This window comes from Oncorhynchus gorbuscha, unplaced genomic scaffold, assembly GCF_021184085.1.
Source record: "Oncorhynchus gorbuscha isolate QuinsamMale2020 ecotype Even-year unplaced genomic scaffold, OgorEven_v1.0 Un_scaffold_1095, whole genome shotgun sequence".
Classification (NCBI taxonomy): Eukaryota; Metazoa; Chordata; class Actinopteri; order Salmoniformes; family Salmonidae; genus Oncorhynchus; species Oncorhynchus gorbuscha.
Genome location: NW_025745981.1, coordinates 118926 through 191014, shown reverse-complemented (window position 1 = coordinate 191014; position 72089 = coordinate 118926). Strand labels below are relative to the sequence as shown.

At 45.2% G+C, this 72089-nt stretch overlaps 1 pseudogene; it reads left to right on the top strand.

The window, feature by feature from the left end:
• The first annotated feature begins 22340 nt into the window (after positions 1 to 22340).
• On the top strand, positions 22341 to 62268 carry LOC124021235 (annotated as a pseudogene).
• The last annotated feature ends 9821 nt before the right edge of the window (positions 62269 to 72089 follow it).

Sequence of the window (72089 nt, the reverse complement as noted above, 5' to 3'; positions counted from 1 at the left end):
AGCTGAAGGCATCTCCATTACATGTTAGCTAAAGGCATCTCCTTTACATGTTAGCTAAAGGCATCTCCATTACATGTTAGCTAAAGGAATCTCCATTACATGTTAGCTAAAGGCCTCTCCTTTACATGTTAGCTAAAGACATCTCCATTAGCCTAAAGGCCTCTCATTTACATGTTAGCTAAAGGCATCTCCTTTACATGTTAGCTAAAGGCATGTAATTTACATGTTAGCTAAAGGCATCTCCTTTACATGTTAGCTAAAGGCATCTCCATTAGCTAAAGGCCTCTCATTTACATGTTAGCTAAAGGCATGTCATTTACATGTTAGCTAAAGGCATCTCCTTTACATGTTAGCTAAAGGCCTCTCCTTTACATGTTAGCTAAAGGCATCTCCATTAGCTAAAGGCCTCTCCTTTACATGTTAGCTAAAGGCATCTCCATTAGCTAAAGGCCTCTCCTTTACATGTTAGCTAAAGGCATCTCCATTAGCTAAAGGCCTCTCCTTTACATGTTAGCTGAAGGCATCTCCATTACATGTTAGCTAAAGGCATCTCCTTTACATGTTAGCTAAAGGCATCTCCATTACATGTTAGCTAAAGGAATCTCCATTACATGTTAGCTAAAGGCCTCTCCTTTACATGTTAGCTAAAGGCATCTCCATTAGCTAAAGGCCTCTCCATTAGCTAAAGGCATCTCCATTAGCTAAAGGCATCTCCTTTACATGTTAGCTAAAGGCATCTCCATTAGCTAAAGGCCTCTCCTTTACATGTTAGCTAAAGGCATCTCCATTAGCTAAAGGCCTCTCCATTAGCTAAAGGCATCTCCATTAGCTAAAGGCATCTCCTTTACATGTTAGCTAAAGGCATCTCCATTAGCTAAAGGCCTCTCCATTAGCTAAAGGCATCTCCATTAGCTAAAGGCATCTCCTTTACATGTTAGCTAAAGGCATCTCCATTAGCTAAAGGCCTCTCCATTAGCTAAAGGCATCTCCATTAGCTAAAGGCATCTCCTTTACATGTTAGCTAAAGGCATCTCCATTAGCTAAAGGCCTCTCCTTTACATGTTAGCTAAAGGCATCTCCATTAGCTAAAGGCATCTCCATTAGCTAAAGGCATCTCCATTAGCTAAAGGCATCTCCATTAGCTAAAGGCCTCTCCATTAGCTAAAGGCCTCTCCATTAGCTAAAGGCATCTCCATTAGCTAAAGCATCTCCATTAGCTAAAGGCCTCTCCATTAGCTAAAGGCATCTCCATTAGCTAAAGGCCTCTCCATTAGCTAAAGGCATCTCCATTAGCTAAAGGCCTCTCCATTAGCTAAAGGCATCTCCATTAGCTAAAGGCATCTCCATTAGCTAAAGGCCTCTCCTTTACATGTTAGCTAAAGGCATCTCCATTAGCTAAAGGCATCTCCATTAGCTAAAGGCCTCTCCTTTACATGTTAGCTAAAGGCATCTCCATTAGCTAAAGGCCTCTCCATTAGCTAAAGGCATCTCCATTAGCTAAAGGCATCTCCTTTACATGTTAGCTAAAGGCATCTCCATTAGCTAAAGGCCTCTCCTTTACATGTTAGCTAAAGGCATCTCCATTAGCTAAAGGCCTCTCCATTAGCTAAAGGCATCTCCATTAGCTAAAGGCATCTCCTTTACATGTTAGCTAAAGGCATCTCCATTAGCTAAAGGCCTCTCCATTAGCTAAAGGCATCTCCATTAGCTAAAGGCATCTCCTTTACATGTTAGCTAAAGGCATCTCCATTAGCTAAAGGCCTCTCCATTAGCTAAAGGCATCTCCATTAGCTAAAGGCATCTCCTTTACATGTTAGCTAAAGGCATCTCCATTAGCTAAAGGCCTCTCCTTTACATGTTAGCTAAAGGCATCTCCATTAGCTAAAGGCCTCTCCATTAGCTAAAGGCCTCTCCATTAGCTAAAGGCCTCTCCATTAGCTAAAGGCATCTCCATTAGCTAAAGGCCTCTCCATTAGCTAAAGGCATCTCCATTAGCTAAAGGCATCTCCATTAGCTAAAGGCATCTCCTTTACATGTTAGCTAAAGGCATCTCCATTAGCTAAAGGCCTCTCATTTACATGTTAGCTAAAGGCATGTCATTTACATGTTAGCTAAAGGCATCTCCACATGTTAGCTAAAGGCCTCTCCTTTACATGTTAGCTAAAGGCATCTCCATTAGCTAAAGGCCTCTCCTTTACATGTTAGCTAAAGGCATCTCCATTAGCTAAAGGCCTCTCCTTTACATGTTAGCTAAAGGCATCTCCATTAGCTAAAGGCCTCTCCTTTACATGTTAGCTGAAAGGCATCTCCATTACATGTTAGCTAAAGGCATCTCCTTTACATGTTAGCTAAAGGCATCTCCATTACATGTTAGCTAAAGGAATCTCCATTACATGTTAGCTAAAGGCCTCTCCTTTACATGTTAGCTAAAGACATCTCCATTAGCCTAAAGGCCTCTCATTTACATGTTAGCTAAAGGCATCTCCTTTACATGTTAGCTAAAGGCATGTAATTTACATGTTAGCTAAAGGCATCTCCTTTACATGTTAGCTAAAGGCATCTCCATTAGCTAAAGGCCTCTCATTTACATGTTAGCTAAAGGCATGTCATTTACATGTTAGCTAAAGGCATCTCCTTTACATGTTAGCTAAAGGCCTCTCCTTTACATGTTAGCTAAAGGCATCTCCATTAGCTAAAGGCCTCTCCTTTACATGTTAGCTAAAGGCATCTCCATTAGCTAAAGGCCTCTCCTTTACATGTTAGCTAAAGGCATCTCCATTAGCTAAAGGCCTCTCCTTTACATGTTAGCTAAAGGCATCTCCATTAGCTAAAGGCCTCTCCTTTACATGTTAGCTAAAGGCATCTCCATTAGCTAAAGGCCTCTCCTTTACATGTTAGCTAAAGGCATCTCCATTAGCTAAAGGCATCTCCATTAGCTAAAGGCCTCTCCTTTACATGTTAGCTAAAGGCATCTCCATTAGCTAAAGGCCTCTCCATTAGCTAAAGGCATCTCCATTAGCTAAAGGCATCTCCTTTACATGTTAGCTAAAGGCATCTCCATTAGCTAAAGGCCTCTCCTTTACATGTTAGCTAAAGGCATCTCCATTAGCTAAAGGCCTCTCCATTAGCTAAAGGCATCTCCATTAGCTAAAGGCATCTCCTTTACATGTTAGCTAAAGGCATCTCCATTAGCTAAAGGCCTCTCCATTAGCTAAAGGCATCTCCATTAGCTAAAGGCATCTCCTTTACATGTTAGCTAAAGGCATCTCCATTAGCTAAAGGCCTCTCCATTAGCTAAAGGCATCTCCATTAGCTAAAGGCATCTCCTTTACATGTTAGCTAAAGGCATCTCCATTAGCTAAAGGCCTCTCCTTTACATGTTAGCTAAAGGCATCTCCATTAGCTAAAGGCATCTCCATTAGCTAAAGGCATCTCCATTAGCTAAAGGCCTCTCCATTAGCTAAAGGCATCTCCATTAGCTAAAGGCATCTCCATTAGCTAAAGGCCTCTCCATTAGCTAAAGGCATCTCCATTAGCTAAAGGCCTCTCCATTAGCTAAAGGCATCTCCATTAGCTAAAGGCCTCTCCATTAGCTAAAGGCATCTCCATTAGCTAAAGGCATCTCCATTAGCTAAAGGCCTCTCCTTTACATGTTAGCTAAAGGCATCTCCATTAGCTAAAGGCATCTCCATTAGCTAAAGGCCTCTCCTTTACATGTTAGCTAAAGGCATCTCCATTAGCTAAAGGCCTCTCCATTAGCTAAAGGCATCTCCATTAGCTAAAGGCATCTCCTTTACATGTTAGCTAAAGGCATCTCCATTAGCTAAAGGCCTCTCCTTTACATGTTAGCTAAAGGCATCTCCATTAGCTAAAGGCCTCTCCATTAGCTAAAGGCATCTCCATTAGCTAAAGGCATCTCCTTTACATGTTAGCTAAAGGCATCTCCATTAGCTAAAGGCCTCTCCTTTACATGTTAGCTAAAGGCATCTCCATTAGCTAAAGGCCTCTCCATTAGCTAAAGGCCTCTCCATTAGCTAAAGGCCTCTCCATTAGCTAAAGGCATCTCCATTAGCTAAAGGCCTCTCCATTAGCTAAAGGCATCTCCATTAGCTAAAGGCATCTCCATTAGCTAAAAAGCATCTCCTTTACATGTTAGCTAAAGGCATCTCCATTAGCTAAAGGCATCTCCATTAGCTAAAGGCATCTCCTTTACATGTTAGCTAAAGGCATCTCCATTAGCTAAAGGCATCTCCATTAGCTAAAGGCATCTCCTTTACATGTTAGCTAAAGGCATCTCCATTAGCTAAAGGCCTCTCCTTTACATGTTAGCTAAAGGCATCTCCATTAGCTAAAGGCATCTCCTTTACATGTTAGCTAAAGGCATCTCCATTAGCTAAAGGCCTCTCCATTAGCTAAAGGCATCTCCATTAGCTAAAGGCATCTCCTTTACATGTTAGCTAAAGGCATCTCCATTAGCTAAAGGCCTCTCCATTAGCTAAAGGCATCTCCATTAGCTAAAGGCATCTCCTTTACATGTTAGCTAAAGGCATCTCCATTAGCTAAAGGCCTCTCCTTTACATGTTAGCTAAAGGCATCTCCATTAGCTAAAGGCATCTCCATTAGCTAAAGGCATCTCCATTAGCTAAAGGCATCTCCATTAGCTAAAGGCCTCTCCATTAGCTAAAGGCCTCTCCATTAGCTAAAGGCATCTCCATTAGCTAAAGGCATCTCCATTAGCTAAAGGCCTCTCCATTAGCTAAAGGCATCTCCATTAGCTAAAGGCCTCTCCATTAGCTAAAGGCATCTCCATTAGCTAAAGGCCTCTCCATTAGCTAAAGGCATCTCCATTAGCTAAAGGCATCTCCATTAGCTAAAGGCCTCTCCTTTACATGTTAGCTAAAGGCATCTCCATTAGCTAAAGGCATCTCCATTAGCTAAAGGCCTCTCCTTTACATGTTAGCTAAAGGAATCTCCATTACATGTTAGCTAAAGGCCTCTCCTTTACATGTTAGCTAAAGACATCTCCATTAGCCTAAAGGCCTCTCATTTACATGTTAGCTAAAGGCATCTCCTTTACATGTTAGCTAAAGGCATGTAATTTACATGTTAGCTAAAGGCATCTCCTTTACATGTTAGCTAAAGGCATCTCCATTAGCTAAAGGCCTCTCATTTACATGTTAGCTAAAGGCATGTCATTTACATGTTAGCTAAAGGCATCTCCTTTACATGTTAGCTAAAGGCCTCTCCTTTACATGTTAGCTAAAGGCATCTCCATTAGCTAAAGGCCTCTCCTTTACATGTTAGCTAAAGGCATCTCCATTAGCTAAAGGCCTCTCCTTTACATGTTAGCTAAAGGCATCTCCATTAGCTAAAGGCCTCTCCTTTACATGTTAGCTAAAGGCATCTCCATTAGCTAAAGGCCTCTCCTTTACATGTTAGCTAAAGGCATCTCCATTAGCTAAAGGCCTCTCCTTTACATGTTAGCTAAAGGCATCTCCATTAGCTAAAGGCATCTCCATTAGCTAAAGGCCTCTCCTTTACATGTTAGCTAAAGGCATCTCCATTAGCTAAAGGCCTCTCCATTAGCTAAAGGCATCTCCATTAGCTAAAGGCATCTCCTTTACATGTTAGCTAAAGGCATCTCCATTAGCTAAAGGCCTCTCCTTTACATGTTAGCTAAAGGCATCTCCATTAGCTAAAGGCCTCTCCATTAGCTAAAGGCATCTCCATTAGCTAAAGGCATCTCCTTTACATGTTAGCTAAAGGCATCTCCATTAGCTAAAGGCCTCTCCATTAGCTAAAGGCATCTCCATTAGCTAAAGGCATCTCCTTTACATGTTAGCTAAAGGCATCTCCATTAGCTAAAGGCCTCTCCATTAGCTAAAGGCATCTCCATTAGCTAAAGGCATCTCCTTTACATGTTAGCTAAAGGCATCTCCATTAGCTAAAGGCCTCTCCTTTACATGTTAGCTAAAGGCATCTCCATTAGCTAAAGGCATCTCCATTAGCTAAAGGCATCTCCATTAGCTAAAGGCCTCTCCATTAGCTAAAGGCCTCTCCATTAGCTAAAGGCATCTCCATTAGCTAAAGGCATCTCCATTAGCTAAAGGCCTCTCCATTAGCTAAAGGCATCTCCATTAGCTAAAGGCCTCTCCATTAGCTAAAGGCATCTCCATTAGCTAAAGGCCTCTCCATTAGCTAAAGGCATCTCCATTAGCTAAAGGCATCTCCATTAGCTAAAGGCCTCTCCTTTACATGTTAGCTAAAGGCATCTCCATTAGCTAAAGGCATCTCCATTAGCTAAAGGCATCTCCATTAGCTAAAGGCATCTCCTTTACATGTTAGCTAAAGGCATCTCCATTAGCTAAAGGCCTCTCCTTTACATGTTAGCTAAAGGCATCTCCATTAGCTAAAGGCCTCTCCATTAGCTAAAGGCATCTCCATTAGCTAAAGGCATCTCCTTTACATGTTAGCTAAAGGCATCTCCATTAGCTAAAGGCCTCTCCATTAGCTAAAGGCATCTCCATTAGCTAAAGGCATCTCCTTTACATGTTAGCTAAAGGCATCTCCATTAGCTAAAGGCCTCTCCATTAGCTAAAGGCATCTCCATTAGCTAAAGGCATCTCCTTTACATGTTAGCTAAAGGCATCTCCATTAGCTAAAGGCCTCTCCTTTACATGTTAGCTAAAGGCATCTCCATTAGCTAAAGGCCTCTCCATTAGCTAAAGGCCTCTCCATTAGCTAAAGGCCTCTCCATTAGCTAAAGGCATCTCCATTAGCTAAAGGCCTCTCCATTAGCTAAAGGCATCTCCATTAGCTAAAGGCATCTCCTTTACATGTTAGCTAAAGGCATCTCCATTAGCTAAAGGCCTCTCATTTACATGTTAGCTAAAGGCATGTCATTTACATGTTAGCTAAAGGCATCTCCATGTTACAAGCTAAAGGCCTCTCCTTTACATGTTAGCTAAAGGCATCTCCATTAGCTAAAGGCCTCTCCTTTACATGTTAGCTAAAGGCATCTCCATTAGCTAAAGGCCTCTCCTTTACATGTTAGCTAAAGGCATCTCCATTAGCTAAAGGCCTCTCCTTTACATGTTAGCTGAAAGGCATCTCCATTACATGTTAGCTAAAGGCATCTCCTTTACATGTTAGCTAAAGGCATCTCCATTAGTTAGCTAAAGGAATCTCCATTACATGTTAGCTAAAGGCCTCTCCTTTACATGTTAGCTAAAGACATCTCCATTAGCTAAAGGCCTCTCATTTACATGTTAGCTAAAGGCATCTCCATTAGCTAAAGGCATGTTTAGCTAAAGGCATGTAATCCATTAGTTAGCTAAAGGCATCTCCTTTACATGTTAGCTAAAGGCATCTCCATTAGCTAAAGGCCTCTCATTTACATGTTAGCTAAAGGCATGTCATTTACATGTTAGCTAAAGGCATCTCCTTTACATGTTAGCTAAAGGCCTCTCCATGTTAGCTAAAGGCATCTCCATTAGCTAAAGGCCTCTCCTTTACATGTTAGCTAAAGGCATCTCCATTAGCTAAAGGCCTCTCCTTTACATGTTAGCTAAAGGCATCTCCATTAGCTAAAGGCCTCTCCATGTTAGCTAAAGGCATCTCCATTAGCTAAAGGCCTCTCCTTTACATGTTAGCTAAAGGCATCTCCATTAGCTAAAGGCCTCTCCTTTACATGTTAGCTAAAGGCATCTCCATTAGCTAAAGGCATCTCCATTAGCTAAAGGCCTCTCCTTTACATGTTAGCTAAAGGCATCTCCATTAGCTAAAGGCCTCTCCATTAGCTAAAGGCATCTCCATTAGCTAAAGGCATCTCCTTTACATGTTAGCTAAAGGCATCTCCATTAGCTAAAGGCCTCTCCTTTACATGTTAGCTAAAGGCATCTCCATTAGCTAAAGGCCTCTCCATTAGCTAAAGGCATCTCCATTAGCTAAAGGCATCTCCTTTACATGTTAGCTAAAGGCATCTCCATTAGCTAAAGGCCTCTCCATTAGCTAAAGGCATCTCCATTAGCTAAAGGCATCTCCTTTACATGTTAGCTAAAGGCATCTCCATTAGCTAAAGGCCTCTCCATTAGCTAAAGGCATCTCCATTAGCTAAAGGCATCTCCTTTACATGTTAGCTAAAGGCATCTCCATTAGCTAAAGGCCTCTCCTTTACATGTTAGCTAAAGGCATCTCCATTAGCTAAAGGCATCTCCATTAGCTAAAGGCATCTCCATTAGCTAAAGGCCTCTCCATTAGCTAAAGGCATCTCCATTAGCTAAAGGCATCTCCATTAGCTAAAGGCCTCTCCATTAGCTAAAGGCATCTCCATTAGCTAAAGGCCTCTCCATTAGCTAAAGGCATCTCCATTAGCTAAAGGCCTCTCCATTAGCTAAAGGCATCTCCATTAGCTAAAGGCATCTCCATTAGCTAAAGGCCTCTCCTTTACATGTTAGCTAAAGGCATCTCCATTAGCTAAAGGCATCTCCATTAGCTAAAGGCCTCTCCTTTACATGTTAGCTAAAGGCATCTCCATTAGCTAAAGGCCTCTCCATTAGCTAAAGGCATCTCCATTAGCTAAAGGCATCTCCTTTACATGTTAGCTAAAGGCATCTCCATTAGCTAAAGGCCTCTCCTTTACATGTTAGCTAAAGGCATCTCCATTAGCTAAAGGCCTCTCCATTAGCTAAAGGCATCTCCATTAGCTAAAGGCATCTCCTTTACATGTTAGCTAAAGGCATCTCCATTAGCTAAAGGCCTCTCCATTAGCTAAAGGCATCTCCATTAGCTAAAGGCATCTCCTTTACATGTTAGCTAAAGGCATCTCCATTAGCTAAAGGCCTCTCCTTTACATGTTAGCTAAAGGCATCTCCATTAGCTAAAGGCATCTCCATTAGCTAAAGGCCTCTCCATTAGCTAAAGGCCTCTCCATTAGCTAAAGGCATCTCCATTAGCTAAAGGCCTCTCCATTAGCTAAAGGCATCTCCATTAGCTAAAGGCATCTCCATTAGCTAAAAAGCATCTCCTTTACATGTTAGCTAAAGGCATCTCCATTAGCTAAAGGCATCTCCATTAGCTAAAGGCATCTCCATTTAGCTAAAGGCATCTCCATTAGCTAAAGGCATCTCCATTAGCTAAAGGCATCTCCTTTACATGTTAGCTAAAGGCATCTCCATTAGCTAAAGGCCTCTCCACATTTAGCTAAAGGCATCTCCATTAGCTAAAGGCCTCTCCATTAGCTAAAGGCCTCTCCATTAGCTAAAGGCCTCTCCATTAGCTAAAGGCATCTCCATTAGCTAAAGGCCTCTCCATTAGCTAAAGGCATCTCCATTAGCTAAAGGCATCTCCATTAGCTAAAGGCATCTCCTTTACATGTTAGCTAAAGGCCTCTCCATTAGCTAAAGGCCTCTCCATTAGCTAAAGGCCTCTCCATTAGCTAAAGGCCTCTCCATTAGCTAAAGGCCTCTCCATTAGCTAAAGGCCTCTCCATTAGCTAAAGGCCTCTCCATTAGCTAAAGGCCTCTCCATTAGCTAAAGGCATCTCCATTAGCTAAAGGCCTCTCCATTAGCTAAAGGCATCTCCATTAGCTAAAGGCCTCTCCATTAGCTAAAGGCCTCTCCATTAGCTAAAGGCCTCTCCATTAGCTAAAGGCATCTCCATTAGCTAAAGGCCTCTCCTTTAGCTAAAGGCCTCTCCATTAGCTAAAGGCCTCTCCATTAGCTAAAGGCCTCTCCATTAGCTAAAGGCCTCTCCATTAGCTAAAGGCATCTCCATTAGCTAAAGGCATCTCCATTAGCTAAAGGCATCTCCTTTACATGTTAGCTAAAGGCATCTCCATTAGCTAAAGGCCTCTCCTTTACATGTTAGCTAAAGGCATCTCCATTAGCTAAAGGCCTCTCCATTAGCTAAAGGCCTCTCCATTAGCTAAAGGCCTCTCCATTAGCTAAAGGCATCTCCATTAGCTAAAGGCCTCTCCATTAGCTAAAGGCATCTCCATTAGCTAAAGGCATCTCCATTAGCTAAAGGCCTCTCCATTAGCTAAAGGCCTCTCCATTAGCTAAAGGCCTCTCCATTAGCTAAAGGCATCTCCATTAGCTAAAGGCATCTCCTTTACATGTTAGCTAAAGGCATCTCCATTAGCTAAAGGCATCTCCTTCCATTACATGTTAGCTAAAGGCATCTCCATTAGCTAAAGGCTAAAGGCATCTCCATTAGCTAAAGGCATCTCCTTTACATGTTAGCTAAAGGCATCTCCATTAGCTAAAGGCCTCTCCTTTACATGTTAGCTAAAGGCATCTCCATTAGCTAAAGGCATCTCCATTAGCTAAAGGCATCTCCATTAGCTAAAGGCCTCTCCATTAGCTAAAGGCCTCTCCATTAGCTAAAGGCATCTCCATTAGCTAAAGGCATCTCCATTAGCTAAAGGCCTCTCCATTAGCTAAAGGCATCTCCATTAGCTAAAGGCCTCTCCATTAGCTAAAGGCATCTCCATTAGCTAAAGGCCTCTCCATTAGCTAAAGGCATCTCCATTAGCTAAAGGCCTCTCCTTTACATGTTAGCTAAAGGCATCTCCATTAGCTAAAGGCATCTCCATTAGCTAAAGGCCTCTCCTTTACATGTTAGCTAAAGGCATCTCCATTAGCTAAAGGCCTCTCCATTAGCTAAAGGCATCTCCATTAGCTAAAGGCATCTCCATTAGCTAAAGGCCTCTCCATTAGCTAAAGGCCTCTCCTTTACATGTTAGCTAAAGGCATCTCCATTAGCTAAAGGCCTCTCCATTAGCTAAAGGCATCTCCATTAGCTAAAGGCATCTCCTTTACATGTTAGCTAAAGGCATCTCCATTAGCTAAAGGCCTCTCCATTAGCTAAAGGCATCTCCATTAGCTAAAGGCATCTCCATTGTTAGCTAAAGGCATCTCCATTAGCTAAAGGCCTCTCCTTTACATGTTAGCTAAAGGCATCTCCATTAGCTAAAGGCCTCTCCTTTAGCTAAAGGCCTCTCCATTAGCTAAAGGCCTCTCCATTAGCTAAAGGCCTCTCCATTAGCTAAAGGCCTCTCCATTAGCTAAAGGCCTCTCCATTAGCTAAAGGCATCTCCATTAGCTAAAGGCCTCTCCATTAGCTAAACGCCTCTCCATTAGCTAAAGGCCTCTCCATTAGCTAAAGGCCTCTCCATTAGCTAAAGGCCTCTCCATTAGCTAAAGGCCTCTCCATTAGCTAAAGGCCTCTCCATTAGCTAAAGGCCTCTCCATTAGCTAAAGGCCTCTCCATTAGCTAAAGGCCTCTCCATTAGCTAAAGGATATGTAGAAGGGCGAGTCGGTCAAGGATAGATTCGGACAAGGTGGTCAATTATGTGACAAGCGACAGTTTATTCAGAGTAAAGATATCTGGTACAACGTATACGGGCTCATTCATTTGGCTCACAAGGAACCAGCAGAAAGAAGCCCCGATAACAGATTGCAAGCATGTTATGTACAGTACAGAAAGTAGGTTGAGTCTGGAAGTCCCGGTCTTTTGGTTGGCCACAGTTGAGGTGTTGTCTTCTTGGATTGGTCCTGTTGAGCCGTCCGTCGTTCCTCCGGGTCTCGTCGGGCTGTTCTCAGTCACACAATGTTCGGCTAGGAAGGAGATTGTGTGTGTGTGCTTGTGTCTGCAAGTCAAGGCTGTGTCTCTTCCTCCCAATGTGTGGGTGTATGTCTTATCTGTGTGTCCTCGGCAGTTAGTGTGTGTATGTGTGTGTGTGTGTGTGTGGGAGCTATCCTGTAGGGGACCCAACATGCTTTACTGTGAAAATACGTTGCTATGTGTTGTCTCAGTTATAACAATGCAATAGCAGTAATGTCACCTACATAAGAATTAGCAGTCCTCTACAAATCCCTCTCTTCACGTCTCCCCAGAGACGTGACACAACCTAACTAGATTCTGATACAAAATAACTTTTCCCAAAGGGGCTATGAAATAAGGCACAACATTAAAAATAAATGGATGTATATGTATTCCCACCATGTTCCCAACTCAATCCCACTATGTACTAAGTTGGCTACCAGCCACCTAGGAACTTACAACCCTCATGTAACAGAGCAGAGAACAACAGCTCAAAATGAAAGGAAAAATGATATTCTACATAAGCCAACTTTTTCCTCCTAAGAGATGTGATATAGTCCAGATACATTACTCCAAGCAAAAACGAAAACATAATCCAAAAAGGAAAAATAGCCTAAACTAGGTAAGTCTATACGGAAATGGCCCACAAAGAAAAATAATTTCCCCCTCTTCCCATCCCAGATGGGACACGACATACAATGGAGAAGCTTAATCAATAAAAGCAACTGGATCCCCCTCTTCCTACTCGGGCCTTAGATATAACTCTAGTAGTGAGTGAGCGAAATACATGGAATGCAGCAGCAGCCGCACAACACTAAAATGGCTGCAAAAACTGAAAGATGGGTCTCATGCTCCATACCGTTATCTCACACCTGGCTCCTGTTATCTAACAAAAGACCGCTTGTTCTCGCAACACCCCGCTCTGAATGTGCCCTCCCTTCTGTATTTTTCCAGCATGAGAAAGTTCCATGGCCCTGATACTTTTAACAATGTTTCAAATCAGCTAGGTAGCATAACACATACATACCTCCACACAAGGCAACAGCAGATAATATTCAATCTTATATATGGTAATGGCTATAATGTAAAATAACCCCAAGGGTGTGAACACAAATTCAGCAATGAATCATATAACAGTTACAAAGTTTAAACTACCTTCATGTCAAAAGAGAACAGCTCATTCTAAAACTGAACAAAAGAAAATAGTGTGAAATTTAAGTCCCCCCTTTTGACACCCGCTAGGGTGTCACTCATTATCCTTTATTTCAGCAGTCATAGCATTTCATGAAAATAATAAAAAGTTTATTATTAATAACAAGTGATATATGCCTTTGTTGTATGCTTTTGTTTCCCCCTTTTGTCACCCACAAGGGTGTCACTTATCAAAAACAGGATAAAACTTTATTGTTATTGACATGTAAGATGTAGGATAAAACTTTGGTCATGGAAAACAGAGTAAAGAATTATTAGAAACCATCTGGTCCTCTCAGCTACTCCTGTACCAGGTGGGCTCCTTGCCACCCAGGGACTCCAAACCTTCACAACAGGGAGAACAAACATACTGGAAAGAAAACCTGTCATAAAAATGTATAACAAGGAACTGTGGTGATGTAAAATCATTCTACTACCTCACCCAGCATACCATCGGTCATCCTCAGTCAGTCCCATCCTCCCCTGAAAGCATGCTTCCGTATCGGCATCTCCAACTGGAGCATCAAGCAAAGGCAACATGCCTGAAGCGTTCACCATATCTGTAACAGACTTCTTAGAACACGGTATGATGCAAGCAGCACATCACATCAATATCAAATAATACAAGAATTAGGGTCAGAAATCCAGTAACCATCATACCAGTGTACTTCCCAAACCAGGCCAAGAGAACAGACTCCTCCACCCCCTCCGTGGACCTCATCTTAGCAGATAGTGTATCAAGCCCGCCTTAGATATACCACCATCTGGACTGGTATTATTAGGAATATACGTGCAACATTGTTTACCGAACATCTTGCAGACGTCCCCCTGACTGGCAAGAAGCCTATCCAAGGCAAGTCTATTCTGTCTGGAAACCCCAAATGTGGCCTCAAGCTGTTCAGACATACCAGTGAGTGCATCACGGGAGTAATTCACCAAACGCTGTTGATTATAGTAGATATAATTAATCCAAGCAGTCTGTCTAGCATCCACCATGGCTGGACCCATAATAGGTAGTAAGTGCCAGAGTCCATCATTCCTACCCAAGGCCTGAAACTCATGAGGAACCCCCACTGGCACTCCCAACAGGTTAGTGTATGTCAACTACATCCTCTGTCCATGGAGCACTACATCTATGTCTCCCATGGGATGGAATGTTTTCAGGTCCCCTGGATACAGAACTCAGCAGCTGTTCAGCAGCAACATCAACAATGGTCAGTGGAATTCTCAAACTGGTCAGACCACACGTACCTTGCCATTCTCCTCTAAGAATGGGTCTCAGCACTCTTTTTGGCTCCACACATCCACCTCACATCAGCCAGACCACTAGTTTGGTTTAGGCCTGTAACTGGCTAAGTGGAATTAATGGTTATGTTACTACTGCAATCAGCTTCAGGCAATCTCCCATAATCAAAACCAGTCCCAGTTCCTAATTGATCAATAGCCGAATAGTCTCTAACATTAATTACCTGAATGGTATTTTTAACACAGTGGTGGTAGAGGAGTGTGTCCGGTTACCTCTGGTCTTGGCAGTACCTTAATAGAAAACACACCCATCATGTCTGTCCTCGTCTTTTGTAGTCCGAGGGTGTGAGTGCCTGCAACAGAGAGCTTAATAGTTTTGATGGTTAGTAGGATTTCATCACCTTTACAAAGTTCAACATTGCTCCCAGGTTTCCCCCATATCATGGAAAACCTATCCACCCTTGTGGGATCCCCCCCGAAGTCGGTTATCATGTAATCTCTACTCTAACTTCCTGTCTACCCAGATCTAGGGATCTCTTATGTTCATTTTGGAACAAAATACACATCACTTAGCCAGAGCCAGACACATCCTCACTCCTATGGACAAAAACAGGGGTGATAGGACAGGTAGGGTTTACTTCATTCGAGAGTTAGCCCCCGGAATTCTGTTAATTCCAGTTCTTCTCCCGAACTCTGTTTATTGTCCGACAGTGAAAAAGTGTCTTACCCTTCCGCCGTGCGATATGAATCTGGGTAGCTCTTTCAGCTAGCTGTCACCAGGGTCTTCTATGGTCCCCAAGCCTCTGGGACTGGATTGAGTGACTTCACCTGTAGTTCACCTGTAATGCATAAAATCCTGGACATACAGGCTTGGTTAACAAACAATTTCTCATATGTTTTATCTGATTATATCTTTAACTTCTATGCCCAATTGTTAGCTTACTTTTTATTTTATTTTTTATTATTAGTTTCTTATCCAATAGTCCCCATCCTATCCTAGACCACAATTTACCCATCCCCCTTTTGATACTTGGCTTTGCCCAGGTATCAACATTACCTACTCTAAATAATGACTTAGGTAAGATTAGTATAGTATCCTTATGTTCTGACATCATCATGAAGGAGCGCCCCCTACATTTTCTACATGTCCAACTCTCTCCCCTGTCTCCACTCAGCAATTGCTATCTTTGCCTGTCCTGGCCCCCCCCTTTCCAAAAACCTCTCCTCTCTTCTCTCCAACTTTCAAGGTCTCTGCAGTCGGGGGAGGGCCCCTCCGTCTGCCTTTTCCCCTATCTGTAAAATACCATGTCTCTGGGAACGTGAAAATCCCCTTAACCCAAACATTTACTACAAAAACAAAACCTAATAATTATGATAATCCCCTCAAACTCAAATAATTTGTCTCTGTGTTTCATGTTTTATTCGTGTTTCTCCAAATTGTCTCCCCAAAAATACTTCTTAAATCCCCAGCCATTAGACACACACACAACTGTGTTAAATGTGCACTGTCCCTTTAACATAAAAACCTCAGCCTGCAATCCCCTCTGCGGGCCTTTCATTGTTCCCCATAATGAAAACAGATTCTAATGTTAGTCTACCTTAACCTCCTGTTTAATTTCAGTGGTTTTATCTGAACAATCAAACCAAAATCAATAACCGGGAAGAACTTGTGTAAACTAATTAAAAGAACAAAATAAATCTACCTTATTTCTCAGCACTTGGTTAGAACACCACTCCCGTCTTACATCGACCACACCCGTCGCCCCGTACCTAGTGTATATCTTATCTATTGCTCAGTGGCTCAATTAATGTTTATCGTAAGTATGTTCAGATGTTGATTATGTAATTCCACAATATTAGTATAGTTCAAACCTCATAATATAACTCTACACACAGAATTTTACGTTAATAGAGTTTAACACCTTTTCCAACAGTCATGCACACCCCCTCAATATTCTATGATATTACTCTCATCAGCAAGCCTGCGACTTTTCAACATTCTTATCATAAAAATCCCCGACCTCATTCATACCGATATTAGTCCCCGACTGAATATCAAACGTATTTCATGCACACGATTTGAGTCTCACAAATCTTCATTTACGCCAGTAAACTTCAATTTACACCATACACACACAAAACCTCATTCTCCCCAGCAAGCAGACCAGTAGGAGATGCAATAGCCCCACCTTCTGTCCATACTCTGTACAGCTTCTCACCCAGTCTCCTCCACTCCTTGCCCTCTCTGCCTTTATTTAAATCTAGAGTGGACTTCAGCGTTCTCTACACCTTTTCCATTTCCAACGACATTCCATGTACACTACAATACTGCCAACAACCCATGCCTTTACTGAAACCCAAGTGATACCCTTTCCCTACGGCTAAATCGGTCTCAAGTCCGAGTAATCAATTTAAATATCCGTCATTCACACTTGGCCCTGCCTAATACATCACGTTCGCATCATATAACTTTCTATTCGCACTTTGGTGATCACTCGTTACTCACCACTCATACATGTAGTCCCAGACTATCCATTCAAGCTTTGGTGGCCACCCGTTACCCATCATTCATACACGTGGTAAGTGATCTCTGTTACCACCTACCAACCAGGCATACTAGTACATCCCATACACAATGCACCATTAAGTATGGTTGATCAATAATAAAATTGCAGTTGCCAATGGAGATATTACTTTCTCAACTATTTTCCAATCTCACACATCATAATAGTTTAAATTTAGTAACTTACATCAAACAGGTGTCTCACAAAACTAAATTTGTATAACTCCAATGTGCAGAACTTTAGTTTTCCACAACAGGTGTCTGCTTACCCTTTTTAGTTGACCGGTCAGGATTTGTGAGACACACCGTCCGACGACAGTACTGGCCAATCGGCTGGCACACCAATGTCCAGCGATATCTTTTTACCATAATCGTAACTTAATCGGAATTTTACCAGACTACTTGAATATAATTAGAATATACTTAGCCCGTCGTTAGTTAATAACAACGATGTATTCGAGGAGGCACTATTGCTCACACTCTGCCTTATCTCAGAGCTTTTCCTTGAATATTCAGTTCGAGAAAAACAATTGGGTTGGTATAGCTTTCGTGGAGCGCGCAACCAAGGGATCTATTCGACTATATAGTCACAATATTAAATATTATATTCAGATCTTATTTCAATTATACATCAGTCATTTTGTTCCTGATTATACATTTTACACAGATTTATCAAATAACCCTTCTTGAATTCTCTCTCTCTCCGTCTCTCTCTCTGCTCGAACCATCAACAATCTTAATGGAAACGATTACAACCACATTACATTTTAATATGAACAGTTACAAATACACGTTTTCTCTGACCATTATCAGCTTATCTTTTGGACTACTTATCAGACTGGTCTTCGACCGAGTCGCGGGACAAAGTTGCCAATCTTTTCCCCTCTCGGCGCCAGGTTTAATGAATAGTAATTAACTATCCCCTTACTGATTTTTATCCCTAATCTCTACCGTGCTGATCCTTATCATAACAACACGTTATATCTCTGACCCCTGAAAGCTGATCCTTATCAGAGAATCTCTCATCAGACTGGCCTAGACCGGGCCACAGGACAAAATTACAATTTGTCCCCCTCGGCGCCAGGTTTAATGAATAGTAGTTAGCTATCCCCTACTGATCTCTATTCCTGATCCATATCGAGCTAACCCCTATCAGAATTAATACACATGTCCGACCTCTATCAGTGAATCTCTTATCAGTCTGGCCTTGACCGGGCCACAGGACAAAATTACAATTTGTCCCCCTCGGCGCCAGGTTTAATGAATAGTAATTAGCTATCCCCTACTGATCTCTATTCCTAACCCCTATCGGAACCACAGGCCTCAAAAGTGATATCTCATCATTGAAAGCTATCAGACTGCGCTGACGGGTCACGGGACAAAATTACAATTTATCCCCTCGGCGCCAGATTTAATGATAATAAATAAAGTTAAAGTAATTAGCTATCCACTTACTGATATCTCATCAATGATTTAATCACCCGGCCGTCGCCGGTTTGTACCACATATGTTCACTTCACTGTACTTTCAACTTGTCAGCAAATTATAAATTTACACAAGAATTCATACTTACTCGGTAATACTGATCAAAATTTGGATAGACTATACGACAATATGCAAAGTTTGATTTAACAGGTTTTGCTTACCTTGTTTGTGGTGCGCCTTGTGATCAGTTTACCGAGTTGAGCAGAATTGTTGTCCTCCCCCGAATTCCTTCACCCGTCTTCCTACAACCGTCCTTCCGTCACTCTCCTTCTCACACCCAAATCAACTCACATCGACGGACCGTTATTAAACCATCCTCTGCTACCAAGTTCTGTTGATAAAAGGATATGTAGAAGGATGAGCCGGTTAAGGATCGATTCAGACAAGGTGGTAGATTGTATGACAAGCGACAGGTTTATTCAGAGAGAAGATATCTGGTACAGCGTATATACTGGCTCCTCTGTTAGCTCATCAGAGACTAGCAGAAAAAGGCACCTTGCTAACAGTGAGTACAAGCTTCATATACACAACAGAAAGTAGGTTGATTTCTAGGAGATCGGATCTTCGGATTGGATCAGGCTGGGGTGTAGTCGTCCGGCATTGGCTCTGTTGTCTGTCCTTCATCGTAGAATCCTGCCATGCCTGTTCTTGGTCGTCACGCCATGTTCAGCTGAAAAGGGGATCTGGTGTGTGCGCTATCTTCAGTCACACAATGTTCAGCTGGGAGGGAGATTATGTGTGTGTGCTAGTTTGTCTGCAAGTCAAGGCTGTGTCTCTTCTTCCCAATGTGTGGGTGTATGTCTTATCTGTGTGTCCTCGGCAGTTAGTGTGTATTGTATGTGCGTCGTCCCTGTCTTCAGAGGAGTCAGTGTGTAATGTGTGTGCGTCCCTGTCTTCAGAGGAGTCAGTGTGTAATGTGTGTGTGCGTCCCTATCTTCAGAGGAGTTATGGCCGAACTCCCGGCCAGCACCTGTGGCTAGGAGTATCCTGTATGGGGCCCAACCTGTTTTACTATGAAAATATGTTGTTATGTGTTGTCTCAGTTATAACAATGCAATAGCAGTAATGTCACCTATATAAGAATTAGCAGTCCTCTACATTAGCTAAAGGCATCTCCATTAGCTAAAGGCCTCTCCTTTACATGTTAGCTAAAGGCATCTCCATTAGCTAAAGGCCTCTCCTTTACATGTTAGCTAAAGGCATCTCCATTAGCTAAAGGCCTCTCCATTAGCTAAAGGCATCTCCATTAGCTAAAGGCCTCTCCTTTACATGTTAGCTAAAGGCCTCTCCATTAGCTAAAGGCATCTCCTTTACATGTTAGCTAAAGGCATCTCCATTAGCTAAAGGCATCTCCATTAGCTAAAGGCCTCTCCTTTACATGTTAGCTAAAGGCATCTCCATTAGCTAAAGGCATCTCCATTAGCTAAAGGCATCTCCTTTACATGTTAGCTAAAGGCATCTCCTTTACATGTTAGCTAAAGGCCTCTCCTTTACATGTTAGCTAAAGGCCTCTCCATTAGCTAAAGGCATCTCCTTTACATGTTAGCTAAAGGCCTCTCCTTTACATGTTAGCTAAAGGCCTCTCCTTTACATGTTAGCTAAAGGCCTCTCCATTAGCTAAAGGCATCTCCATTAGCTAAAGGCATCTCCATTAGCTAAAGGCATCTCATCTCCATTAATCTAAAGGCATCTCATCTCCATTAATCTAAAGGCATCTCATCTCCATTAGCTAAAGGCCTCTCCTTTACATGTTAGCTAAAGGCCTCTCCATTAGCTAAAGGCATCTCCATTAGCTAAAGGCATCTCCATTAGCTAAAGGCATCTCATCTCCATTAATCTAAAGGCATCTCATCTCCATTAATCTAAAGGCATCTCATCTCCATTAATCTAAAGGCATCTCATCTCCATTAATCTAAAGGCATCTCCATTAGCTAAAGGCATCTCATCTCCATTAATCTAAAGGCATCTCCATTAGCTAAAGGCATCTCATCTCCATTAATCTAAAGGCATCTCATCTCCATTAATCTAAAGGCATCTCATCTCCATTAATCTAAAGGCATCTCCATTAGCTAAAGGCATCTCCTTCTTACAGGCAGTTCCTTGACTTTAGATTTGTGTGTATTGTTGTGAAATGGATAAATATTACTGTTAGATATTACAGCACTGTTAGAGCTAGAAACACAAGCTACACCCGCAATAACATCTGCTAAACACGTGTATGTGACAAATAACATTTGATTTGATTTTTAAAAAACGAGAATAAAACGCCAATAGTACTGTTTGTCCATTTTGAGAGGCCGTAGCCAAAATAACTCCAAGAAATCTGACGTTTATTTTGACATTTTTTTCCTTTTAGAGTTCCTAGTTGTGCAATTTTACATTGAACTAAGATATTTGGTAAAGTATTTTTAAATAAAACATTTGCATGGAAACAAGTCGTATCTCGTTGAATGACCGACTTTATTGAAGAATCCCCACCGTTGACCAATCACCGACGAAGGGGCTTCGGGTCCGCGCTGTGCCTGTAGGGTAATGTGTGCCTGAACAGCCGGAAAACTCTCACCAAACTCTCACACGTCTTCATAATATATACATATTATGGATGGACACCCACAAATAAATACATACTATATGTAATGCGTGTCGGCTGGACATAAATAATCATCTGACATGTTCTGGGTCACTGAGACAGGCACGTGGAGATGGCAGAGGACCCGCATGTGTAATGAACCCCAATGCATCGTAGAGGGATAGGAGAAGCACAGCTACCACAGTCTATCCTTATGGTTTATACACCAGTAAATCTCTGCATCGTAGAGGGATAGGAGCACAGCTACCACAGTCTATCCTTATGGTTTATACACCAGTAAATCTCTATTGGCGAGGGGATAGGAGAAGCACAGCTACCACAGTCTATCCTTATGGTTTATACACCAGTAAATCTCTATTGGCGAGGGGATAGGAGAAGCACAGCTACCATTGAACAGTCTATCCTTATAATATAATAATAATAATAATATATGCCATTTAGCAGACGCTTTTATCCAAAGCGACTTACAGTCATGTGTGCATACATTCTACATATGGGTGGTCCCGGGGATCGAACTCACTACCCTGGCGTTACAAGCGCCATGCTCTACCAACTGAGCTACAGTTACCTACCCTTTATACACCAGTAAATCTCTGCATCGTAGAGGGATAGGAGAAGCACAGCTACCACAGTCTATCCGTATGGTTTATACACCAGTAAATCTCTGCATCGTAGAGGGATAGGAGAAGCACAGCTACCACAGTCTATCCTTATGGTTTATACACCAGTAAATCTCTGCATTGGCGAGGGGATAGGAGCACAGCTACCACAGTCTATCCTTATGGTTTATACACCAGTAAATCTCTATTGGCGAGGGGATAGGAGAAGCACAGCTACCACAGTCTATCCGTATGGTTTATACACCAGTAAATCTCTATTGGCGAGGGGATAGGAGAAGCACAGCTACCATTGAACAGTCTATCCTTATAATAATAATAATATATATTATATGCCATTTAGCAGACGCTTTTATCCAAAGCGACTTACAGTCATGTGTGCATACATTCTACGTATGGGTGGTCCCGGGGATCGAACCCACTACCCTGGCGTTACAAGCACCATGCTCTACCAACTGAGCTACAGTTACCTACCCTTTATACACCAGTAAATCTCTGCATTGGCGAGGGGATAGGAGAAGCACAGCTACCACAGTCTATCCTTATGGTTTATACACCAGTAAATCTCTGCATCGTAGAGGGATAGGAGAAGCACAGCTACCACAGTCTATCCTTATGGTTTATACACCAGTAAATCTCTATTGGCGAGGGGATAGGAGAAGCACAGCTACCATTGAACAGTCTATGCGTATGGTTTATACACCAGTAAATCTCTATTGGCGAGGGGATAGGAGAAGCACAGCTACCATTGAACAGTCTATGCGTATGGTTTATACACCAGTAAATCTCTATTGGCGAGGGGATAGGAGAAGCACAGCTCCCACAGTCTATCCGTATGGTTTATACACCAGTAAATCTCTATTGGCGAGTGGCTTTAGGACTTCCGTGTCATTACACAAACAGACGATACCTCCTTCTATTGAACTAACAGCCGCTGTTAAACCACCCAGCTACTTCCTGACGTCTGCGATTCAGACCGGAAAACCAAATATAACTCCGGGTTTTAACTCCTTTAACAAAAACAAAAAACCCAAATAGCCACCATGGAATCAACATCTAACAACTACGAGCGGAACTGTGTTCTGTGTTGTCAGGAGCTCGACATCTTCGCCCTGGGGAAATGCGACCACCCGGTGTGTTACCGCTGCTCAACCAAAATGAGGGTGCTGTGCGACCAGAAGTACTGCGCCGTGTGCCGGGAGCAGCTCGACAAGGTAACACCGACTACCGGGCCGACTACTCTACAGCGGGGATGCGCTGGGAACACTGTAGGCCGTGGTATATCTGCTCAGCTACGTTTCTAATCATCTCTCACGGGCTCTTATCCAACTCCTTCAGTTGGGTCGGAGGGGTTTTATTTACTTACTTAGATAGTTATTCGTCAAAAAGTCAACCATATATTTGTAGTTTGTAAGTGGTAATAGGCAGGCACGAGCTAACCCCTCCACACACACACAGTTAAATGACCTAAGAAACGTAATGACTAACGTTAAGCTTGAGTGTTGTCACAAATAGAACAAAGAGGTGAGTTATAACACATATTTTGGTGTTATTGTCACCAGGTAAATAGTTGTTGTATTTATGTAGGTAACTAATAAGTATGTAATCGATGCTATGAGGCCATGTACGGTTGTCTTATGAGAGAGAGCTGTCAGGCTTCATGAAGGGTGGTGGTTATGTAATGGTTTTTAATTTACTACCGGGGACGGGACTGTCTCCCCTCCCCGTACCATGGACTTAGCCACAGAGGATCCATTATATTGACCAGGGCCCGGTTTCCCGACAGCGATGGCATTTTGGTTGTTTTAACTATCCTATCCATCTTTCCTACAACGGCCGATGATGTTACATGCGTTTCCCCAAAACACCACGTAGAGAGACAGCGGTCTGATGGATCGGAAGAAAGAGATCACTGCTCTTAGGAGAAGTTTTCTCCATTCAAATATGACCTTATTAACATGGTCATTATTTCACAATGCAGACGACGGATCGGCTCCTAGACAGATATTAGGCCTAATGCTTTCTCAATAAAAATGCACTAAATCACAGATTTGGCACGTCATTGCTCGCATGTTAGGCTACACATGATATATTTTTGACAAATTACAGATTTTGTGAAAAGTACAAGTAGGAAAGGAAAATAGAAGTCAATTAATTGAACGTGAAATGTAATTTCAATATACTTGAAATGAGCCTATAGCCTAATGTTTAAATTTGAATGCATTCATCTAATTTTTTTTATTTTTTTTATAGCTTTTTATACTTCACATCAATTGCAAAGACATTGAGATCTTTGTATTCGTAGTGGACTTTGTTCTGAGGTGATCAGTGTTCAGAAAGACTGATCAGCCATGTGATTCTATGTTTGTCTCGTTTAGCAACTTGGTCATTTCCAAGTTTCCTAGTTCTGTGGCATGATGCAGGCATTATGCCCTGTTTACATTGTGAAGGACACTACATGACCAAAAGTATGTGGACACCTGTTCATCCAACATCTCATTCAAAAATCATAGTCTTTAATATGGAGTTGCCCCCCCCCCCCCTTTGCTGCTATAACAGTTTCCACTATAACAGTCCAATGGCGACAAGCTTTACACCACTCCGGCTGACGCTTGGCATTACGCATGGTGATCTTAGGCTGAGTTTTAGGTTGTTTTAAGTTTTGGGTTGTAGTTATTATAAGAATGAAATGACTATTTCTCTCTATACCATTTGTATTTCATATACCTTTGGCTATTGGATGTTCTTATAGGCACTATAGTATTGACAGCCTAATCTATTGGATGGTCTTATAGGCACTATAGTATTGCCAGCCTAATCTATTGGATGGTCTTATAGGTACTATAGTATTGACAGCCTAATCTATTGGTACTATAGTATTGACAGCCTAATCTATTGGATGTTCTTATAGGCACTATAGTATTGCCAGCCTAATCTATTGGTACTATAGTATTGACAGCCTAATCTATTGGATGGTCTTATAGGCACTATAGTATTGCCAGCCTAATCTATTGGATGGTCTTATAGGTACTATAGTATTGCCAGCCTAATCTATTGGATGGTCTTATAGGTACTATAGTATTGACAGCCTAATCTATTGGATGTTCTTATAGGCACTATAGTATTGCCAACCTAATCTATTGGATGGTCTTATAGGCACTATAGTATTGCCAGCCTAATCTATTGGTACTATAGTATTGCCAGCCTAATCTATTGGATGGTCTTATAGGTACTATAGTATTGGATGGTCTTATAGGCACTATAGTATTGGATGGTCTTATAGGCACTATAGTATTGGATGGTCTTATAGGCACTATAGTATTGCCAACCTAATCTATTGGATGGTCTTATAGGTACTATAGTATTGGATGGTCTTATAGGTACTATAGTATTGCCAACCTAATCTATTGGATGGTCTTATAGGCACTATAGTATTGGATGGTCTTATAGGCACTATAGTATTGGATGGTCTTATAGGCACTATAGTATTGCCAGCCTAATCTATTGGTACTATAGTATTGACAGCCTAATCTATTGGTACTATAGTATTGCCAGCCTAATCTATTGGATGGTCTTATAGGTACTATAGTATTGCCAGCCTAATCTATTGGATGGTCTTATAGGTACTATAGTATTGCCAACCTAATCTATTGGATGGTCTTATAGGCACTATAGTATTGCCAACCTAATCTATTGGATGGTCTTATAGGCACTATAGTATTGCCAACCTAATCTATTGGATGGTCTTATAGGTACTATAGTATTGGATGGTCTTATAGGCACTATAGTATTGCCAGCCTAATCTATTGGTACTATAGTATTGACAGCCTAATCTATTGGTACTATAGTATTGCCAGCCTAATCTATTGGATGGTCTTATAGGCACTATAGTATTGCCAGCCTAATCTATTGGTACTATAGTATTGCCAGCCTAATCTATTGGATGGTCTTATAGGTACTATAGTATTGCCAACCTAATCTATTGGATGGTCTTATAGGCACTATAGTATTGCCAACCTAATCTATTGGATGGTCTTATAGGCACTATAGTATTGCCAACCTAATCTATTGGATGGTCTTATAGGTACTATAGTATTGGATGGTCTTATAGGCACTATAGTATTGGATGGTCTTATAGGCACTATAGTATTGCCAACCTAATCTATTGGATGGTCTTATAGGCACTATAGTATTGGATGGTCTTATAGGCACTATAGTATTGGATGGTCTTATAGGCACTATAGTATTGGATGGTCTTATAGGCACTATAGTATTGGATGGTCTTATAGGTACTATAGTATTGGATGGTCTTATTGGCACTATAGTATTGGATGGTCTTATAGGTACTATAGTATTGGATGGTCTTATAGGCACTATAGTATTGGATGGTCTTATAGGCACTATAGTATTGGATGGTCTTATAGGCACTATAGTATTGCCAACCTAATCTATTGGATGGTCTTATTGGCACTATAGTATTGGATGGTCTTATAGGCACTATAGTATTGCCAACCTAATCTATTGGATGGTCTTATAGGCACTATAGTATTGGATGGTCTTATAGGCACTATAGTATTGGATGGTCTTATAGGCACTATAGTATTGCCAACCTAATCTATTGGATGGTCTTATTGGCACTATAGTATTGGATGGTCTTATAGGCACTATAGTATTGGATGGTCTTATAGGCACTATAGTATTGGATGGTCTTATAGGCACTATAGTATTGCCAACCTAATCTATTGGATGGTCTTATAGGTACTATAGTATTGCCAACCTAATCTATTGGATGGTCTTATAGGTACTATAGTATTGCCAACCTAATCTATTGGATGGTCTTATAGGTACTATAGTATTGGATGGTCTTATAGGTACTATAGTATTGGATGGTCTTATAGGTACTATAGTATTGGATGGTCTTATAGGCACTATAGTATTGGATGGTCTTATAGGTACTATAGTATTGCCAACCTAATCTATAGGTACTATAGTATTGGATGGTCTTATAGGTACTATAGTATTGGATGGTCTTATAGGTACTATAGTATTGCCAGTCTAATCTCGGGAGTTGACAGGCTAGAAGTCATAAACATCGCTGTATTCAAGCATTGCGAAGAGCTGCTGACAAACGCAGTAAAGTGCTGTCTGAATGAATGCTGACGAGCCTGCTGCTGCCTACTGCTGCCTACCACCCCTCAGTCAGACTGCTCTATCAAATCATAGACTTAATTATAGCCTGCTGCTGCCTACTGCTGCCTACCACCCCTCAGTCAGACTGCTCTATCAAATCATAGACTTAATTATAGCCTGCTGCTGCCTACTGCTGCCTACCACCCCTCAGTCAGACTGCTCTATCAAATCATAGACTTAATTACGAGCCTGCTGCTGCCTACCACCCCTCAGTCAGACTGCTCTATCAAATCATAGACTTAATTACGAGCCTGCTGCTGCCTACTGCTGCCTACCACCCCTCAGTCAGACTGCTCTATCAAATCATAGACTTAATTACGAGCCTGCTGCTGCCTACTGCTGCCTACCACCCCTCAGTCAGACTGCTCTATCAAATCATAGACTTTCATAGACCTACCACTGCTCTATAAAATATCAAATCATAGACTTTCATAGACCTACCACTGCTCTATAAAATATCAAATCATAGACTTTCATAGACCTACCACTGCTCTATAAAATATCAAATCATAGACTTAATTATAATATAATAACCACACAGATACGAGCCTTAGGTCATTAATAGTTTCCAGATTTGACCATATCAATTGGAAAACAAAACGTTTATTCTTTCAGTGAAATTGAAATTGACTCCCCTTCATCCACTATATACAGTGCCTTGCGAAAGTATTCGGCCCCCTTGAACTTTGCGACCTTTTGCCACATTTCAGGCTTCAAACATAAAGATATAAAACTGTATTTTTTTTTGGCATAGACAACAGGTGATCAGCATTAGATTGAAGGTAAATCAGATTGAAACTGGAGGCAACAGTCAAAGTATAACTGTTTTAACAGTTCATTGTTTACAAGTTGCTAGCTATCCCATAACCCCCCCAAAACACATATTTTCATCTTCTGTGGTACACTCTGGCAACTTCCTGGTCTTCAGGGCACTCTGGCAGGACAACTTCCTGTTCTTCAGGGCACTCTGGCAGGACAACTTCCTGTTCTTCAGGGCACTCTGGCAGGACAACTTCCTGTTCTTCAGGGCACTCTGGCAGGACAACTTCCTGTTCTTCAGGGCACTCTGGCAGGACAACTTCCTGTTCTTCAGGGCACTCTGGCAGGACTGAAGAACACTCAGAGTTAGGAAAAATGTCAAATGTGGTGTCTCTCGCAACTGAGCCTTGAACCACAAGGGATGTTGGGATTCCACTCCACTAGCTACAGTGGTATCTTCAACCTAGCCTAGCATTCAGCTAGCTACAGTGGTATCTTCAACGTAGCCTAGCATTCAGCTAGCTACAGTGGTATCTTCAACCTATGCCCATACCCGTTTCACATCCGTTACACTCACCCCCCTTTTGACCTTCCTCCTCTTTCCGCAGCAACCAGTAATCCGGGTCAACAGCATCAATGTAACAGTATAATTTTAAACCGTCCCCTTGCCCGTACCCGGGCGCGAACCAGGGACCTTCTGCACACATCAACAACAGTCACCCTCGAAGCATCGTTACCCATCGCTCCACAAAAGCCGCGGCCCTTGCAGAGCAAGGGGAACTACTACTTCAAGGTCTCAGAGCAAGTGACGTAACCGATTGAAACGCTATTTAGCGCACACCGCTAACTAAGCTAGCTGTTTCACATCCATTACACAAGCTAGCTTGCTATAAAATTAGAGAAACTAGTTGAGGAAAAAGTAACTAAACACCTGAAACAATTTATTTATCCTGATTTTTGCAGTCTCCCAAAATAAGTATGGTCTCTGAGACAGATTCTCCATCTCATTATAAACACTACTCTGGTCTGTTCAGTAGTGGGACTACAGACTGATTTCACTACTCACTTTAACTAGCTGGCTAATCCCTGTCTCTGTTAGTTTGTGAGCTAGTACCCTAGGGTAGGGTTAGCTTCATTTAACAGCTGTACTTTGATTGTCACTGTAATGTTGGTTGGTATAACAAGTAAAACCCCAAGGGCTTGACCCCAGCTACCAGTTGACAGGTCAGACTGTAAGTCGCTTTGGATAAAAGCGTCTGCTAAATGGCATATATTATTATTATTATTATTATTATAGGTAAAGGCTGATTCCCATTGACAGGGTGTTTGTGTCTAGGTGCTGTTTGTGTCTAGGTGCTGTTTGTGTCTAGGTGCTGTTTGTGTCTAGGTGCTGTTTGTGTCTAGGTGCTGTTTGTGTCTAGGTGCTGTTTGTGTCTAGGTGCTGTTTGTGTCTAGGTGCTGTTTGTGTCTAGGTGCTGTTTGTGTCTAGGTGCTGTTTGTGTCTAGGTGCTGTTTGTGTCTAGGTACTGTTTGTGCAGCTACCAGTTGACAGGTCAGGTAAAGGCTGATTCCCATTGACAGGGTGTTTGTGTCTAGGTGCTGTTTGTGTCTAGGTGCTGTTTGTGTCTAGGTGCTGTTTGTGTCTAGGTGCTGTTTGTGTCTAGGTGCTGTTTGTGTCTAGGTGCTGTTTGTGTCTAGGTACTGTTTGTGCAGCTACCAGTTGACAGGTCAGGTAAAGGCTGATTCCCATTGACAGGGTGTTTGTTTGTGTCTAGGTGCTGTTTGTGTCTAGGTGCTGTTTGTGTCTAGGTGCTGTTTGTGTCTAGGTGCTGTTTGTGTCTAGGTGCTGTTTGTGTCTAGGTGCTGTTTGTGTCTAGGTGCTGTTTGTGTCTAGGTGCTGTTTGTGTCTAGGTGCTGTTTGTGTCTAGGTGCTGTTTGTGTCTAGGTGCTGTTTGTGTCTAGGTGCTGTTTGTGTCTAGGTGCTGTTTGTGTCTAGGTGCTGTTTGTGCAGCTACCAGTGGACAGGTCAGGTAAAGGCTGATTCCCATTGACAGGGTGTTTGTGTCTAGGTGCTGTTTGTGTCTAGGTGCTGTTTGTGTCTAGGTGCTGTTTGTGTCTAGGTGCTGTTTGTGTCTAGGTGCTGTTTGTGCAGCTACCAGTTGACAGGTCAGGTAAAGGCTGATTCCCATTGACAGGGTGTTTGTGTCTAGGTGCTGTTTGTGCAGAAGTTGGTGGCGTTCTCCTCTCAGCCCCTCCAGACGCTGCAGGTGGAAAGGAAACATGACATCTACTTTACAGACTCCAAGATATACGCTCAGTTCAGGTACACTGCTTTCCTCCTCCTATCCCTCTCCCCTCGTCCTCCTGGCCCTCTCTTCCTCTCCTGTCTTCCTCCTGGCCCTCTCTCCTATCCCTCTCCCCTCGTCCTCCTGGCCCTCTCTCCCTATCCCTCTCTCCTCTTCCCCCTGGCCCTCTCTCCTATCCCTCTCTCCTCTTCCCCCTGGCCCTCTCTCCTATCCCTCTCTCCTCTTCCCCCTGGCCCTCTCTCCTATCCCTCTCTCCTCTTCCTCCTGGCCCTCTCTCCTCTTCCTCCTATCCCTCTCTCCTATCCCTCTCTCCTCTTCCCCCTGGCCCTCTCTCCTATCCCTCTCTCCTCTTCCCCCTGGCCCTCTCTCCTCTTCCCCCTGGCCCTCTCTCCTATCCCTCTCTCCTCTTCCCCCTGGCCCTCTCTCCTATCCCTCTCTCCTCTTCCTCCTGGCCCTCTCTCCTATCCCTCTCTCCTCTTCCCCCTGGCCCTCTCTCCTCTTCCTCCTATCCCTCTCTCCTATCCCTCTCTCCTCTTCCTCCTATCCCTCTCTCCTCTTCCTCCTGGCCCTCTCTCCTATCCCTCTCTCCTCTTCCCCCTGGCCCTCCTATCCCTCTCTCCTCTTTCTCCTATCCCTCTCTCTTCTTCCTCCTATAGCTCTCTCCTCTTCCCCCTGGCCCTCTCTCCTATCCCTCTCTCCTCTTCCTCCTGGCCCTCTCTCCTATCCCTCTCTCCTCTTCCTCCTATAGCTCTCTCCTCTTCCCCCTGGCCCTCTCTCCTATCCCTCTCTCCTCTTCCTCCTGGCCCTCTCTCCTATCCCTCTCTCCTCTTCCCCCTGGCCCTCTCTCCTATCCCTCTCTCCTCTTCCCCCTGGCCCTCTCTCCTCTTCCTCCTATCCCTCTCTCCTATCCCTCTCTTCTCTTCCTCCTATCCCTCTCTCCTCTTCCTCCTGGCCCTCTCTCCTATCCCTCTCTCCTCTTTCTCCTATCCCTCTCTCCTCTTCCTCCTATAGCTCTCTCCTCTTCCCCCTGGCCCTCTCTCCTATCCCTCTCTCCTCTTCCTCCTGGCCCTCTCTCCTATCCCTCTCTCCTCTTCCTCCTATAGCTCTCTCCTCTTCCCCCTGGCCCTCTCTCCTATCCCTCTCTCCTCTTCCTCCTGGCCCTCTCTCCTATCCCTCTCCTCTTCCCCCTGGCCCTCTCTCCTATCCCTCTCTCCTCTTCCCCCTGGCCCTCTCTCCTATCCCTCTCTCCTCTTACCCCTGGCCCTCTCTCCTATCCCTCTCCCCTCTTCCTCCTGGCCCTCTCTACTATCCCCCTCTCCTCTTCCCCCTGGCCCTCCTATCCCTCTCCCCTCTTCCTCCTGGCCCTCTCTCCTATCCCTCTCTCCTCTTCCCCCTGGCCTTCTCTCCTATCCCTCTCCCCTCTTCCTCCTGGCCCTCTCTCCTATCCCCCTCTCCTCTTCCCCCTGGCCCTTCTATCCCTCTCTCCTCCTCTCTCCTATCCCTCTCCCCTCTTCCTCCTGGCCCTCTCTCCTATCCCCCTCTCCTCTTCCCCCTGGCCCTCTCTCCTCTTCCCCCTGGACTGCTCTTCCTCTCCTGGACCGCTCTTCTTCTCCTGTCCTCACCCTGGCCCTCTCTATCTACTATCTGTCTCTGTCTCTCTTCCTCATGTCTCTCTCTGTCTCTGCCTGTAGGACACTGCTGCAGTCTGAGTGTCCTGTGTGTCCAGAGTCTAAAGTCTTCTCGAAGTTTGAGGAGTTGGAGCAGCACATGAGGAAACAGCACGAACTCTTCTGTTGCAAACTCTGTACCAAACACCTGCAGGTAGGTTACCTGTCTGTCTGCCTGTTATACCTGTCTGTCTGCCTGTTATACCTGTCTGTCTGCCTGTTATACCTGTCTGTCTGCCTGTTATACCTGTCTGTCTAACATGTATGTAACCTGTTCCCACCAGATCTTCTCCCATGAGAGGAAGTGGTATAACCGGAAGGATCTGGCACGTCACCGTACCCATGGTGACCCAGATGACACGTCTCACCGCGGACACCCGCTCTGCAAGTTCTGTGATGACCGTTACCTTGACAACGACGAGCTGCTGAAACACCTCCGTAGAGATCATTACTTCTGTCACTTCTGTGATGCTGACGGAGCCCAGGAGTACTACAGGTCCGCATGCATACACACACACGCACACACACGCACACACGCACACACGCACAGACGCACAGACGCACAGACGCACAGACGCACAGACGCACAGACGCACAGACGCACAGACGCACAGACGCACAGACGCACAGACGCACGCACAGACGCACGCACAGACGCACGCACAGACGCACACACAGACGCACGCACAGACGCACGCACAGACGCACGCACAGACGCACAGACACGCACACACACAGACACGCACACACACAGACACGCACACACACAGACACGCACACACACAGACACGCACACACACAGACACGCACACACACAGACACGCACACACACAGACACGCACACACACAGACACGCACACACACAGACACGCACACACACAGACACGCACACACACAGACACGCACACACACAGACACGCACACACACAGACACGCACACACACAGACACGCACACACACAGACACGCACACACACAGACACGCACACACACAGACACGCACAGACACGCACAGACACACACAGACACGCACAGACACGCACAGACACGCACAGACACGCACAGACACGCACAGACACGCACAGACACGCACAGACACGCACAGACACGCACAGACACGCACAGACACGCACAGACACGCACAGACACGCACAGACACGCACAGACACGCACGCACGCAGACACGCACACACGCACGCAGACACGCAGACACGCACACACGCACGCAGACACGCAGACACGCAGACACGCACACACGCACACACGCACACACGCAGACACGCACACACGCACACACGCAGACACGCAGACACGCAGACACGCACACACGCACACGCACACGCACACACAGACACACACACGCACACACACACACAGACACGCACAGACACGCACACACACGCACACACGCACACACGCACACACGCACACACGCACACACGCACACACGCACACACGCACACACGCACACACGCACACACACGCACAGACACGCACACACACACACACACACACACACACACACACACACACACACACACACACACACACACACACACACACACACACACACACACACACACACACACACACACACACACACACACACACACACACACACAACCAGTCACATGTTTGGACACACCTACTCATTCCAGGGTTTTTCTTTATTTTTTACTATTTGGTGAACAGAACACGGCCCTATTTGGTGTACAGAACACAGCCCTATTTGGTGTACAGAACACGGCCCTATTTGGTGAACAGAACACGGCCCTATTTGGTGTACAGAACACGGCCCTATTTGGTGTACAGAACACGGCCCTATTTGGTGTACAGAACACGGCCCTATTTGGTGTACAGAACACGGCCCTATTTGGTGTACAGAACACGGCCCTATTTGGTGAACAGAACACGGCCCTATTTGGTGAACAGAACACGGCCCTATTTGGTGAACAGAACACGGCCCTATTTGGTGTACAGAACACGGCCCTATTTGGTGAACAGAACACGGCCCTATTTGGTGAACAGAACACGGCCCTATTTGGTGAACAGAACACGGCCCTATTTGGTGTACAGAACACGGCCCTATTTGGTGTACAGAACACGGCCCTATTTGGTGTACAGAACACGGCCCTATTTGGTGTACAGAACACGGCCCTATTTGGTGAACAGAACACGGCCCTATTTGGTGTACAGAACACGGCCCTATTTGGTGTACAGAACACGGCCCTATTTGGTGTACAGAACACGGCCCTATTTGGTGTACAGAACACGGCCCTATTTGGTGAACAGAACACGGCCCTATTTGGTAAAAGACAAAGTCCATATTATGGCAAGAAGAGCTCAAATAAGCAAAGAGAAACGACCGTCAATACAACAGTCCATCATTACTTTAAGACATGAAGGTCAGTCCATCATTACTTTAAGACATGAAGGTCAGTCCATCATTACTTTAAGACATGAAGGTCAGTCCATCATTACTTTAAGACATGAAGGTCAGTCTATCATTACTTTAAGACATGAAGGTCAGTCTATCATTACTTTAAGACATGAAGGTCAGTCTATCATTACTTTAAGACATGAAGGTCAGTCTATCATTACTTTAAGACATGAAGGTCAGTTCATCATTACTTTAAGACATGAAGGTCAGTCCATCATTACTTTAAGACATGAAGGTCAGTCCATCATTACTTTAAGACATGAAGGTCAGTCCATCATTACTTTAAGACATGAAGGTCAGTCCATCATTACTTTAAGACATGAAGGTCAGTCCATCATTACTTTAAGACATGAAGGTCAGTCCATCATTACTTTAAGACATGAAGGTCAGTCCATCATTACTTTATGACATGAAGGTCAGTCAATACAACAGTCTATCATTACTTTAAGACACGAAGGTCAGTCCATCATTACTTTAAGACATGAAGGTCAGTCAATACAACAGTCCATCATTACTTTAAGACATGAAGGTCAGTCCATCATTACTTTAAGACATGAAGGTCAGTCAATACAACAGTCCATCATTACTTTAAGACATGAAGGTCAGTCAATCTGGAAAATGCCAAGAACTCTGAACATTTCTTCAAGTGCAGTCGCAAAAACCGTCAAGCGCTATGATGAAACTGGCTCTCATGAGGACTGCTACAGGAATGGAAGATCCAGAGTTACCTCTGCTGCAGGAAGACCCAGAGTTACCTCTGCTGCAGAGGATAACTTAATTATAGTTACCAGCTTCAGAAATTGCAGCCCAAATAAATGCTTCACAGAATTCAAGTAACACACATCTCAACATCAACTTTTCAGAGGAGACTGTGTGAATCAGGCCTTCATGGTCAAATTGCTGCAGAGAAACCACTACTAAAGGACACCAATAAGAAGAGACTTGCTTAGGTGAAGAAACACGAGCAATGAACGGAAGATCTCCGCATGTGTGGTTCCCACCGTGAAGCATGGAGGAGGTGTGATGGGGTGTGGTTCCCACCGTGAAGCATGGAGGAGGAGGTGTGATGGGGTGTGGTTCCCACCGTGAAGCATGGAGGAGGAGGTGTGATGGGGTGTGGTTCCCACCGTGAAGCATGGAGGAGGAGGTGTGATGGGGTGGGGGTGCTTTGCTTGTGACACTGAGGGATTTATTTTGAATTCAAGGCACTCTTAACAAGCATGGCTACCACAGCATTCTGCAGCGATACACCATCCCATCTTAGTTTGCGCTCATTGATTTTTCAACAGGACAATGACGCAGCACACCTCCAGGCTGTGTAAGTGCTATTTGACCAAGAAGGAGAGTGATGAAGTGCTGCATCAGATGACCTGGTCTCCACAATCCCCTGACCTCAACCAAATTGAGATGGTTTGGGATGAGTCGGATCGCAGAGTGAAGGAAAAGCAGCCAACAAGTGCTCAGCATATGTGGGACCTCCTTCAAGACTGTTGGAAAAGCATTCCTCATGAAGCTGGTTGAGAGAATGCCAAGAGTGTGCAAAGCTGTCATCAAGGCAAAGGGTGGCTACTTTGAAGAATCTCAAATATAAACTCTGTAAAATAAATAAACTTCCTCTCACTGTCAACTGCATTTATTTTCAGCAAACATTACGTGTAAATATTTGTATGAACATAACAAGATTCAACAACTGAGACATAAACTGAACAAGTTCCACAGACATGTGACTAGCAGAAATGGAATAATGTGTCCCTGAACAAAGGGGGGGGGTCCTAATCAAAAGTAACAGTCAGTATCTGGTGTGGCCACCAGCTGTATTAAGTACTGCAGTGCATCTCCTCCTCATGGACCGCACCAGATTTGTCAGTTCTTGCTTTGAGGTGTTACCCCACTTTTCCACCAAGCACTCCATTTCCGTGGGGAATGGCCCTAGCCCTCACCCTCTGATCCAAGAGGTCCCAGACATTTCCGTGGGGAATGGCCCTAGCCCTCACCCTCTGATCCAAGAGGTCCCAGACATTTCCGTGGGGAATGGCCCTAGCCCTCACCCTCTGATCCAAGAGGTCCCAGACATTTCCGTGGGGAATGGCCCTAGCCCTCACCCTCTGATCCAAGAGGTCCCAGACATTTCCGTGGGGAATGGCCCTAGCCCTCACCCTCTGATCCAAGAGGTCCCAGACATTTCCGTGGGGAATGGCCCTAGCCCTCACCCTCTGATCCAAGAGGTCCCAGACATTTCCGTGGGGAATGGCCCTAGCCCTCACCCTCTGATCCAAGAGGTCCCAGACGTGCTCAATGGGATTGAGATCCAGGCTCTTCGATGGCAGGACACTGACATTCCTGTCTTGCAGGAAATCATGCACAGAACGAGCTGTATGGCTGGTGGCATTGTCATGCTGGAGGGTCATGTCAGGGTGAGCCTGCAGGAAGGGTACCACATGAGGGAGGAGGATGTCTTCTCGATAACACACAGCGTTGAGATTGCCTGCAATGACGACAAGCTCATTCCGATGATGCTGTGACACTCCGCCCCAGACCATGACGGACCCTCCACCTCGATCCCGCTCCAGAGTACAGGCCTCGGTGTAACGCTCATTCCTTCGACAATAAACGCAAATCCGACCATCACCCCTGGTGAGACAAACCTCGACTCGTCAGTGATGAGGACTTTTGAATGAACACTTTTGCCAGTCCTGTCTGGTCGGTGGGTTTGTGCCCATAGGCAACGTTTTTGTCGGTGATGTCTGGTCCAGCGACGGTGGGTTTGTGCCCATAGGCAACGTTGTTGTCGGTGATGTCTGGTGAGGACCTGCCTTACAACAGGCCTACAAGCCCTCAGTCCAGCCTCTCTCTTAGCTTTTCGCGAGCAGTCTGAGCACTGATGGAGGGATTGTGCGTTCCTGGTGTAACTCGGGCAGTTGTTGCTGTACTGTACCTGTCCCGCTGGTGTGATGTTAGGATGTACTGATCCTGTGCAGGTGTTGTTACACGTGGTCTGCCACTGAGGACGATCAGCTGTCCGTCCTGTCTCCCTGTAGCGCTGTCTTAGGCGTCTCACAGTACGGACATTTATTGCCCTGGCCACATCTGGAGTCCTCATGGCTGTTAGTGTCTTAACGACCGTTCCACAGGTGCATGTTCATTAATTGTTTATGGTTCATTGAACAAGCATTGGAAACAGTGTTTAAACCCTTTACGATGAAGATCTGTGAAGTTATTTGGGTTTTTAACAATTTATCTTTGAAAGACAGGGTCCTGAAAAAGGGAAGCTTCTTTTTTGCTGAGTTTTTAAAAATGTAACACTGTTTTGGTTACTACATGATTCCAAATGTGTTATTTCATCATTTTGATGTCTTCACTATTATTCTACCAAGTAGAAAATGGTACAAATCTCAGAACCCCCCCTGTATCTGTCCTAAGCATGTTGGTGCCCCCCTTCTCTCCACAGTGACTACCAGTACCTGAGCGAACACTTCCGGGAGGCCCACTACCTGTGTGAGGAGGGGCGCTGTGCTACGGAGCAGTTCACCCACGCCTTCAGGAGCCAGATCGACTACAAGGCCCACAAGGCCTCGGCACACAGCAAGAACCGAGCCGAAGCACGACAGAACCGACACATAGACCTGCAGTTCAGCTATGCCCCTCGCCAGACCCGACGCAACGATGGTGAGACTGGGTGCTTTTCTGTCTGAACAAACTGGATTTCAGGCCTGCTTGGTAACAACACACTGTGTGTTCCTTCAAGGAGGCATGGTGTCTGGAGAGGACTATGAGGAGGCGAGGTCGGGTCGGGGGGAAGAGGAAGGAGCCAAGGGAACCAACCGAACACCAGAGGTAGCTGGAGATACAACCGGTCAGTATGACATCATCACTATGAGACCACCATGACATCTGTGACACATCACACTAATCAACTTTAAGTAACTTCAAACCAGTTGATTTCAGTTCATTTTTCCAAAACATTGCTGGGTTGCACCCATTACTCTTACTGATTTCTAGCTAGCGGTGGCTAAAGTTAGCTGATCACTCTCAAGACATGCTAACCTCTCACCATTACAATAACAGGGGAGGTTAGCATTTTATATCATACCTCCAAGACATGCTAACCTCTCACCATTACAATAACAGGGGAGGTTAGCATTTTATAACATACCTCCAAGACATGTTAACCTCTCACCATTACAATAACAGGGGAGGTTAGCATTTTATATCATACCTCCAAGACATGCTAACCTCTCACCATTACAATAACAGGGGAGGTTAGCATTTTATATCATACCTCCAAGACATGCTAACCTCTCACCATTACAATAACAGGGGAGGTTAGCATTTTATATCATACCCCAGGACATGCTAACCTCTCACCATTACAATAACAGGGGAGGTTAGCATTTTATATCATACCCCAAGACATGCTAAACTCTCACCATTACAATAACAGGGGAGGTTAGCATTTTATATCATACCCCCAAGACATGCTAACCTCTCACCATTACAATAACAGGGAGGTTAGCATTTTATATCATACCTCCAAGACATGCTAACCTCTCACCATTACAATAACAGGGGAGGTTAGCATTTTATATCATACCCCCAAGACATGCTAACCTCTCACCATTACAATAACAGGGAGGTTAGCATTTTATAACATACCTCCAAGACATGTTAACCTCTCACCATTACAATAACAGGGGAGGTTAGCATTTTATATCATACCTCCAAGACATGCTAACCTCTCACCATTACAATAACAGGGGAGGTTAGCATTTTATATCATATCTCCAAGACATGCTAACCTCTCACCATTACAATAACAGGGGAGGTTAGCATTTTATAACATACCTCCAAGACATGTTAACCTCTCACCATTACAATAACAGGGAGGTTAGCATTTTATATCATACCTCCAAGACATGCTAACCTCTCACCATTACAATAACAGGGAGGTTAGCATTTTATATCATACCTCCAAGACATGCTAACCTCTCACCATTACAATAACAGGGAGGTTAGCATTTTATATCATACCTCCAAGACATGCTAACCTCTCACCATTACAATAACAGGGAGGTTAGCATTTTATATCATACCCCAAGACATGCTAACCTCTCACCATTACAATAACAGGGAGGTTAGCATTTTATAACATACCTCCAAGACATGCTAACCTCTCACCATTACAATAACAGGGAGGTTAGCATTTTATATCATACCTCCAAGACATGCTAACCTCTCACCATTACAATAACAGGGAGGTTAGCATTTTATATCATACCTCCAAGACATGCTAACCTCTCACCATTACAATAACAGGGAGGTTAGCATTTGATATCATACCCCCAAGACATGCTAACCTCTCACCATTACAATAACAGGGGAGGTTAGCATTTTATATCATACCTCCAAGACATGCTAACCTCTCACCATTACAATAACAGGGGAGGTTAGCATTTTATATCATACCTCCAAGACATGCTAACCTCTCACCATTACAATAACAGGGGAGGTTAGCATTTTATATCATACCTCCAAGACATGCTAACCTCTCACCATTACAATAACAGGGGAGGTTAGCATTTCATATCATACCCCCAGGACATGCTAACCTCTCACCATTACAATAACAGGGGAGGTTAGCATTTTATATCATACCCCCAAGACATGCTAAACTCTCACCATTACAATAACAGGGGAGGTTAGCATTTTATATCATACCCCCAAGACATGCTAAACTCTCACCATTACAATAACAGGGGAGGTTAGCATTTTATATCATACCCCCAAGACATGCTAACCTCTCACCATTACAATAACAGGGGAGGTTAGCATTTTATATCATACCTCCAAGACATGCTAACCTCTCACCATTACAATAACAGGGGAGGTTAGCATTTATAATAATAATAATAATAATACATAATAATATATGCCATTTAGCAGACGCTTTTATCCAAAGCGACTTACAGTCATGTGTGCATACATTCTACGTATGGGTGGTCCCGGGGATCGAACCCACTACCCTGGCGTTACAAGCGCCATGCTCTACCAACTGAGCTACACAGGACCACATTTTATATCATACCCCCAAGACATGCTATCCTCTCACCATTACAATAACAGGGGAGGTTAGCATTTTATATCATACCCCCAGGACATGCCAACCTCCCACCATTACAATAACAGGGGAGGTTAGTATACCTCCAAGACATGCTAACCTCTCACCATTACAATAACAGGGGAGGTTAGCATTTTATAGCATACCCCCAAGACATGCTAACCTCTCACCATTACAATAACAGGGGAGGTTAGCATTTTATAGCATACCCCCAAGACATGCTAACCTCTCACCATTACAATAACAGGGGAGGTTAGCATTTTATATCATGCCCCCAAGTAACGTAAACTCGCCCCATTCCGTACAAATGTGCATAACCACAACGTTCAAACGAGGCTACAAAGAAAACTAATGGGACTGTAGCGACTGTGTTGACGTCAAAATCGGGGTGTGAACTAGGTTTTTATTCAGCGTTGATCGACATGCTAATGGATCTATAGTATTGGAGGAAAGTTGAGAAAACTGACCCTCCGTTACATCTCGACGTGTCCTGTCGTAACGTACAGAATAAAGCAACTATTTCTGTCTTACAATCTCTCTCCACTTCTATCATCCTCGTCATTTGTTTCGTCATCATTGCATGCGATCATCATTCTCAAAGCCGCTGTTTACTTCTAAGATCACTTTAGAACCGCTCTAATAACCCGATTCAAATTCGACACAAACCTTCAAATATGTATGTAATGACATTTTGAATCATGCAGAAACGGGCAGCGGTGAGGTCATGTAATGACACATTATATAAACTCTTTATAGAGTTTTATTTACATTTTAGAGGTGATAAGTTGGACAGATCAAGTGAAAAAAGCCATTTTCCCACACGACGACAACATCTCTCCTTCTCACTATCGCGCATTAGTTTCGCTTCCCCACCCGCCATTTTTAAAAAGACCCGACGAGGCTCATTGCTTGAATTATGCAGAAACGGGCAGCGTTTAGGTCATTTAATTGATTCTGTTGGAAAGGGGAGAAATTGTGCTTTACAATGGTATTGACATTACAGTTGATCTGGAAGTATTACGTTTTGGGGGCGCTAAAATAAGGGCGGACCAAGGCGATGTACGAGTTTACATGAGTTTACGTTACTTGAAGTAGGCTACCCACCTCTCACCCGCAGACACAATCAAACATCATGAATTGTGGATAAACGATTGGAACCGTTTGCGTGTTTCACCAGTGTCTTCTGTGTATTATGACTCTGATAGACTATAACAGTGCTGTGTTTTGGTAGTGAGGAGGAGGACAGGGAGTTGGCAGTAGCAGTCAGAGCCTCTTTGATGCAGCAGAGGAGACGGGAGGACGGAGGACGAGACTCCCAGGACAGGAGCGCAGCGCCCAAACACCGCAAAGAGGAGCGGATGGAGAGGCCCGAGCGGATGGAGAGGCCCGAGCGGATGGAGAGGCCCGAGCGGATGGAGAGGCCCGAGCGGATGGAGAGGCCCGAGCGGATGGAGAGGCCCGAGCGGATGGAGAGGCCCGAGCGGATGGAGAGGCCCGAGCGGATGGAGAGGCCCGAGCGGATGGAGAGGCCCGAGCGGATGGAGAGGCCCGAGCGGATGGAGAGGCCCGAGCGGATGGAGAGGCCCGAGCGGATGGAGAGGCCCGAGCGGATGGAGAGGCCCGGCGGATGGAGAGGCCCGAGCGGATGGAGAGGCCCGAGCGGATGGAGAGGCCCGAGCGGATGGAGAGGCCCGAGCGGATGGAGAGGCCCGAGCGGATGGAGAGGCCCGAGCGGATGGAGAGGCCCGAGCGGATGGAGAGGCCCGAGCGGATGGAGAGGCCCGAGCGGATGGAGAGGCCCGAGCGGATGGAGACTGAGGAGAGACACAGGAGTGTTCCAGTCAAACCTCTAGCAGAAGCTCCCCCAGTGAGGACCATGAAGAGTAACCCTCTGACAGGAGACGACTTCCCAGCCCTCCTGGGGGCTGCAGCACCCACACTGAGGTACACACACACACACAGACACACACCCCGAGGTGAAGGTGTATACCAGCTGTGTTATCATTTATGTATATTACACTGTAAAACCCCCCCGGCCCTCCTGTCCCCGGCCCTCCTGTCCCCCCTCCCGGCCCTCCTGTCCCCGGCCCTCCTGTCCCCGGCCCAGGTCTCTTTGTTGTGATGTATAGTACCAGTCAACAGTTGGGACACCTACTCATTCCAGGGGTTGTCTTTATTTGTACTATTGTCTACATTGTAGAACAATAATGAAGATGTCAAAACTATGAAATAACACATATGGAATCATGTAGTAACCAAAAAAGTGTTTAAACAAAATCAAAATTATTTTCTATTTGAGATTCTTCAAAGATGCCTTGATGACAGCTTTGCACACTCTTGGCATTCTCTCAACCAGCTTCTTAACGTAGTCACCTGGAATGCTTTTCAATTAACAGGTGTGCCTTGTTAAAAGTTAATTTGTGAAGTTTCTTTCCTTAATGCGTTTGGGCCAATCAGTTGTGTTGTGACACAGTAGGGGTGGGAAACAGAAGACCCTCTTTGGTAAAAGACCAAGTCCACATTATGTTAAGAACAACTCAAATAAGCAAAGAGAAATGACAGTCCATCATTACTTTAAGACGAAGGTCAGTCAATACGGAAAATGTAAAGATTCTTCCACGAATGTTTCTTCAATGCAGTCGCAAAAACCATCATGATGAAACTGGCTCTCATGAGGACCACCACAGGAAAGGAAGACCCAGAGTTCCCTCTGCTACAGAGGATAACTTAATTATAGTTACCAGCTTCAGAAATTGCAGCCCAAATAAATGTTTCACAGAGTTCAAGTAACGGACACCTCTCAACATCAACTGTTCAGAGGAGATTGTGTGAATCAGGCCTTCATGGCCAAATTGCTGCAGAGAAACCACTACTAAAGGACACCAATAAGAAGAAGAGACTTGCTTGGACCAAGAAACACGAGCAATGGACATTTAGACTGGTGGAAATCTGTCCTTTGGTCTGATGAGTCCAAATTTGAGATTTCTGGTTCCAACTGCCGTGTCTTTGTGAGACGCAGAGTAGGTGAACGGATGAACTCCACATGTGTGGTTCCCACTGTGAAGCATGGAGGAGGAGGTGTTTAAAAAAACATTCAAGGCACACTTAACCATGCTACCACAGCATTCTGAAGTGATACACCATCCCATCTGGTTTGCGCTTAGTGGGACTATCTTTTCTTCAACAGGACAATGACTCAACACACCTCCAGGCTGGGTAAGGGCAATTTGACGACGGAGAGTGATGAAGTGCTGCATCAGATGACCTGGCCTCCGCAATCACCTGACCTCATCCCAATTGAGATGGTTTGGGATGAGTTGGACCGCAGAGTGAAGGAAAAGCAAGACTGTTGGAAAAGCATTCCTCATGAAGCTGGTTGAGAGAATGCCAAGACTGTGCTGTCATCGAGGCAAAGGGTGGCTACTGTTGAAGAATCTAAAATATACAATATGTTTTGATTTAACACTATGTTATTTCATAGTTTTGATGTCTTCACTTATTAAATAGTAAACATAAAGAAAAACCCTTGAATGAGTAGGTGTGTCCAAACTTTTTACTGGTATTGTATGTTATAGGTATATACATTAATGTGTGTTACAGTGTAAACCCTCCCCCAGGTCTCTCTGTAGTGATGTATGTTATAGGTATATACATTAATGTGTGTTACAGTGTAAAGCCCCCCCCCAGGTCTCTCTGTAGTGATGTATGTTATAGGTATATATATTGTGTGTTACAGTGTAAACCCTCCCCCCCAGGTCTCTCTGTAGTGATGTATGTTATAGGTATATATATTGTGTGTTACAGTGTAAACCCTCCCCCCCAGGTCTCTCTGTAGTGATGTATGTTATAGGTATATACATTAATGTGTGTTACAGTGTAAACCCTCCCCCCCCCCCAGGTCTCTCTGTAGTGATGTATGTTATAGGTATATATATTGTGTGTTACAGTGTAAAGCCCCCCCCCAGGTCTCTCTGTAGTGATGTATGTTATAGGTATATATATTGTGTGTTACAGTGTAAAGCCCCCCCAGGTCTCTCTGTAGTGATGTATGTTATAGGTATATATATTGTGTGTTACAGTGTAAACCCCCCCCCAGGTCTCTCTGTAGTGATGTATGTTATAGGTATATATATTGTGTGTTACAGTGTAAAGCCCCCCCCCAGGTCTCTCTGTAGTGATGTATGTTATAGGTATATAGGTATACAATTTGTAAACCCTCGCTCTGGATAAGATGTATGTTATAGGTAATATGTGTTAAATGTAAATGTAGGTCTCTCTGTAGTGATGTATGTTATAGTTATGTATATATATTGTGTGTTACAGTGTAAACCCCCCCCAGGTCTCTCTGTAGTGATGTATGTTATAGGTATATACATTAATGTGTGTTACAGTGTAAACCCTCCCCCCAGGTCTCTCTGTAGTGATGTATGTTATAGGTATATATATTGTGTGTTACAGTGTAAAGCCCCCCCCCAGGTCTCTCTGTAGTGATGTATGTTATAGGTATATATATTGTGTGTTACAGTGTAAACCCTCCCCCCCAGGTCTCTCTGTAGTGATGTATGTTATAGGTATATATATTGTGTGTTACAGTGTAAACCCTCCCCCCCCCCAGGTCTCTCTGTAGTGATGTATGTTATAGGTATATACATTATTGTGTGTTACAGTGTAAACCCCCCCCCCAGGTCTCTCTGTAGTGATGTATGTTATAGGTATATATATTGTGTGTTACAGTGTAAACCCTCCCCCCCCCCCAGGTCTCTCTGTAGTGATGTATGTTATAGGTATATATATTGTGTGTTACAGTGTACAGTGTAAAGCCCCCCCCCCCCAGGTCTCTCTGTAGTGATGTATGTTATAGGTATATATATTGTGTGTTACAGTGTAAACCCTCCCCCCAGGTCTCTCTGTAGTGATGTATGTTATAGGTATATATATTGTGTGTTACAGTGTAAACCCTCCCCCCCCAGGTCTCTCTGTAGTGATGTATGTTATAGGTGTATATATATTGTGTGTTACAGTGTAAACCCCCCCCCCAGGTCTCTCTGTAGTGATGTATGTTATAGGTATATATATTGTGTGTTACAGTGTAAACCCTCCCCCCAGGTCTCTCTGTAGTGATGTATGTTATAGGTATATATATTGTGTGTTACAGTGTAAACCCCCCCCCCCCAGGTCTCTCTGTAGTGATGTATGTTATAGGTATATATATTGTTTGTTACAGTGTAAAGCCCCCCCCAGGTCTCTCTGTAGTGATGTATGTTATAGGTATATATATTGTGTGTTACAGTGTAAACCCTCCCCCCCCCAGGTCTCTCTGTAGTGATGTATGTTATAGGTATATATATTGTGTGTTACAGTGTAAACCCTCCCCCCCAGGTCTCTCTGTAGTGATGTATGTTATAGGTATATATATTGTGTGTTACAGTGTAAAGCCTCTCCCTGGTCTCTCTGTAGTGATGTATGTTATAGGTATATATATTGTGTGTTACAGTGTAAAGCCCCCCCAGGTCTCTCTGTAGTGATGTATGTTATAGGTATATATATTGTGTGTTACAGTGTAAAGCCCCCCCAGGTCTCTCTGTAGTGATGTATGTTATAGGTATATATATTGTGTGTTACAGTGTAAAGCCCCCCAGGTCTCTCTGTAGTGATGTATGTTATAGGTATATATATTGTGTGTTACAGTGTAAAGCCCCCCCCAGGTCTCTCTGTAGTGATGTATGTTATAGGTATATATATTGTGTGTTACAGTGTAAAGCCTCCCCCAGCCCTGAAGACTCCGGCCCAGGTCCCTCTGAAGGAGGATGACTTCCCCAGTCTATCTGCTGCCATGGTTATGACCCCCATGACCCCCGCCTACTCCGCCCAACCCAGGAAGCACTCCTCCTTCCAAGAAGAAGACTTCCCGCCCTGGTCTCTAAGATCCGCCCTCCCAGACAAACGGGCGGAGCTACCTCAGCCTGGAGCCAAGCCAGCAGCAGCAGAAACACCTCCAAGACGGTCATCCTTCCCTCCTCTTCCTCTAGACCTCCCCCTAACAACCCTCCTCTCCCCCTCCCCGCCGGCCCCCAGCTCCTCTCCTCCTCCTCTTCCTCTCGGAGGAAAAGCTCCCCGTGCGCCGCCCCTCCCCCATCTGATGATGACAATTGCGTTGCCAAGACGATGCAGGAGCACCGAGCAGTTCCAACCATGTTGGATATCTCCTCTCTTCTCATCGTCAAAGGACCCTCTAAATCTGCCCCTACTGCCTCTAAGCCCCTCCCACCAACCGCCAAGCCTCCCCACTGACAGCTAAGCCCCTCCCACCAACCTCTAAGCCCTCCCTCGTGACATCTAACCCCACTCCTATTCCCGCCCCAAGCCCCACATCCAAGACAGCCAAGAAGAAGAAACAGGCCACGCCCCTCCATCATCATTTGGGAACCAAGTTCCTGTCCTCATGGAAACGGTCTCCAGGGTACAGAAGGAGAACGTTCCGGAGAGCCACGCCTTCAAGCCACTGGTTGCTGTGACGACGGCAGCAGTTAAAACCGCTGTAAAAGCAAAGGTCAAAGCAAGTGGATTGGCTAACGGCCACCTGGAAAAACCAGTCACAGTGGCCCCCCTCCCTAAAGCCCAGCCGGAACCCCCCCTGGAGGAAGAGGAGGAGTTCCCTGCCCTCATCTCCAAGAAACCCCCCCCAGGTACATAACTATCCCAATTCATATTTGCTCTACACTATACATTTCTATGTGCCAGTTGTGTAGTATTACCCCTGGGGGAGTTTTGTGCAGTATTACCCCTGGGGGAGTTTTGTGCAGTATTACCCCTGGGGGGGAGTTTTGTGCAGTATTACCCCTGGGGGGAGTTTTGTGCAGTATTACCCCTGGGGGAGTTTTGTGCAGTATTACCCCTGGGGGGGAGTTTTGTGCAGTATTACCCCTGGGGGGAGTTTTGTGCAGTATTACCCCTGGGGGGGGAGTTTTGTGCAGTATTACCCCTGGGGGAGTTTTGTGCAGTATTACCCCGGGGGAGTTTTGTGCAGTATTACCCCGGGGGGAGTTTTGTGCAGTATTACCCCTGGGGGGGTTTGTGCAGTATTACCCCTGGGGGGTTAGGGGGTTTTTGTATTGGTCTATGAGGGCGGTCTCAGGGAGGATGTGTTGGTCTATGAGGGCGTAACGTGTTGGTCTATGAGGGCGTAACGTCTCAGCAGTGAGGATGTGTTGATCTATGAGGCGTAACGTCTCAGCAGTGAGGATGTGTTGATCTATGAGGGCGTAACGTCTCAGCAGTGAGGATGTGTTGATCTATGAGGGCGTAACGTCTCAGCAGTGAGGATGTGTTGGTCTATGAGGGCGTAACGTGTTGGTCTATGAGGGCGTAACGTCTCAGCAGTGAGGATGTGTTGGTCTATGAGGGCGTAACGTCTCAGCAGTGAGGATGTGTTGGTCTATGAGGGCGTAACGTGTTGGTCTATGAGGGCGTAACGTCTCAGCAGTGAGGATGTGTTGATCTATGAGGGCGTAACGTCTCAGCAGTGAGGATGTGTTGATCTATGAGGGCGTAACGTCTCAGCAGTGAGGATGTGTTGGTCTATGAGGGCGTAACGTGTTGGTCTATGAGGGCGTAACGTCTCAGCAGTGAGGATGTGTTGGTCTATGAGGCGTAACGTGCAGTGAGGATGTGTTGGTCTATGAGGGCGTAACGTCTCAGCAGTGAGGACGTGTTGGTCTATGAGGGCGTAACGTGTTGGTCTATGAGGGCGTAACGTCTCAGCAGTGAGGATGTGTTGGTCTATGAGGGCGTAACGTGTTGGTCTATGAGGGCGTAACGTGTTGGTCTATGAGGGCGTAACGTCTCAGCAGTGAGGATGGATTGGTTTATGAGGGCGTAACGTCTCAGCAGTGAGGATGTGTTGGTCTATGAGGGCGTAACGTGGCGTGGATGGCGAATCATTGTTCTATCTAAACCGCTGTGAATTATGTATGCAATAACCCAAAATATTGTATATTCAGTTGTTTTGATGCTGGTGTTAAACGCCGAAAGTAAAGACGCAGAAACTAAACATAAGAACAGGGAGCATAGAAATAGGTCACAGAACAGTCCTACCGCTTCTTAGACTTGCCGTCAATGATAATGACAGATCTTTAACATGCTTTTCTATGTGAATTTAGTTGTGACCAAAGTTCCAAATTGCAGCTACAAGTTGGGGTTATGGATGATAGTAACTGTGATAATGTAGTGATGTTGAGGTAATGGATGATAGTAACTGTGATAATGTAGTGATGTTGAACATGCTGTTTAAGTTGGGGTAATGGATGATAGTAACTGTGATAATGTAGTGATGTTGAGGTAATGGATGATAGTAACTGTGATAATGTAGTGATGTTGAGGTAATGGATGATAGTAACTGTGATAATGTAGTGATGTTGACCATGCTGTTTAAGTTGGGTTTATGGATGATAGTATCAGTGATAATGTAGTGATGTTGGGGTAATGGATGATAGTATCAGTGATAATGTAGTGATGTTGACCATGCTGTCTAAGTTGAGGTAATGGATGATAGTATCAGTGATAATGTAGTGATGTTGACCATGCTGTCTAAGTTGAGGTAATGGATGATAGTATCAGTGATAATGTAGTGATGTTGACCATGCTGTCTAAGTTGAGGTAATGGATGATAGTAACTGTGATAATGTAGTGATGTTGACCATGCTGTTTGTCTCCTCCAGGCTTTAAAAGTGCCTTCGTCCTGAAGAGTTCTGCCCCCCCCAGAAACCTGTCTCCCCCTCCCCCCGGCCAGGGCAGCACCACCCCTCCCAGTAAGCCCCCCCAGGGTTTACCGGCATCCCCCTCAACAGCAACGTGGTGGAGCCTGCCCCCTGCATCCAGCCCCGGTGAGACAGACAGACCAGACATCACATCACCTTTACAGACCAACCATCACCTTTACAGACCAACCATCACCTTTACAGACCAACCATCACATCACCATTACAGACTAGACATCTTTACATCACCAACAGATCAACATCACCTTTACAGACCAACCATCACATCACCTTTACAGACCAACCATCACATCACCTTTACAGACCAACCATCATGTCACCTTTACAGACCAACCATCTCACCTTTACAGACCAACCATCACGTCACCTTTACAGACTAGACATCATCTTTACAGACCAACCATCACCTTTACAGACCAACCATCATGTCACCTTTACAGACCAACCATCATCCTTTACAGACCAACCATCACATCACCTTTACAGACTAGACATCATCTTTACAGACCAACCATCACCTTTACAGACCAACCATCACATCACCTTTACAGACCAACCATCACCTTTACAGACCAACCATCACATCACCTTTACAGACTAGACATCATCTTTACAGACCAACCATCACCTTTACAGACCAACCATCACATCACCTTTACAGACCAACCATCACCTTTACAGACCAACCATCACACCACCATTACAGACTAGACATCATCTTTACAGACCAACCATCACCTTTACAGACCAGACATCACATCACCTTTACAGACCAACCATCACCACCTTTACAGACCAACCATCACGTCACCTTTACAGACTAGACATCATCTTTACAGACCAACCATCACCTTTACAGACCAGACCATCACCTTTACAGACCAACCATCACATCACCTTTACAGACCAACCATCACATCACCTTTACAGACCAACCATCACATCACCTTTACAGACCAACCATCACGTCACCTTTACAGACTAGAAATCACCTTTACAGACCAACCATCACCTTTACAGACCAACCATCACATCACCTTTACAGACCAACCATCACGTCACCTTTACAGACCAACCATCACGTCACCTTTACAGACCAACCATCACGTCACCTTTACGGACCAACCATCACGTCACCTTTACAGACCAACCATCACGTCACCTTTACAGACCAACCATCACGTCACCTTTACAGACCAACCATCACGTCACCTTTACAGACCAACCATCACGTCACCTTTACAGACCAACCATCACGTCACCTTTACAGACCAACCATCACGTCACCTTTACAGACCAACCATCACGTCACCTTTACAGACCAACCATCACGTCACCTTTACAGACCAACCATCACGTCACCTTTACAGACCAACCATCACGTCACCTTTACAGACCAACCATCACGTCACCTTTACAGACCAACCATCACGTCACCTTTACAGACCAACCATCACGTCACCTTTACAGACCAACCATCACGTCACCTTTACAGACCAACCATCACGTCACCTTTACAGACCAACCATCACGTCACCTTTACAGACCAACCATCACATCACCTTTACAGACCAACCATCACATCACCTTTACAGACCAACCATCACATCACCTTTACAGACTAGACCATCACATCACCTTTACAGACCAGACATCACATCACCTTTACAGACATCAACCATCTTTACAGACTAACCATCACCTTTACAGACCAACCATCACATCACCTTTACAGACCAACCATCACATCACCTTTACAGACTAGACATCACATCACCTTTACAGACTAGACATCACATCACCATTACAGACCAGACATCACATCATCTTTACAGACTAACCATCACCTTTACAGACCAACCATCACATCACCTTTACAGACTAGACATCACCATTACAGACCAGACATCACATCATCTTTACAGACCAACCATCACATCATCTTTACAGACCAACCATCACCTTTACAGACCAACCATCACATCACCTTTACAGACTAGACATCATCTTTACAGACCAACCATCACATCACCATTACAGACCAGACATCACCATTACAGACCAGACATCACCTTTACAGACCAACCATCACTCAGACCAACCATCACATCACCTTTACAGACCATCACCACCTTTACAGACTAGACATCACATCACCTTTACAGACTAGACATCACATCATCTTTACAGACCAACCATCACGTCACCTTTACAGACTAGACATCACATCACCTTTACAGACTAGACATCACATCACCTTTACAGACTAGACATCACATCACCATTACAGACTAGACATCACATCACCTTTACAGACCAACCATCACCTTTACAGACCAACCATCACCTTTACAGACCAACCATCACGTCACCTTTACAGACTAGACATCACATCACCATTACAGACTAGACATCATCTTTACAGACCAACCATCACCTTTACAGACCAACCATCACATCGCCTTTACAGACTAGACATCACCTTTACAGACTAGACATCATCTTTACAGACCAACCATCACCTTTACAGACCAACCATCACGTCACCTTTACAGACTAGACATCACCATTACAGACTAGACATCACATCACCATTACAGACTAGACATCACATCACCTTTACAGACCAACCATCACCTTTACAGACCAACCATCACCTTTACAGACCAACCATCACCTTTACAGACCAACCATCACCTTTACAGACCAACCATCACCTTTACAGACCAACCATCACCTTTACAGACCAACCATCACATCACTTTACAGACTAGACATCATCTTTACAGACCAACCATCACACAGACCAACCATCACCTTTACAGACCAACATCATCACCTTTACAGACCAACCATCACCACCTTTACAGACCAACCATCACGTCACCTTTACAGACCAGCCATCACATCACCTTTACAGACCAACCATCACGTCACCTTTACAGACCAACCATCACATCACCTTTACAGACTAGACATCACATCACCTTTACAGACCAACCATCACATCACCTTTACAGACCAACCATCACGTCACCTTTACAGACCAACCATCACGTCACCTTTACAGACCAACCATCACATCACCATTACAGACCAACCATCACATCACCTTTACAGACCAACATCACAGACACAAGACCAACCATCACATCACCTTTACAGACCAACCATCACAGACACAAGACAGGCCACCACCTTTACACACACCAGACAGGCCACCACCTTTACAGACACCAGACAGGCCACCACCTTTACAGACACCAGACAGGCCACCACCTTTACAGACACCAGACAGGCCACCACCTTTACAGACACCAGACAGGCCACCACCTTTACAGACACCAGACAGGACCGCCACCTTTACAGACACCAGACAGGCCACCACCTTTACAGACACCAGACAGGCCACCACCTTTACAGACACCAGACAGGCCACCACCTTTACAGACACCAGACACCAGACAGGCCACCACCTTTACAGACACAACAACACATATTAGATTCAAACTGTGTGTTCTAAATGACTCCATATGGGGGGTGTTCAGCTCTCCCAGTCCCCGGGGTGTACCTGGCTCCAGAGAACTTCCAGCAGAGGAACATGGCACTGATCCAGTCCATTAAGAACCTCCTGCAGAACGACCAGTCACGATTCAACCAGTTCAAGGACTACTCTGGACAGTTTAGACAGGTAAGCCCTGACTCCTAACCTTAACCCCCCTAGCCCTGACTCCTAACCTTAACCCCCCTAGCCCTGACTCCTAACCTTAACCCCCCTAGCCCTGACTCCTAACCTTAACCCCCCTAGCCCTGACTCCTAACCTTAACCCCCTAACCCTGACTCCTAACCTTAACCCCCTAGCCCTGACTCCTAACCTTAACCCCCTAACCCTGACTCCTAACCTTAAGCCCCCTAACCCTGACTCCTAACCATAACCCCCTAACCCTGACTCCTAACCATAACCCCCCTAACCCTGACTCCTAACCCCCCCCTAACCCTGACTCCTAACCTTAACCCCCCTAACCCTGACTCCTAACCTTAACCCCCTAACCCTGACTCCTAACCTTAACCCCCTAACCCTGACTCCTAACCTTAACCCCCTAACCCTGACTCCTAACCTTAACCCCCTAACCCTGACTCCTAACCTTAAACCCCCTAACCCCGACTCCAAACACTCAGTAAGGCCAGCAGGCTAATGTTCCTATAGACTCAGTAAGACCAGCAGGCTAATGTTCCTATAGACTCAGTAAGACCAGCAGGCTAATGTTCCTATAGACCAGCAGGCTAGTGTTCCTATAGACCAGCAGGCTAGTGTTCCTATAGACCCAGTAAGGCCAGCAGGCTAATGTTCCTATAGACTCAGTAGGACCAGCAGGCTAATGTTCCTATAGACTCAGTAGGACCAGCAGGCTAATGTTCCTATAGACCAACAGGCTAGTGTTCCTATAGACTCAGTAATGCCAGCAGGCTAATGTTACTATAGACTCAGTAAGACCAGGCTAATGTTCCTATAGACCCAAAGACCAGCAGGCTAATGTTCCTATAGACTCAGTAGGACCAGCAGGCTAATGTTCCTATAGACCAACAGGCTAATGTTCCTATAGACCAACAGTAATGACCAGCAGGCTAATGTTACTATAGACTCAGTAAGACCAGGCTAATGTTCCTATAGACCCAGTAAGACCAGCAGGCTAATGTTCCTATAGACTCAGTAGGCTAAATGTTCCTATAGACCAACAGGCTAATGTTCCTATAGACCAACAGGCTAGTGTTCCTATAGACCAACAGGCTAGTGTTCCTATAGACCAACAGGCTAATGTTCCTATAGACCAGCAGGCTAATGTTCCTATAGACCAGCAGGCTAGTGTTCCTATAGACCAGCAGGCTAGTGTTCCTATAGACCAGCAGGCTAATGTTCCTATAGACCAGCAGGCTAGTGTTCCTATAGACCAACAGGCTAATGTTCCTATAGACCAACAGGCTAGTGTTCCTATAGACCAGCAGGCTAATGTTCCTATGGACCAACAGGCTAATGTTCCTATGGACCAGCAGGCTAATGTTCCTATAGACCAACAGGCTAATGTTCCTATAGACCAACAGGCTAGTGTTCCTATAGACCAACAGGCTAGTGTTCCTATAGACCAGCAGGCTAATGTTCCTATAGACCAGCAGGCTAATGTTCCTATAGACCAGCAGGCTAATGTTCCTATAGACCAACAGGCTAATGTTCCTATAGACCAACAGGCTAATGTTCCTATAGACCAACAGGCTAATGTTCCTATAGACCAACAGGCTAATGTTCCTATAGACCAACAGGCTAATGTTCCTATAGACCAGCAGGCTAATGTTCCTATAGACCAACAGGCTAATGTTCCTATAGACCAGCAGGCTAATGGTCCTATAGACCAACAGGCTAATGTTCCTATAGTCCTATAGACCAGCAGGCTAATGGTCCTATAGACCAACAGGCTAATGTTCCTATAGACCAGCAGGCTAATGTTCCTATAGACCAACAGGCTAATGTTCCTATAGACCAACAGGCTAATGGTCCTATAGACCAACAGGCTAATGTTCCTATAGACCAACAGGCTAATGTTCCTATAGACCAACAGGCTAATGTTCCTATAGACCAACAGGCTAATGTTCCTATAGACCAACAGGCTAATGTTCCTATAGACCAACAGGCTAATGGTCCTATAGACCAACAGGCTAATGGTCCTATAGACCAACAGGCTAATGTTCCTATAGACCAACAGGCTAGTGTTCCTATAGACCAGCAGGCTAATGTTCCTATAGACCAACAGGCTAATGGTCCTATAGACCAACAGGCTAATGGTCCTATAGACCAACAGGCTAATGGTCCTATAGACCAACAGGCTAATGTTCCTATAGACCAACAGGCTAATGTTCCTATAGACCAACAGGCTAATGTTCCTATAGACCAGCAGGCTAATGTTCCTATAGACCAACAGGCTAATGGTCCTATAGACCAACAGGCTAATGGTCCTATAGACCAACAGGCTAATGGTCCTATAGACCAACAGGCTAATGGTCCTATAGACCAACAGGCTAATGGTCCTATAGACCAACAGGCTAATGGTCCTATAGACCAACAGGCTAATGGTCCTATAGACCAACAGGCTAATGGTCCTATAGACCAACAGGCTAATGGTCCTATAGACCAACAGGCTAATGGTCCTATAGACCAACAGGCTAATGGTCCTATAGACCAACAGGCTAATGGTCCTATAGACCAACAGGCTAATGGTCCTATAGACCAACAGGCTAATGGTCCTATAGACCAACAGGCTAATGGTCCTATAGACCAACAGGCTAATGGTCCTATAGACCGACAGGCTAATGGTCCTATAGACCGACAGGCTAATGGTCCTATAGACCGACAGGCTAATGGTCCTATAGACCGACAGGCTAATGGTCCTATAGACCGACAGGCTAATGGTCCTATAGACTCTATGTTTTAGTCTATTATTATTGGTATGAAACTGTTTATAAAAGTTGTATTTAAACGTGTACGTGACACAGCAGCAGCTGGTTGCCATGGGGACAGTGAAGTCTGTAACATCTCTCTAACAGGGTCTGATGTAGACCCTAACCCTAACATCTCTCTCTCTAACAGGGTCTGATGTAGACCCTAACATCTCTCTCTCTAACAGGGTCTGATGTAGACCCTAACATCTCTCTCTCTAACAGGGTCTGATGTAGACCCTAACATCTCTCTCTCTAACAGGGTCTGATGTAGACCCTAACATCTCTCTCTCTAACAGGGTCTGATGTAGACCCTAACATCTCTCTCTCTAACAGGGTCTGATGTAGACCCTAACATCCTCTTCTAACAGGGTCTGATGTAGACCCTAACATCTCTCTTCTAACAGGGTCTGATATAGACCCTAACATCTCTCTCTCTAACAGGGTCTGATGTAGACCCTAACCCTAACATCTCTCTCTCTAACAGGGTCTGATGTAGACCCTAACATCTCTCTCTCTAGGGTCTGGGTCATGACAGGGTCTGATGTAGACCCTAACCCTAACATCTCTCTCTCTAACAGGGTCTGATGTAGACCCTAACATCTCTCTCTCTAACAGGGTCTGATGTAGACCCTAACATCTCTCTCTCTAACAGGGTCTGATGTAGACCCTAACATCTCTCTCTCTAACAGGGTCTGATGTAGACCCTAACATCTCTCTCTCTAACAGGGTCTGATGTAGACCCTAACATCTCTCTCTCTAACAGGGTCTGATGTAGACCCTAACCCTAACATCTCTCTCTAACAGGGTCTGATGTAGACCCTAACCCTAACATCTCTCTCTAACAGGGTCTGATGTAGACCCTAACATCTCTCTCTCTAACAGGGTCTGATGTAGACCCTAACATCGTCTGATGTAGACCCTAACATCTCTCTCTCTCTAACAGGGTCTGATGTAGACCCTAACCCTAACATCTCTCTCTCTAACAGGGTCTGATGTAGACCCTAACATCTCTCTCTCTCTAACAGGGTCTGATGTAGACCCTAACCCTAACATCTCTCTCTCTAACAGGGTCTGATGTAGACCCTAACATCTCTCTCTCTCTAACAGGGTCTGATGTAGACCCTAACCCTAACATCTCTCTGACAGGGTCTGATGTAGACCCTAACATCTCTCTCTCTCTCTAACAGGGTCTGATGTAGACCCTAACCCTAACATCTCTCTCTCTAACAGGGTCTGATGTAGACCCTAACCCTAACATCTCTCTCTCTAACAGGGTCTGATGTAGACCCTAACATCTCTCTCTCTAACAGGGTCTGATGTAGACCCTAACATCTCTCTCTCTAACAGGGTCTGATGTAGACCCTAACCCTAACATCTCTCTCTCTAACAGGGTCTGATGTAGACCCTAACATCTCTCTCTCTAACAGGGTCTGATGTAGACCCTAACATCTCTCTCTCTAACAGGGTCTGATGTAGACCCTAACATCTCTCTCTCTAACAGGGTCTGATGTAGACCCTAACCCTAACATCTCTCTCTAACAGGGTCTGATGTAGACCCTAACCCTAACATCTCTCTCTCTAACAGGGTCTGATGTAGACCCTAACATCTCTCTCTCTAACAGGGTCTGATGTAGACCCTAACATCTCTCTCTCTAACAGGGTCTGATGTAGACCCTAACATCTCTCTCTCTAACAGGGTCTGATGTAGACCCTAACCCTAACATCTCTCTCTAACAGGGTCTGATGTAGACCCTAACATCTCTCTCTCTAACAGGGTCTGATGTAGACCCTAACATCGTCTGATGTAGACCCTAACATCTCTCTCTCTAACAGGGTCTGATGTAGACCCTAACCCTAACATCTCTCTCTCTAACAGGGTCTGATGTAGACCCTAACATCTCTCTCTCTAACAGGGTCTGATGTAGACCCTAACCCTAACATCTCTCTCTCTCTGACAGGGTCTGATGTAGACCCTAACATCTCTCTCTCTCTAACAGGGTCTGATGTAGACCCTAACCCTAACATCTCTCTCTCTAACAGGGTCTGATGTAGACCCTAACATCTCTCTCTCTCTCTAACAGGGTCTGATGTAGACCCTAACCCTAACATCTCTCTCTCTAACAGGGTCTGATGTAGACCCTAACATCTCTCTCTCTAACAGGGTCTGATGTAGACCCTAACCCTAACATCTCTCTCTCTCTAACAGGGTCTGATGTAGACCCTAACATCTCTCTCTAACAGGGTCTGATGTAGACCCTAACATCTCTCTCTCTGACAGGGTCTGATGTAGACCCTAACCCTAACATCTCTCTCTCTAACAGGGTCTGATGTAGACCCTAACATCTCTCTCTCTAACAGGGTCTGATGTAGACCCTAACCCTAACATCTCTCTCTCTAACAGGGTCTGATGTAGACCCTAACCCTAACATCTCTCTCTGACAGGGTCTGATGTAGACCCTAACATCTCTCTCTCTCTAACAGGGTCTGATGTAGACCCTAACCCTAACATCTCTCTCTCTAACAGGGTCTGATGTAGACCCTAACCCTAACATCTCTCTCTCTAACAGGGTCTGATGTAGACCCTAACCCTAACATCTCTCTCTCTAACAGGGTCTGATGTAGACCCTAACCCTAACATCTCTCTCTCTAACAGGGTCTGATGTAGACCCTAACATCTCTCTCTCTAACAGGGTCTGATGTAGACCCTAACCCTAACATCTCTCTAACAGGGTCTGATGTAGACCCTAACATCTCTCTCTCTCTGACAGGGTCTGATGTAGACCCTAACATCTCTCTCTCTCTAACAGGGTCTGATGTAGACCCTAACCCTAACATCTCTCTCTCTCTGACAGGGTCTGATGTAGACCCTAACATCTCTCTCTCTCTAACAGGGTCTGATGTAGACCCTAACCCTAACATCTCTCTCTCTAACAGGGTCTGATGTAGACCCTAACCCTAACATCTCTCTCTCTCTAACAGGGTCTGATGTAGACCCTAACATCTCTCTCTCTAACAGGGTCTGATGTAGACCCTAACCCTAACATCTCTCTCTCTAACAGGGTCTGATGTAGACCCTAACATCTCTCTCTCTCTAACAGGGTCTGATGTAGACCCTAACATCTCTCTCTCTAACAGGGTCTGATGTAGACCCTAACATCTCTCTCTCTCTAACAGGGTCTGATGTAGACCCTAACCCTAACATCTCTCTCTGACAGGGTCTGATGTAGACCCTAACCCTAACATCTCTCTCTCTGACAGGGTCTGATGTAGACCCTAACATCTCTCTCTAACAGGGTCTGATGTAGACCCTAACATCGTCTGATGTAGACCCTAACCCTAACATCTCTCTCTCTCTGACAGGGTCTGATGTAGACCCTAACCCTAACATCTCTCTCTCTCTGACAGGGTCTGATGTAGACCCTAACATCGTCTGATGTAGACCCTAACCCTAACATCTCTCTCTCTCTGACAGGGTCTGATGTAGACCCTAACATCTCTCTCTCTAACAGGGTCTGATGTAGACCCTAACATCTCTCTCTCTCTGACAGGGTCTGATGTAGACCCTAACCCTAACATATCTCTCTCTCTCTAACAGGGTCTGATGTAGACCCTAACCCTAACATCTCTCTGACAGGGTCTGATGTAGACCCTAACATCTCTCTCTCTCTAACAGGGTCTGATGTAGACCCTAACATCTCTCTCTAACAGGGTCTGATGTAGACCCTAACCCTAACATCTCTCTCTCTCTAACAGGGTCTGATGTAGACCCTAACATCTCTCTCTAACAGGGTCTGATGTAGACCCTAACCCTAACATCTCTCTCTGACAGGGTCTGATGTAGACCCTAACATCTCTCTAACAGGGTCTGATGTAGACCCTAACATCTCTCTCTCTCTAACAGGGTCTGATGTAGACCCTAACCCTAACATCTCTCTGACAGGGTCTGATGTAGACCCTAACCCTAACATCTCTCTCTCTAACAGGGTCTGATGTAGACCCTAACCCTAACATCTCTCTCTCTAACAGGGTCTGATGTAGACCCTAACCCAGTGGTTCTTAACCTTGTTGGAGGTACTGAACCCCGCCAGTTTCATATGCGCATTCACCGAACCCTTCTTAACTGGAAAAATTAAATATGATTTTTTTCAAATTCAAACATAGGTATATATTTTACTGGTGCACAAAATGAACCGTGCATCAACATCACTGTGTTCAAAGAACAAAATCATCAAAACATGATTTTCACACAAAAACTAAAACATGATAATGAATATTTACTGCAAATCAGTGTGACTTCTGCTGTTGCCTTTCAGAGACCAGTTCAGAAATGCACAGCTTCACCTTGGCAAGTGCCACTCTAATGTCATTTTTGCAACAAAGTCTGTTCCTTTTCTTTGTTTTAATGTCCAGCATCCTCAAAAAGGACTCTCTTGTAGGGAAGTATCCGTCGAGAGACTTTGCAAGCTCATCTAAGTGCGTGGAAATTGCTTGTTTCAGTTCCGCGGGTACAGAAATGTCTCCGATTCCAGATACATCTACGATCTTACTTACACAGTTGTCCAGCAGGGGAAAGTTTGAGAAGTTATCGTTCTCTGTTCGTCGTTTCCATAACGGTAGCTTTTTTAAAAAGCCTTCAGGTTTTCCTCCGCTTCGATCATGTTGACACCACCGCCCTGCATCTTTTGATTGAGATGATTGAGAGCTGCGAAGATATCAGCCATGTACGCTAAAATGAGAATGAACTCAGAATTTTTGAAGCAAACTGCATGACAATGTTGGTGCTCTTGCAAAAACAGGGCTAATTACGGCAAAAACACGATTCAGCACCTGTCCCCGGGATAAACACCTAACGTTAGAATGGTACAGAAGTACCTCGAATTCAGAGCCCATTTCTTTACACAGCTCACTGAAGATGCGGTGCCTCAGAGCACTAGTTGGCACATAGTTCACACATTCCACTACAATATTTAATACTTCTGCCAGTTTTGGAGGCAAGGTTTTTGTTGCCAACGCATGCCTGTTTAGAATACAATGCGTAACAATGATGTGTGGTGCATCGGCTTTCACTAGCGCACCAAAACCAGACTTTCTTCCCAGCATGACTGGAGCTCCGTCCGAACAAACTGCAGAAACCATATCCCACGAAAGATTGTTGTCTTTGAAGAAGTCATCCACAAGTTTCTTCACATCGGCTGCCTTAGTTGTTGTAAGAGGCTTACAGAATAAAAAATATTTTATCACGCCGTCTTTCACATAGCGCACAAATACAACAAGCTGGTTTAGATTAGAAACGTCTGTGGTCTCGTCGAGTTGAAGGCTGAATTTTGCCGGGCTTGAAATCAGATCTGCAACTACTTGAGCCAAGATGTCTTTGCTCATGTCCTCTATTCTATCGCTGATGGTGTCATTTGAAAGAGGAATTTGGGATAACTTAACTTCAGCCTCTTTTCCCAGCATGATATTCTCCATCTTCAACACAGCTGGTTTTATGAGTGTTTCACCAATGATTTGTGTGGTTTCCCCTGCTTTGCGATCAGGTAAGCAACTTCGTACGATGCTGTGAGGATCGGTTTTGTTGATGGGTACAAAGCCGAGAACAGGCAGAGTAGCCTTTTCATCGAATCTGGCTCTCTTCACCTTGAATTCAGCGAGCGTTGTGTTCTTGTATATTCCATCTCCATGCAGCTTAAGGAAGTGTTCTCTTAGTTTTGCCGGTGCTAGACTAGAATTGCTCAACTTGGCAATGCAAATCATACAGTTAGGACGCTGACTCCCATCACGTTCCGTTATACATGTGAATCCATATTGTACATATTCCTCCGACCATTTTCTTTTTTTGCTCGACATAGTATGAAGGGATTAAAATATTAAGAAAGAAATCACAAGACGTACCATCACGATAGTCACAAGTCGACGACTGAGCGCACCAAATTCCCTGCAGCACAGATAGGCCAAGCGATGTAGCGTGATCACCTGCAGCCAATGATGGCCAAGCGGGGCGTGTCATCACGAATCATATGAGTCGGATGTGTGTTTTGACCTCCGCCGAACCCCTGAGACTGACTCACCGAACCCCTGGGGTTCGATCGAACCCAGGTTAAGAACCACTGCCCTAACCCTAACATCTCTCTCTCTAACAGGGTCTGATGTAGACCCTAACCCTAACATCTCTCTCTCTAACAGGGTCTGATGTAGACCCTAACATCTCTCTCTCTAACAGGGTCTGATGTAGACCCTAACCCTAACATCTCTCTGACAGGGTCTGATGTAGACCCTAACCCTAACATCTCTCTCTCTCTAACAGGGTCTGATGTAGACCCTAACCCTAACATCTCTCTCTCTAACAGGGTCTGATGTCAGCCGTGCTGTACCACCAGAGCTGTAGGACTCTGTTAGGGGACAACTTTGGCGGCGTCTTCAATGAGCTGCTGGTGCTACTTCCTGACACGAGGAAACAGCAGGAGCTGCTGACGGCCCACGCAGACGACCGGGCCATGGAAAGACAGGGAGGAGGCGGGACCAGGAAGAACAGGAAGAGTGCCTGGCAGACCCCCTCCAGCGCCATCTCTAATGCAGCCGCTACTGCCAGGTATGCCCCACCTGCTGCCAGGTGCTGGACCCTAAAGACTTCAACTCCCATAAGACCTTGCACCTGGGGACAACGAGGACTTCCCCTCCCTGCAGGACATCAGCCGCATCATCAGCTAGCCCTGGCCTGGGACAGACATGCACACTGCCCAATCACAGCCCTGCCTGTTGCCATTCAGGGGGAGCCTGTTTCCATGGTGACCATGGCCAGAGAGGACGTTGGGTAGTGTATTTGATGGCGAGGCTGGGGCCAGCAGGAGGTTGAACTTAATTCTGGTTGCCAGATGTTGACCTGATTCCCGGTGTGATTCCGGCTGGACCTGGACCCAGCCTGGAGACCCAAACCTGGAGGGCCCTACAAGTACCACATGTTGTGTATTAATAAGAAGAATGGTTCTATATATTTAATTTTTCTCCCCCCTCTCTTCTGATCACATTTCCATGATGTTGATAAAGTGTTGAAGGAGTGACAGTTGTTTTATCAGGTTTGATGACTGAGGAGAGTTTATTAAGTCAGACCCTCTACTACTCCCTCGGAGACAGTCAGACCATCTACTACTCCCTCGAGACAGTCAGACCATCTACTACTCCCTCGGAGACAGTCAGACCATCTACTACTCCCTCGGAGACAGTCAGACCATCTACTACTCCCTCAGAGACAGTCAGACCCTCTACTACTCCCTCAGACAGTCAGACCATCTACTACTCCCTCAAAGACAGTCAGACCCTCTACTACTCCCTCGGAGACAGTCAGACCATCTACTACTCCCTCAGAGAGGAGACAGTCAGACCATCTACTACTCCCTCAGAGAGGAGACAGTCAGACCATCTACTACTCCCTCAGAGAGGAGACAGTCAGACCATCTACTACTCCCTCAGAGAGGAGACAGTCAGACCATCTACTACTCCCTCAGAGAGGAGACAGTCAGACCCTCTACTACTCCCTCGGAGACAGTCAGACCATCTACTACTCCCTCAGAGAGGAGACAGTCAGACCATCTACTACTCCCTCAGAGACAGTCAGACCCTCTACTACTCCCTCGGAGACAGTCAGACCATCTACTACTCCCTCGGAGACAGTCAGACCCTCTACTACTCCCTCGGAGACAGTCAGACCCTCTACTACTCCCTTGAGACAGTCAGACCATCTACTACTCCCTCAGAGAGGAGACAGTCAGACCCTCTACTACTCCCTCGAGACAGTCAGACCCTCTACTACTCCCTCAGAGAGGAGACAGTCAGACCCTCTACTACTCCCTCGGAGACAGTCAGACCCTCTACTACTCCCTCGGAGACAGTCAGACCCTCTACTACTCCCTCGGAGACAGTCAGACCATCTACTACTCCCTCGAGACAGTCAGACCATCTACTACTCCCTCGAGACAGTCAGACCATCTACTACTCCCTCGAGACAGTCAGACCATCTACTACTCCCTCGAGACAGTCAGACCATCTACTACTCCCTCGAGACAGTCAGACCATCTACTACTCCCTCGAGACAGTCAGACCATCTACTACTCCCTCGAGACAGTCAGACCATCTACTACTCCCTCAGAGAGGAGACAGTCAGACCCTCTACTACTCCCTCGAGACAGTCAGACCCTCTACTACTCCCTCGAGACAGTCAGACCCTCTACTACTCCCTCAGAGAGGAGACAGTCAGACCCTCTACTACTCCCTCAGAGAGGAGACAGTCAGACCCTCTACTACTCCCTCAGAGAGGAGACAGTCAGACCCTCTACTACTCCCTCAGAGAGGAGACAGTCAGACCCTCTACTACTCCCTCAGAGAGGAGACAGTCAGACCCTCTACTACTCCCTCAGAGAGGAGACAGTCAGACCCTCTACTACTCCCTCAGAGAGGAGACAGTCAGACCCTCTACTACTCCCTCAGAGAGGAGACAGTCAGACCCTCTACTACTCCCTCAGAGAGGAGACAGTCAGACCCTCTACTACTCCCTCAGAGAGGAGACAGTCAGACCCTCTACTACTCCCTCAGAGAGGAGACAGTCAGACCCTCTACTACTCCCTCAGAGAGGAGACAGTCAGACCCTCTACTACTCCCTCAGAGAGGAGACAGTCAGACCCTCTACTACTCCCTCGGAGACAGTCAGACCCTCTACTACTCCCTCGGAGACAGTCAGACCCTCTACTACTCCCTCGGAGACAGTCAGACCCTCTACTACTCCCTCGGAGACAGTCAGACCATCTACTACTCCCTCGGAGACAGTCAGACCATCTACTACTCCCTCGGAGACAGTCAGACCATCTACTACTCCCTCGGAGACAGTCAGACCATCTACTACTCCTCGGAGACAGTCAGACCATCTACTACTCCCTCGGAGACAGTCAGACCATCTACTACTCCCTCGGAGACAGTCAGACCATCTACTACTCCCTCGGAGACAGTCAGACCATCTACTACTCCCTCGGAGACAGTCAGACCATCTACTACTCCCTCGGAGACAGTCAGACCATCTACTACTCCCTCGGAGACAGTCAGACCATCTACTACTCCCTCGGAGACAGTCAGACCATCTACTACTCCCTCGGAGACAGTCAGACCATCTACTACTCCCTCGGAGACAGTCAGACCATCTACTACTCCCTCGGAGACAGTCAGACCATCTACTACTCCCTCGGAGACAGTCAGACCATCTACTACTCCCTCGGAGACAGTCAGACCATCTACTACTCCCTCGGAGACAGTCAGACCATCTACTACTCCCTCGGAGACAGTCAGACCATCTACTACTCCCTCGGAGACAGTCAGACCATCTACTACTCCCTCGGAGACAGTCAGACCATCTACTACTCCCTCGGAGACAGTCAGACCATCTACTACTCCCTCGGAGACAGTCAGACCATCTACTACTCCCTCGGAGACAGTCAGACCCTCTACTACTCCCTCGGAGACAGTCAGACCCTCTACTACTCCCTCGGAGACAGTCAGACCCTCTACTACTCCCTCGGAGACAGTCAGACCCTCTACTACTCCCTCGGAGACAGTCAGACCCTCTACTACTCCCTCAGAGAGGAGACAGTCAGACCCTCTACTACTCCCTCAGAGAGGAGACAGTCAGACCCTACTACTCCCTCAGAGAGGAGACAGTCAGACCCTCTACTAGTCTGGAGGGAGTCGGACTGTTTGGGACGGCAGTCTGGAGGGAGTCGGACTGTTTGGGACGGCAGTCTGGAGGGAGTCGGACTGTTTGGGACGGCAGTCTGGAGGGAGTCGGACTGTTTGGGACGGCAGTCTGGAGGGAGTCGGACTGTTTGGGACGGCAGTCTGGAGGGAGTCGGACTGTTTGGGACGGCAGTCTGGAGGGAGTCGGACTGTTTGGGACGGCAGTCTGGAGGGAGTCGGACTGTTTGGGACGGCAGTCTGGTAGTCTGGAGGGAGTCGGACTGTTTCTCTTCTGTCTCTCTCTCTCTCAACCAGTCTGTAAACCCACAACCAGTCTGTAAACCCACAACCAGTCTGTAAACCCACAACCAGTCTGTGAACCCACAACCAGTCTGTAAACCCACATCATATAAAACCAGAATATTTCTGTTTGCCCCAATTTTGATTAAACAGCTTTGGTCCATTTTGGTCTATTTGTCTTCTGTATTACCCTATTACCCTAGTGTTAGAGGAGGTCCTAGTCTGTCCCCTACCCTAGTGTTAGAGGAGGTCCTAGTCTGTCCCCTACCCTAGTGTTAGAGGAGGTCCTAGTCTGTCCCCTACCCTAGTGTTAGAGGAGGTCCTAGTCTGTCCCCTACCCTAGTGTTAGAGGAGGTCCTAGTCTGTCCCCTACCCTAGTGTTAGAGGAGGTCCTACCCTGTCCCCTACCCTAGTGTTAGAGGAGGTCCTACCCTGTCCCCTACCCTAGTGTTAGAGGAGGTCCTAGCCTTTCCAAATCATGTCCAATCAATTGAATTTATCACAGGTGGACTACAATCAAGTTGTAGAAACATCTCAAGGATGATCAATGGAAACAGGAAGCACCTGACCTCAATTTTGAGTCTCAAAACAAAGGGATATCTGAATATTTACGTATATTTTTTAATGGACGTAACACAACAGAAGGGGGGACCTTTATAGATGTAACACAACAGAAGGGGGACCTTTATGGACGTAACACAACAGAAGGGGACCTTAATGGACGTAACACAACAGAAGGGGGACCTTAATGGACGTAACACAACAGAAGGGGAACCTTAATGGACGTAACACAACAGAAGGGGGGACCTTAATGGACGTAACACAACAGAAGGGGGACCTTAATGGACGTAACACAACAGAAGGGGAACCTTAATGGACGTAACACAACAGAAGGGGGGACCTTTATGGACGTAACACAACAGAAGGGGGGACCTTAATGGACGTAACACAACAGAAGGGGGACCTTAATGGACGTAACACAACAGAAGGGGGACCTTAATGGACGTAACACAACAGAAGGGGGGACCTTAATGGACGTAACACAACAGAAGGGGGGACCTTAATGGACGTAACACAACAGAAGGGGGACCTTAATGGACGTAACACAACAGAAGGGGGACCTTAATGGACGTAACACAACAGAAGGGGGACCTTAATGGACGTAACACAACAGAAGGGGGGACCTTTATGGACGTAACACAACAGAAGGGGGGACCTTTATGGACGTAACACAACAGAAGGGGGGACCTTAATGGACGTAACACAACAGAAGGGGGGACCTTAATGGACGTAACACAACAGAAGGGGGGACCTTAATGGACGTAACACAACAGAAGGGGGGACCTTTATGGACGTAACACAACAGAAGAGGGACCTTTATGGACGTAACACAACAGAAGAGGGACCTTTATGGACGTAACACAAAAGAAGGGGGACCTTTATAGAAGTAACACAACAGAGACCAGTCATGTAAAATGTTCTGCTTTATTTCAGTGAGGTGATCTGACAGCAGTCAGACATTCAGAGAGGAGAACAATGGATGGACCTCTGTACGTAATGGGCACATTGAGGTGCTACACCTTTAAAAACAACAACCAGGGTCAGATCATTTACATTTAAGTCATTTAGCAGACGCTCTTATCCAGAGCGACTTACACATGTGATTGGTCCATTTCCAACAGTTATTATAATACTGAAGCACTACAGACGGCTTTACGACCACTTCTATAATACACACTGAGATACTTTACTACCAACAGCACTGAAGTGGACACACACACACACAGGCAGAGTGTTTAGGAGGATCAACAGGACAGAAATGAGTTGATCTGAAATGATTCCTTATTCTACAGACCAGACCCCTCCTCCCTGTCTCCAGACCCCTCCTCCCTGTCTCCAGACCCCTCCTCCCTGTCTCCAGACCCCTCCTCACTGTCTCCAGACCCCTCCTCCCTGTCTCCAGACCCCTCCTCCCTGTCTCCAGACCCCTCCTCCCTGTCTCCAGACCCCTCCTCCCTGTCTCCATCCTCCCTGTCTCCATCCTCCCCCTGTCTCCAGACCCCTCCTCCCTGTCTCCAGACCCCTCCTCCCTGTCTCCAGACCCCTCCTCCCTGTCTCCAGACCCCTCCTCCCTGTCTCCAGACCCCTCCTCCCTGTCTCCAGACCCTCCTCCCTGTCTCCATCCTCCCTGTCTCCAGACCCCTCCTCCCTGTCTCCAGACCCCTCCTCCCTGTCTCCAGACCCCTCCTCCCTGTCTCCAGACCCCTCCCTGTCTCCAGACCCCTCCTCCCTGTCTCCAGACCCCTCCTCACTGTCTCCAGACCCCTCCTCCCTGTCTCCAGACCCCTCCTCCCTGTCTCCATCCTCCCTGTCTCCAGACCCCTCCTCCCTGTCTCCAGACCCCTCCTCACTGTCTCCAGACCCCTCCTCACTGTCTCCAGACCCCTCCTCACTGTCTCCAGACCCCTCCTCCCTGTCTCCAGACCCCTCCTCCCTGTCTCCAGACCCCTCTATCACTCAGACTAGAGTACTGAGAACATCAACACAACATAGAACTATAGGATATAGAACAGACACGCTGCTGTGATGTGTAGAGCTGTGTTCCGTATGGAGCCATTTCAAATATTGAATTAGGCCTTTAATATTTATTGTTACTACTAATGACCCATAGAAACACATTGAATAACACATTCAGCAATGGCAAAACAAGGTTTTTGAAGTGTCTGTCCTACAGTACCGGTCAAAAGTTTGGACACACCTCCTCATTCCAGGGCTTTTCTTTATTTTTGACTATTTTCTACATTGTAGAATAATAGTGAAGATGTCAAAATGATGAAATAACACATATGGAATCATGTAGTAACCAAAAAGTGTTAAATAAATCAAAATATATATTGCCTTGATGGCAGCTTTGCACACTCTTGGCATTCTCTCAACCAGCTTCATGAGGTAGTCACCTGGAATGCTTTTTCAATTAACAGGTGTGCCTTGTTAAAAGTTAATTTGTGAAGTTTCTTTCCTTCTTAATGCGTTTGAGCCAATCAGTTGTGTTGTGACAAGGTAGGGTTGGTATACAGAAGTTGGTCCTATTTGGTAAAAGACCAAGTCCACATTATGGCAAGAAGCAAAGAGCTTACAGGTAACCTCACTTCAGATTGCAGCCCAAATAAATGCTTCACAGAATTCAAGTAACAGACACATCTCAACATCAACTGTTCAGAGGCGACTGTGTGAATCAGACCTTCATGGTTGAATTGCTGCAAAGAAACCACTTCTAAAGGGCATCAATAAGAAGAAGAGACTTGCTTGGGCCAAGAAACACAAGCAATGGACATTAGACCAGTGGAAATCTGTCCTTTGGTCTGATGAGTCCAATGTGAGATCTTTGGTTCCAACCGTGTCTTTGTGAGACGCAGAGTAGTTGAAAGGATGATCTCTACATGTGTGGTTCCCACCGCGAAGCATGGAGGAGGCGTGATGGTGTAGGGGTGCTTTGGGAAAGGGGGATACCTAGTCAGTTGTCCCACTGAATGTATTCAACTGAAATGCTGGTGACACTGATTTATTTAAGGCACACAGCATTCTGCAGCGATACGCCATCCCATCTGGTTTGGGCTTAGTGGGACTGTCTTTTCTTCAACAGGACAATGACCCAACACACCTCCAGGCTGGGTAATGGCAATTTGACGAAGGAGAGTGATGAAGTGCTGCATCAGATGACCTGGCCTCCGCAATCACCTGACCTCATCCCAATTGAGATGGTTTGGGATGAGTTGGATCGCAGAGTGACGGAAAAGCAGCCAACAAGTGCTCAGCATATGTGGGAACTCCTTCAAGAATGTTGGAAAAGCATTCCAGGTGAAGCTGGTTGAGAGAATGCCAAACGTGTGCAAAGCTATCATCAAGGCAAAGGGTGGCTACTTTGAAGAATCTCAAATGTAAAATATATTTTGATTTGTTTAACACTTTCTTGGTAACTACATGATTCCATGTGTTGTTTCATAGTTGACTATTCTTCACTATTATTCTACAATGTAGAAAACAGTTAAAAAAATAAAACATAATTGAATGAGTGGGTGTGTCCAAACGTTTGATTGGTTCTGTATATCTAGGAGTTATAAGATCAGGAAATATTGTAGTTTTTTGGACATATTTAACAAAACTACCTCCATACTTCCATTTATTGATTGTTTTTGTACCGGTAGCTGGTTACCTTCAGAGGAGTCCTATGACACTTGTGGGGTTCCGTAGAGCTAAACGGAGAAGCCCGAACGGTTCTCTGATTTTCGGGATGTCTCATGTTCTGTCAAAACACTGCTTTAGCTCGGCCACCTTCCCCCGCTGATGCGGAATCCCGACAGGAGGATGCGGTACATTGAGCCCAGGCAAAAATAACAATCTCTATCTTTAAACTGACACGTTTTGATGGGGATTTTTGTGTTACTGAGATTGACGCACTAAACTCAAACTCTTAAGGATTAACATGACCGCATGTCAGCTGCATGAAAATGAGCGAATTGACATTAAAACGGGCAGTAAATTCCTCCAAATTGCGTTCGCCAACATTTCTACCAAGACAGAGAGACAGACTGCGACGCGCTCTTACAGCAGCGGACGCATCCATTCAGACTACAAGCCTAATGGTTGACAATCGCTGAATGTCATTACACTTCTCCTTTATTTTGTAGCAGAGCTCTTTCCATTCATCAAACGACCGGCGCACAGTGGACAAACATGCGCGGCAAGCCAACAGGAGCACCTTTAGGGAAGTGATTGTTTGACCATCAGCTGAAAACATGACTGGTTGTGTTTATGCCACATGTAAAAGGGAATACATTTTAAAAAGTTATACGATTAATCCTTAATAGGTCTATTCGACCCAGAGGACATTCTACATTAATAGGGATTATTTAATCGTTTTGATGTCTTCACTAATTATTCTACAATGTAGAAAATAGTCATACAAATAAATAAAAACCCTGGAATGAGTCGGTGTGTCCAACCTTTTGACTGGTGCTGTATATTGGCCATCCTTGAGTTGCCCTGATCTACATACTGAAAATCCTCTTTATCTGAACATAGAACTCTGTTCATTATACTGTAGGTCCTATGTGTAAGTCCATTTATTCAACCTTTCGGGGTTTTTAAGGGGTAAATCAACGTTTTTCCATATCAATTCAGATCAAATGAATTTTAAAATCAAAACAAACGGCTCTTTTAAATCAAAATCCACAATTACACAGAATTCAACAGAACATTTTGCCCACACAATATTACATTCATCACTGTTAAACGTATTTTAAAGGCCCAAGGCAGTCAAAAACTTTCCTGTGTTTGATATATTTCCACGCTATGATGTTGGAATAATACTGTGAAATTCATAACGCCGTTTTAGTTGAAGAGCTGTTTGAAAAGACCGTCTGAAATTTCAGTCTGTTTTGTTGGGATGGAGTTTTGGCCTGCCTGGTGACGTCACCAGGCGGTTAATTAGTTAATAGACCAATAGAGTTCGACATCTCTCTGCCAATAACAGCTAGTTTGCCCTCACCACTCCGACAGTCCTAGCAAAATTATTGCTTGATATATTACTCTTTGCTAAGAAGCTATTTTTTGTTTGTTTTCAATTAAAATGGTCAAAAGGAATCACAGAAATGTACTAATTCGTCAGAAATTATTTGATATTCAGATAAAAAACAGCTGCAGCATTGGGCCTTTAATTAAAAGCTTGAGTCCCTCGGCAGCTAGAGGGCGCTGTTACACCGCTAGTGTTACAAGGAGCAGATGGCACCACAGACAAGGCTTTCTGGAGGTCAGTTATATTCAGCATTATATTCATCTGTTGACTGTTATATCTACAAACACACAACCTCTTGAATTGTAATATAATATGTAATATGACTGTCAATACAGACAGTGACATGTAATGTCTAGGCTTCACCTAGAGACACTGTACAAGATGGTGAGACAGACTGTTCCGGAACACCTCTGTTCCGGAACACCTCTGTTCCGGAACACCTCTGTTCCGGAACACCTCTGCTCCGGAACACCACCAACAAAAGAAGAAGAACACTTTACTTGTCTTTTTCTTCAGACCTGAAACAACAAATACCACACACACACACACCAGACACACACACACTGGGCAGTGAGGTTCACTAGTGAGTGTGTGTGGGTGTGTTGTCACCATGGTAACAATGGGCACGGTTGTATTTCACAGAGCAGATTTAGAGAGACCCAGGGTATATAGAGTAATAAAGAGCCATCATGGTATGTCTAGTTTATCTCTGGGTATCTGACTGACTGATGCCCTGTGAAGGAAGACAACTAGCAGGGCAGTTTGGCAGCTTGCAGAATGACAAACAGCTTCTAGAAAAGAAACAGAAAAAGATTCTAGAACGTAAACAAACCGCTTCTAGATCATAAATAAACAGCTTCTAAACGTAAACAAACCACTTCTAGAATGTAAATGTAAACAAACCGCTTCTAGAACGTAAACAAACCGCTTCTAGAACGTAAATAAATAGCTTCTAAATGTGAACAAACCACTTCTAGAATGTAAACATAAACAAGCCAGAATCTTCTGTGATGTTTGCACACATTAGTTTAGGGCGCATCTGAAACCACTATTACCTGACAAAGTGCACTGGTGGTAAAGGCTCAGCTGGCCATCATTAATGCACTACATAGGGAATAGTGTATGACTCTGGTCGGCAGAGTGGCTACTGGGTGGAGGGAGATATTACACTTGGTCACGGTAACATCATAGTGGTGAAAGTTACTATCTACAGTCACTGTCAGACACACAAGACAGTTTGGCACTTAGTCAGTCTTACAGAACATGCAGATAACACCGAACCCAAGAACAGAATATCCCCTTCAAAACATTACCATGGAGGGACTGTACATGTAACTAGGTCCCCTTCAGCACTTCCAGCAGGGACAGGGAGGGACTAGTATGTGGGACAGGGAGGGACTAGGGGACAGGGAGTTGAGGACAGGGAGGGACTAGTATATGGGGACAGGAAGGGACTATGG